Source organism: Pseudopodoces humilis, chromosome 6, assembly GCF_049639895.1.
Source record: "Pseudopodoces humilis isolate 2021_Gansu_Grassland_sample_001 chromosome 6, ASM4963989v1, whole genome shotgun sequence".
Taxonomy (NCBI): Eukaryota; Metazoa; Chordata; class Aves; order Passeriformes; family Paridae; genus Pseudopodoces; species Pseudopodoces humilis.
In genome coordinates, this window is record NC_142205.1 from 34,559,304 (window position 1) to 34,631,392 (window position 72,089).

Here is a 72,089-nt window from a genome sequence, read left to right on the forward strand (position 1 = left end):
AGAAAGCAAAAGGCCGCCTACAGCAAACACGGTGAACAGTTAGCCCTGCATGAGGACATTGTGAAAACCAGCAAAGATTGAATCTGATTGACATAAACTATTCATTAATTCACAAGACAAATGAGAAAAATAACAGCTTGGTTCTATAAAATAGAATATTTTTAACTCTTTACATTTATGTCTATAAAAGGAGATTTAATATTCAAGTGAAGCCTATCCGTTGCACAGGCAGTGTCATAGGGTATCCTATCCCCAGGCAGCCTATCCATCCCATGGACAGGAAGTCTTAAAAGAGGGATTGCAATTGACCCTAACAGCATTTTCCAGCTCTGTAGTGTCCTCTTTCTGGCCCCCCAGGTCTCCAGGAGACAGCTCTCACTAGTGTCACTAGGTTGATGCAGCTACAACATCTATCCCACATCTTTGAGACTCCTCTGGGCATTTTCTAAAGCATCAGTGTTACAAGACAGAAACCCAAGGAACTCATACACAAAACTATACACATTTTTCTTCTGCTGTGAATTGTTTTCACATCCATGCTTAGAGCTCCAATATGATCAGAGCAGATATACTTCAGCAACTCATTCTTATAAAATAATTCTAATTGCTGTCCATAATCAGGTTTCTCTCACTGACTTAAATTAACTCTTCCCCCTGAGGTAACTGAGCTACATGTGCTCCTTTTTACATCGCATTCCACCCCTGCCCTGGCACTTCCAAACTAAATACTAGAGATTATGGGGTCCACTGGGTCCATGTGACTTAGGGTTTTGCAATCTACAACAACATCATGCATTTTCCACTTAGGTTGTAAATAAAGTACAAATTTTTGTGAGCATATTTTTTTTTTTTAAATAGACTAGTAATTAAGGTACACTTCTTTATTGCAGTCCACTGTAAAACATATATGTAGTGCAGTTATTTCTAATCAGTTCCACTCTGCTGTAAATTTTGGACAAATGACATACTACATTGCCACCTAGTGAATAGATTCAGAAATTCAGCTTAAAAAAATAAAAGAGTATACAACAGCAGTTTTATAATACAGATAGCCTTAAACATAGCCATCTATAGCTCCCTTGTGATAGTCATGTGACATTTAAACAGGTGTTCACTGACCATGTTAATCCTTGTGCCTGTGTGTGTTTGTGCAGGTGTGCATTGCCCTGCCTAATCGCTGTGCACATATGCATAATTGATGGACATCAGTTTTACCCTGGAAAATATTTGTGCACTGCCACCAGTGTCAAGAAATTAGAGAAACCTTATGTGGTGCAGTCTGTCCTGATTGCCATCAAGCCACCTATGCCTAGGTAACATTAAATCTGATTTGTTAAGAGCGATGAGGCAGTCCAAATTCTGCTTGAACACATAGTGCTCATCAGACTGTGCCATTTACTCAGACTCTGCTGCCAACAAGCTGGCCTACCAGAAGATTTTCCATGATTTTTAAGGTAGACTGCAGGGATAAAAAAATCTGTGGTAAAGTTCCTGGACTGACAAATTGCAAGTGATATCTTGACAGTGACCATATGAGCTTTCATGTCATACTTAAGGCAGTTTCAGGACTTACACTGGGACACAGCAATGTCAGAGAAGAGAAGACTACATGAAAATGTGCTAATCAGAAATTATGAAGGCATAAGGCAGTGTTGTACTGAAAATTTTTAAATGTACTCTATCACCCTGACTGCCAACAGAGTTGTTTCAGAAACCATCTTCTTCACCAGCACTCTCCACCAAGCAGGCAAGGTCATGACTTGAGAAGTTCAAGAACCAGTTTGTCATTATTTTTTCTAGCAGGAAATATTCAGTTCCTAAGCAAAAGACGACAAAATTACTTACATGACAGAGACTGCCAGTTTGGGAAACTCTGCATTGTTACAGAGAAATAGCTGTTGGCATATATTCTAACTGTGTCTATACAGAAGGATATATCCATACAAAAATACAATGCCTAATAAACATGAAACAAGTGTAAATTACTGGTGGCATATATGTGAGCCCAGATGTTTTTCTTAGTACTGCTGAGGACTAGGAAATTAGGATTTCACATTACTGGAGTAGTAAAAAAGCAAAGTATGCTTCACTAGCAGCTGGAAATGGAAGAAGTTCCTTGCAATTATGTCCTCCATTTTAAGTGGATATATACAGGCATCAGGGAGCAATTAAATGTTAAGATACAATTTATAATGTTTTGTCCTCAAAGCCTGTTTGTCTGCATGCATGTATATATTTACAATCTTAATTGTCCTCTCAAGAAGTAGAGGACAATAGAGCCAAAGGCAGCTGATCCAGCCATGCAACTAATTACTAAGTAATTTGCTGATCAAGAGTCATTTTCAGCGGCATGCCTTCTAATTTGGATTAATTCTTCTTTTTACAAAATAATCAGAACACAGTCAAATACATACAGTGTATGGAACAAGATGGTTCTTTCTGTTTCTCAAGTTAAACAACAAAAAATGCTGCTTGAAAGTTCATACAAATCTTAAAACGCTACACGAAGAGGAAGTCCCATCTGGTTTCCAAGACTATTTTATTATAAATTTTAGATACATTTTTCAGCTTCTGGGTATTACATTTATTACATGGATTGATCTGTAATCTGTTTTTCTCCTTGACTGAAACCTGGTTTTATGAGTGAGACACTGAAATAAAATGCCCTTTCATCTGCTAGCTCTTACAGACTGTAGACAGAATCATAATTTCATACTATCTCTAGACTAGCAGAAGTCTATATTTGCTACTTCAAAGCCAAATATGTGCAAAGATAATGAATTTAAGTTCTTTAAACACAAGCTGAGGATTGCTTATAACTAAAGCTTGTATAGTTCTGGGAGAAAACACTAGTCAAAGATGACACTTTTGTTGATAGATCTCTTAACAAACAAAAATTAATTGCAGGGAAAAAAAGGTCAGACTTCTAAAACTACAGACTTACTACACATTATTTTACCCATTTCATGCCTAATTAATATTACATATTTTTTATCAAATAACTGTACAGACCTAGTGTCTATGTATTTTACATACTTCCTTACCACAGATACTTAATGGATATGTCACAGAACATATCAGAAGACACAGAATACACAACAGTACAGCAGTCCACACATCTTTAGAAAAAATGCAGCAATAAAAATAGTAACAGTTTAACTTTGAAAATGTACAATAAAGAAAACTGAAACTGCTGACATGATAAACATCCTAAACTGAAATTACAGTAGTCGTTTTTTAAAGGAGGTGAAACCTTTGTTTTCAATAAACATCTGAAAGAATGGCCTATTCCTATCATGCCTTGATGGACACATTTTTAACAAAGCACTGGTCGGTATTTCTGGTATTAAAAAATAATGCAGTCCCTGATCCTCTACTTTTTTTTGTGTGTAAACAAAATTCATACTGATAAGGAATGATACACTATTAGAATGCATATTTGATAAGAGCAAACTCTGGTAATAACAATGAATAAAACATAATACACAATTTCAGAAACTGAGTTAGAAAAGTGATGGCACTCATATGACAACAACCATCTTTGTCCCCAGAATGGTTTTACTTATTTAAGTAGCAACCAGGTAGTACAACATTTATCCATGATCATGATTCCAATACAAGGATTACTGAAATTAACAAATGTTAGAAGAGATTGTTAAGTAAATTTTCTCTCAAAATCTGTAAGTAGTTTCATCTGAAGTACTTTGCTGGGATAAGCCTTCTGGACAAAATTTAATTAAATAAAGCACCACTTATGGATTAAATCAAAGCTTAAATTAACAAAATTAATTATATGGAAAAATCAGCCACATTTTATTCAATTTGTTATAACACAAGGCAAGGGCAATACCTCAGGATTCCACACTTGTCCTCCCTGCTGTCATACATGCAGTAACTTGTGGTTTGATGAAAATACATTAAATAGGTACATTTTCAAAAACATTTTAGCTGTCATATGTACTAGTACTAGTATTAGTATTATATGCATGTAATTCTTTTATGGTACACAAAAATTGTTGGACACGTTTTTTGCACTGGGATCATAATTTTTAAAGTAGACATAGAAAAGAAAGGCAGAATAGAAGAGAAAAATATTTCAAGGAAGTTCATTTAAGGTGACTTTGATAGGTAGAAATGAAGAATACTAGGTTCTTAAGAAGCAGGGTGGAGGTACTTGAGTCTTCCATACCTCATTCTAGATTGGTCTTTCATCGTCTCTTCTCTAATGTGTGCTGCTCTTCCTTAGTGAATTTCATAGCCACACTAAATCTTAAGTTTTCATTTGTCTTCCCTAGAGATGCTCTGTAGCTGCTCTGTAGCTCTGCAGGCACTGGTGCAAGCACTGGTGCATGCCAGGAGATAGAGTCCTCTGAATGTACTTATCCATGGATATTTCTGACATGAAAGATACATGGGCTCAGATTGTTCTGCACATTTCTCAGCTGTAGAAGATGCGGCTCTAGAGCCAGTGTGTCAGCATGTCCTCTATTTAAAGTTCAGGGTGTCTGTTTAGACTAACAGAAATAGAATTATTTAGGATGGAAAAGACCCTTAAGATCACCAAGACCAGCCATTAACCCAGCACTGCCGAGTCCTCCACTAAACCACGTCTCTAAGAACCATGTCAATTAGTTCACTGCTGTCTGTTCAGGGTATAATATTTCAAAGGCACATCCTTGATTTAAGCCAGTTATTCAGAAACTAGCCATAGGCCAGGCCACACTTGGCTAGTGTGGAAGGGATTTGGGTTCTTCTTCCTATTGGGTCTGCACTTTGCACATAGCTCATAGTTCAGGAAGCAAAGCATGAGTCAGGAGCTTAAAACAATTTTGTGGATCTAGGCTTAGTCCATGATTGTACTGCAAAGTGTTATATATTTGAAATATCATATGGTACAAATACATAATTGCAAATATAAACTATGTCTTTTCATACTACATCTCTGGTAATTCTTCTTACAGGAAAATCAGACATGATAAATTAGTGCTATTACAGAAAGCACCATAAGCATGAAAATCCTGAGTATTTTTTGGTGAATTAATTATCAGTACAAAGGTTAATTCATGCAAAAATACATCTACTAGTCTTAACATAGATTTCATGTAAACAAGCTCATAGAGTAATTCCAGCAGAATATTAGACATCCCTATATTTGCATTGATTGTGATCATGAATTTGAATATCCAGGTGAAATACAGTCAGCTAGAGCCAGCTCAACAGATATTCCCCCAAGCTACACAGCTGTCCCTCATACACATGAACAAAAGAGCACATGGTAGAACATACAATACAACAAATATGTTTAGATAAATAGAGGGAAAGCTGGTAACATAATTCACCTTAATAAGAAATGTGTTCTGTTTATGCAGATATATATTTTAAGCAAAAATTCTGGCAAATTCTCTTTACACCCCAAATCCAAACAGCATTAATTCTATTTAAAAGTGTGATCATTTTTACCAAGTCACAAAAGGGGTATTTGGTACCAGAGCAGCTTAAAACTAAGTCCTGTTTGAATAGAAGTCTATGGCAACACCATAGTTTCAGTACGATATATCTGCCTTTCAACCAAGCCTTACAGCCCCTTTAAGTAAAGCCTAAGTGATGTTATCGCTATAGTGATTGACAAGGTTGTTAAATTTTGGCACAAATCTAGATTTCTTCTAAATAAAGCAAACAGAATATTGGGAAAATTAACAGACAATAAAGACGCTGGTCTTGACTAAATTTAGCAATTTCAGTTCAGTGATATTTCAGTTTAATATTTTAAGATTTTTTTTCTGTAAAGGTGTATGTTAATGTTTTCATGAAAGTCAAGATGATGTAATGATAACCACTGACTATTGTAATTCATGAATTCAGAAATGGTGTCTCACACACCTTTACACATGTTATTAGAGACCAAGGGAGATGCAGGTCAATAGGTTAGATATGCATCCCTTTTTACTTGTATGGCCATGTCCCTGCACAGCACAGAGCTCCAGGCAAGTGCCCTACGTGGCTTGTAGCTTAACAAGCTGCTGATGAGGGAGCAGTCATTTACCAGATACTCTTCCAATGAAGCTGATGGGGCCACCAATAGCAGTAAGGGTTTGAAAGGTCAATTTAACTGTTACATATTCAAATCTGAATTCTTATTTATGCTACAAAAACAATGTAGCCTCTCCTTTCAAGTCTAAAAGGTAATTGTAAAATCAGAACCCTGCAGAGAAGAAAACTAGGAAGGGATATATTTTATTGATATTTATGTAGGATATGTTTTGAGTCTATGTCATAGCATTATTCCAAAAGTAAAAATCAAAGATGACAGAAAATGCATGAAACAACTCCTTTCTTTCAAGTATAAGCTGCTAGAATTTGTGAAACATTTATATAGAGTGAAAACACAAAATCTGAAGCAAAATTCTGCTCTTGTTCCAAGCAACATAGTCTCCTTTACATTTGTGGTGATGTACTTGTGTGACCAGAAAAGACTGAGATTATTATACTCATATAACCAGACTAAAGCCTCAAAAAGTAAGTAAATTCAGACTCACACCTGCTGCTTAATCATTGGCTTGCCCTGTTGTTTCTAGATATTGTATCTTATGATTCAATCAGAAGAAGGTCAATAGTCACATACCTGTGACTTGTATGAGAATCAGTGGAATTTCCAAAAAAGAGTAATTGAATGGCTGCTACATTGCTGAAACAGATTCTCAGAAGCACCTTGACCCAGTCTGTATATTTCTTCAGTGGTTAAGAAACACTGAAGTGCTGTGGGTATATCCAGTTCAGACATCACGGAGTAGGAACTTGCTCTTAACTACTTCTCAGATGCATTCTTAAAACCCGTCTTCAAAGTTTTACAATTGTCAAATTGAAGATTCAGTTTATACTGAACATTATGGGGATGTGGTTAGCTTTCTTCCAAAACTGAAAACTTTAAATATACTCATTTAAAAATGTCAAGACAACTTTCAGACTTGGGTGAAGTAAACAATAATTGGTTGTATATGTCCAAGGCATTTATAATTGCCATTTATTACATTTATGAATATATCAGAAAGTTACAAATAATGTAACAAAATAGAAACAAACAATTCCAAAAATGTATTGTGGTCCATTACATGTTCCATATGACAATTTTATTACAGCAGTGGACCAGTATAGCAATTACAAAAAGGAAACATATTACTCATAACTTGTTTTGAGACAGAATGCAACAATAGACCAAAATGATATTATAGGAACATATTATTCTGTGATATGATGTGACAATAATTATTTTGAAGTTACAAAGGAAGAAAAGAAACTACTATAACTTAGAATCTGATTTTTAAAAAAGAAGTGGTAACAAAAAGAAATTCAGCAATGGAAGCATTGCTATTATTTTTTAGTTATTATTGATGGCTGTTTGGTTTTAATAATTAGCAGCGGTATTTTTTTCTCATTATCAATATTAATGCTCATTAACATATTGCCAAGGATGCGAGAATGCTAAGCTAGCACACATTAGTGCTATATGCTGTACAATCTTATAATGGAATGACAACTCATACTCAAAAGACCTGACAGTAGAAGTGAAATAGAACATGTAAAAACATGAAAGACATGAAAACAGTATGGGATGCAGAGGTCTGGATAATCATGTGATTTTTTTAAAATCTTAGACATTTTGACATCACACTGATGATGAGGATTCAGGTGAGTATAACACAGTAGCTTTGAGTATGTTTACACATAGCTCTTCTCATTCAGGAGAGAAGGCATAAGGGTCTTTCCTAGTAGATTTGATATGAGTTGATGGAGACATTGACTATAAATAAACTTGCTCATTCTTTCCAGTGTTTTTCAGTGAAGAGTAAACATATGTATTATAAGTAGCCAAAACAAAGATTGAAAGACAAAAAAAAAAAGAATTTTAAAACCCAGCAGCACAGTGCTTGTACAAATCTACTCAAAAGAGAAAACCACAACACACAGTTATTTAAAAATGTATTTTAATTAGCAAGTGCTAATCAAACTTGATTATTTTTATTAAGGAAATTATTCTTATTTGCTTTTCATGTGTTTATGTTAGTGTTAGAAAATGTAACTAAAATGAAGATTAAAATGTAAACAAATTATAGAACTATATAACTACAAAACTTAATTAGATTTCAAAGCACACTTACAGAAAATTTGAGACAGCAAAAAGGAGCTGCATTTTTTAACAGATGGTGCTAGATTAGGTCACACAGATATAATTGAGGTCAGAATTTGGCCACTGTAGGAACAGACCCTCTCAGTGAAAGAGGTGAATTTCCTCCTGTGTTTTTCATTAATTACTCAGTGGCATCCAGTCACAGTGTTGTCTGCTGTAGATCCTCTCAGTCCTCCTTGTCTATACAAGCCTTTCTCCAGAATATTCTTTCAATATTACATATTTGAACAAAAATTCTCCTTGTAGGAACACTGATTTGCTTTTAAGTAGCAGAGACAAAGGCTTATTAGCATCACCATTTATCTTAGCTATGTTCTCTTAAGACAACAGTGAGTATTGGGGACAAACAGACAAAGGAGTATTTCCACTGCTGATGTAGGAAGGCTTGATATAAAACAACAGATAATTTTTATGAAAAAACAAAGAATTTTTAAATCCCAAGACTGATTTTAAAATACTTTTTGTGAGAGATGGAACATAAAATGAGCCCATGGATGTAGCAGAACGGACTTGCAGAGCTGTTTTGGATAGACATTGCTCAAATTCTCCTTAGCTTTCAGCATGTAGAAAGAGAGCTTTATTGACCTTGCTCTTGGTTTTATACAGTGTATCTGAAAGTAGTGTTTGCTTTGTTTGTTCACACACTCTATAAAAATATATTAAATAGCATTGTATACAGTAAAGCATGAATTCAAGATTGTATTTATTTCTAGCAGAAAGTCATTCACATTTGAGTGCTAGTCAGAAAGCATGCCACAGAAATCAAACCAACCGAATTTCTGCATGAGCCTCAAAGCATAATGTTATGCTGTTTCAAGTCATACAAAACATTCTCTCCACAGCTGTGTAGGCTCAGCCTGCAGATGAAACCATCAGAGTCAATACTTTTACTTGAATGACACCCATATTAAAGTGGCTTTCTTTCATAATAGTCCATTTTATCTCATTAAAAGAAAACTACATTATAAAAATATCATTAATGTATCCACTTTATGAATGTGATGGATTATATTTTTCTTCTTACTTATTACTAAATTTATTTCCTGAAAATACTTTGCTCTCTTTCCCTTCAGCTAATACTAATTTGGGTCTATGTTTTGGCCCATCTCCCTTTCCTAACAGCTTTACACAGAAATACGTGACAGAAATAAGAACAATAAGAGAAATAAATCAGCTAACAGTATTTACCTGAGTAAAGGTTTCTCTAGATTACTTGTAGTTTTGCTTTTGGGAAATGGCTGAAACTAAGGCCATACTATAACTGAAGTAAAACCCAATACTGTACTTTATAATTTTGCGACTTCTGTTAAAAAGGATAATACATTTATTTTGTGTCAATCATTTAATTCCAAAGTCTGTGCAACATTTCGTTACAATAAAAATAACATTGCTTCAGGCTTCTTAAACCAGCTTGGATGCACTCACAATTTATATATGCCTACAAACCTCAGGTTTTCACACATGAGGTCCCTCAGTACAAACTCAAGACCAACAATATTGCTGCTAACAATTGAGTTTGCCCCATTATACATTAAAAAGGAGTAATGAGGATATGCCAAAAGAGTATTTGGGGAAAAAAAAAAAGAGCAAATTTTATATGCACATAGAAGCAAAAGTCACCTTTTTTCATGTTGCTCAGGTACAATAGCTGGTTGATGATCAGCAGCTCCTTGAACCTAATCAACCCTGAACACAAACAAGTGAATTGTGCTTACAGCAGGTAAGCCTTCAGACCTGGAAACTGTCAGAGTGCTATGGCAATGGGTCAAATGGCTTTAAACTATTGCTAACTGTTTACCATGAAAAGCTTGAATGGCCAGGGCAGAATTAAGAGATTACTTATTATACATTCTATGATTTCTGTAAAACAAGCCTTTTCACAAATTTTCTCATAAGCTATTTGGCTGTAATGGTCCCAAAACTTGCTGTACACAAAAACTCTCTGTGCCATAAGGTACTTTTGACAAAGACATCCATGCTAGCAGGTAGCACATGAAGATGTTGCAAGTGGATCTCCTGAGCTTAGGGGGAGATTGTTCCCACCTGCAGCCCAGCTCCTGCACTCCAGCAACACTGGCAATCTCATTGGCAGGTGGGGGCCCTGCACAAGCAGGCTGGCTGTGACACATACCCAGACTCAATAAAAAAGCTGCATCAAAAGCAGCATGGCCAGCAGATTGAGAGAGTTGATTCTCCCCCTCTAATTTGCTCTGGTGAGATCCAGCTCAAGTACTGCATCCAGCTCTCTGGGACCCCAACATAGGAAGGAGATTGCCCTGTTGGAGCAAGGCCACATCAGGTTGCTCAGAAGGATGGAAAACCTCTCCTATGAGGAAAAGCTGAGATAATTGGAGTAGTTCTGTGTAGAAAAGGCAGGCCTTCAGGGTGACCTAATTGCAGCTTTCCAGTACCTGAAGGGAATTTAGCGGAAAGCTGAGGCAAGACTATTTAGAAATGCACATAATGACAAGACAAAGGGGATGGGTTCAAACTGAAACCGAGTAGATTTAGATTACGTATTAGAAAGAATTCATTACTGTGAGGGTGGGGAGGGACTGGAAAAGGCTGCTCAGAGAAGCTGTGCATGCCTCATTCCTGGAAGGTCAAGATCAGGTTGGGCGAGTCTCTGCACAGTTTGTTCTACTGGAAGATGTCCTTGCCTACAGCACGTGGGTTGGAACCAGGTGATTCTTAAGGTCCCTTCTCACCCAAACCATTCTACGATTTTATGAAATGCAAATTGTATTTGTGGGCGTGGGCCACGGCCTCAGCTGAGGCTTTACCTTTTCCTCGCCACGGCACCGTTTCCGCCCGCGGGCAGCGCGCTCACGCCGGGCTGGGCAGGGCCGTGCGCCTGCGCCGCCTGGCTGGAGGCGGCTGAGAGGACCGGGCGGCGATGGCGGCGGGACGCGGCGGGGGCTGGCGGGGGATGGCGGTAGCGCTCTTGTTGCTCGCTGTGCTGACGCCGGCGGGCGCCGCCTCAGCTGCCGCTCTGCCTGTAGTCATCAACACCTGGGCGTTCAGGACGGCCGCAGAGACAGGTGTCCCGGCGGGGTGCCCGGGCTGGAGCGGGGTGGGTGGGCCGGTGCTGTGCCGCGCTGCTCGGTTCCTTTCGGGAGCGCCCTCCTGCTGAGGGGCCGCCAGGCAGACCTGGGTGTTGGTGCTGCTTAAGGAAAAATGAGTCTCTGGGGCGTGACTGGCTGGTGTGCGGCCAGAAGGAGCGGGCTGTGACCCGGCTGCCAAGCGGCGCTGGGTGCGGAGGGCCCGGGCTCTGCTCCCCGCGCTGCCCCATCCGGCTCAGAGGCAGCCCCGCTGCCGGCGGGGAGGTGGCGGGAGGTGCCTTGGAAAGAGTTACCCTTCTTATGGGAAGGACCAAGCCCCGGAGCTTTCCCTTCCTTCACTCTGCCGCCGGGAGCCTGCAAGCAAATAGTTTCACTATTCACTTTGGGAAATAACGCTACAAAAACCCACCAAAACTAAGGAGCGGAGTTAGGAACTGCGGAAAAGCTAGATCAAAGACATACTTTTGCTAATAATGTGGTTTTTCACTCTTGTGCAGTGTTTTTTAATGGTGATTTATGGGGTTCTTTGGGATTCCATCTTTTCCCCTAAAGAATTAGGTAGTTATATTATTTCTTTGAAGCTCTGTTGTTTTATGATGTGTTATCGACAGTCAAAGCGGGCTTTCCTATGGCAACATACGTTAGCTGTGAACAGTAATTTTAAAAGACTTGCAGATTCTTTTATTACAGAAGAGTTGAAAATAACCCCATACTACGGAATTCTTGCTTGTGAAATAAGTTACAAATAAAGTCAGAAGTGAAATACTCATGAAAAAGGCCTTTGCTTTGCAGCTTCTGAAAGCCTGTACCAAGCCTTATCACAGCAGTAAAGGTAATATGAGTCAGAGAATACTCCTCACACTGAAGTTTGTAGTAGAGGCAAGCATATGCGGAGATGGATGCATGGTATTAAGTCTTACTTTTTCCCTGGTGCAGGCAACTTCATGTAGTTGGCATGCAGCATCTGTGATCACGAGCCTTCTTGAGGTGGTTTACTTCAGCTAAAAGAGCTGGCTCCCTTCAGCTTATTTCAGTTTACTTCAGCTAAAAGTGCATGTGCTGCCTCCCCTGTGCTGGGTCTGTCAGGTGATGGAGCACCAGAGCCAGCACAAATAGGAGTAAGCAGGACCGTGATTATCAGTGACAGCAAGCTCAAGCACCTTAAATATCTTGCCTGAGGTCCATCCTTGTGAAATCTTGTATGTGCAATGCCTTCAGGCTCAGTGTACTCAAGTCACATCATCTGACACATCTGTAATGTCTTAAAAAGTTGCACCATGATCTAGATCCTGAAGAACAAAAGACCAAGGGTTGAACAGGAGAACATGGAGACTTAATTTCTTAAATGTAATTTTCACTTTGCTTTAGTACTTATGTAGTTAGTGATGTAGGTCTATACCTTTTTGTTCTGCAGTTGGAATATATTATTAATATTCTTAATATTATATATAATTATATAGAAAAATATATATATTATATGGAATATATTCTTAATATTCTCATGTGAAGTTTTTGAGGGTGGCTCTTTTTTTTGGCCTTTTTTTCTTTTTTAGAGTCAAAATTTTTTTTTTTCCTTCTTTATTCTCCCAGAAGGCTTTAAACAACCAGTGATAAAGTAATGATTGGTTCTGGGCAGAGAAGGGTATTTGATATGGGGAGCTTGTGGTAATTGTTAATAAATAATACCTCAGTCAGAAGAAAAGCTCTGTTTCTCTTTAAGAAACATTAATCAGATATGCAAGAAAAAGAATATTTAGAGAAGTGATGCTTTATGTTCTTTTGGTTCTATTTATATTTTCACTTTATAATTTACAGTTTACTGTTTTTTATCCACTTATGTTGTGCACCACACCTGAGTCATGTCCATCTTTAAGCAGCAGTGAAAAGTGTTTTCTCTAGTGACATTTAATTATTTGTGTTGGTTACAGCTTGGAGAGTTTTAGAGTCAGGAGGCTCAGAGCTTGACGCGGTTGAGAGAGGCTGTGGTCAGTGTGAGATCGATCAGTGCGATGGGAGTGTGGGATATGGAGGAAGCCCAGATGAAAGTGGAGAAACAACTCTGGATGCAATGATTATGGATGGGTAAGGAAACTGTATGGAGAAAAGAATGATCCCTGCTGTTATAAATGACTCAGACCCCAAGTGGGAATGAGTTATAAAAGTTTTATAAAAGCAAAAGGGACAGCGCTGGGAGTGTGGCCAAATGCCTGAGGCTTGTCCACAAAATGGCAGCTCTGACTTTTATACCCCTGGTATTGCATCAGTTTGATGCATATTTATTTTGATTTTATATAGTCTCTGTCCATGTCACTGTCCTTGGCGCTGATGCAGTTTCACTGTGGTCCTCAGGGCTATCATTGAATGAAGTTATGCTCCTTTCAAGGTCCTGTCTCAAAGGTTTGGCCAGCAACAGCCATTCAGTGTAAACAAGTTCACACTGCAACACACAAAACCATCCTCATGAAAACCAACCTCAAAACTAGGCCACTGCTGCTACATCAACCACTCCACAATGTGTATCACTCTCTCAATATTGATGACATAATATTTAATCAACAATATAATTAATAATATAATATCAATTCATATAGTACCAGCGAAAGCCAGCTTCCATTAACTTGTTTCTCACACCATTTTTGACACACTTGAGGGTTGTTAAAGGATCTTGTTGCTTTGGGGCTGACTATGGGACAAGCTAACTTGGAACAAGGAAAAATACCTGATTGTTGGAAGAGTAGGAAATGACTCTTCACTAGGTATAACAGTTGAAACAGATGGTTTGTAGCATTGTTAGCTTTCCCTTTACATCCAGTCCATAAATATTTCACTTTCAGAGAAATTGTCTTCAATAATTTATTTGTTATTTAAAGCTGTCCTGATTAAAAAGTAATTGCAAGTTCATGTTATGAGCTTATGTAACAAAATAGTTACTCTACTGAAAATATTACTGTGAATGGAAGTATTGTTTCTTGGGCAACATATCCATGCCTGTGAAAGGAAGCTATATGTAGGAAGTCTTTCCCTACTAGTGTGCTGATGTCTATCTGTGCCATAGAACAATTAAAGCATTACGTTAAAGGAGCAAGCTTTTTGATTTAGATGAGAACAGATTTTGTCTAGTAAAAAATGTGCAATTATTGTTTTAGTTTTAATAAGTTTTAAATATTCCTTGTTTCCAGCAACACTATGGAAGTTGGGGCTGTTGCGGATCTCAGGCGTGTGAAAAATGCAATTGGTGTAGCACGAAAGGTCATTGAATACACTAAGCATACATTACTAGTGGGAGAGTCAGGTAATTATTCCTTTAACTATTTCCAAGTCAAATCCTTGTTTTAAAACACTTCCTAATAAAATTGCCACTTGGTAATATAATTTTCATCTTGGTAATATTAGTGGAAGAATTCCTTGACAATCAAATCAGTCTACTCAAAATAGTTCAAAAGTGTTCATTGTTTCATTCTGTGTCTATGAAATAGGTTTATTTTTAGAAGGAAAAAATAGTTTTATATTTTTTTCCATCAGCTTAACTGCAAATGCTGACTGGTAATCCCGAGGCTTTGCTAATATCACTGATATCCAAGGTACCAAAGATGATTTATTGAAAGACACTATAGAAACTGTTAGATGTAAATGTTGCATTTAAAATGATGAAGTAACTTTTTCCAAGGAATGGCATGATAGGCATTAGAGTTAAATTCTAGTATTTTGGTATATATTGAGTGTGATTAATGTATTTCATAGTTTAAAAGTACTAGTGAGAACTTAAATGTAAAAAACTTCATTTAGAGGCTGTACTCCCAGACACAACAAAAGAGCAATAGCAAATTGGAGGCTTAGTTTAGCTTTTTAAATACAGGCTGCTGTTGGTAGAATAGTACCAGTTTCAAAAAGAGATGTTCATTCCCCAGAGGTATGTGAGTGGTGAGCAAGTTTCTTGGCTTTTAAGAACCCTGCTCCGAGCCTGTACCTGCTCAGAAAGAAATATGGAGATAAGTGTGGAAAATGACATCTGAGCATTAATGGTGATCCAAGTGCTTTGAAATCGATATGAGACGATAAAATATTCTTGAAGGAATTAGAATGTACTGAAGTAAGTGCAGGAGCAATTTTTTGATGGAGTAAAATGGAACAATTTTGAGAGGTGAGGATACAATTTGACTGAAGGTCTGAACAGAGAAACCTGTAGATTCTATTTAATGTAAGGCAATTGACCATGATTATGAGTGGCTTTTTTAAGAGAGATTTCACATGTAGTGCAGAAAAATAAATTGGTCAGGAGTTTAGTAGTGGAGGGAGAAATACTTCTAATACTCATTTGCCCCTCATTGCTAGTTATCATAGTATTTTTAAATTGTAATCAGGAGAATGAGCAGAAAGGATAAGGAAGATGAGGAAACAGAAGGAATAAAGTGTTGATTTAAGTATCATTAAGTAGTATCTTCTGTGAAGATAACTCTTTGCCTAATGGGGGTATATGGACAAGTTCGTTATGCTGAGTTCTTACTGTCAGTGATAGCTTGCTCAGAAGAAAATGTCTACCAGTAGTGGCAAAAGAAAGATATGAAAGCTAAATTTTTAGCTGAGTAAAAACTGGAGGTGATGTTTAATGTTAATGAATTAATGAAAGCACTGGAGAAATTGAGAAAGACTATTTCTTTTGAAGAAATGTATTTTTTGTGGAAATTGGAACTTGGATAAGAGAAACTGATTGTGTTCACCGGGTGAAGATGAATAAAAAGAAAATCCATTTGAACATTCAGACTGGCATGTGAGAGAACAAACAGTTTATTTTCTAAGTAGAAATACTTACATTACAGAAAAAATAGAATGGTAAAATCTTTTTGTATAAACGTATGTAATCTCTGCAGGCATTTTTTATTCAAGATGCAAAATTAGGAACCATGCTTCCTGGAATAGAAACAATGTTTAAAAAATTGTGAAAGAATTGCTGACAAACACACACAAGCACAATTTTATCTTACAAAAAAACAAAAATGAAACAAAAAAACCCCCAAAAAAACCAAATTCTTCCTGTTTGTTCTGTAAGTAAGAAAATATATATTTCATTTAAGCTGTCAGTTTTCTTTTCCTATGATACCTTACTTGTTTCAGTTTTTAAGAAAAACATAGAAAAGCAGTCCAGAAATAATTGAAGGCTTCTCTTAATTTTTGGACTGGATAAATTTGTTCAGCTGTGTACTGTGTATTATAGTGACATTATTATCAAGGATTGATAACATAAATTCAAGCCTCTGAACCTAGCAACAGTATCTGTTACTGGGAAATATCAAAGGTATCTACAGCTGAAAGATGAAAGAACAGTTGATCTTTTTTCTTTTCCCTTTGCCTAATGATAAGTCATTCTTAGAAGTGTAGCATTATTTCATTGCTTGTGTTGGTATTTCTTTTGCTATATAAATACTATATTTATTTTCAAAACAAGGAAGCTGTCACTTTTAAAGCTGCAAGGAGGAAGTGTAACATGATGTAAGCTGGTGGATTGCTTTCTTTAAGTATCAGAGTTTTAATTGCAAATGTGCTGTTATTTATGATAAAAACTTGCTTTTTAAGGAAAATATATTTGTATGACTTACTTATCTCTGTGACCCTCACAGCCTAGTCTGTTTTTGCTCCACACTCTTAGTTGTGTCCAGTTGATTAACAGAGTTGCATTTGTTTCTCTTTCAATGGGAAAACTTTTATGTTACTGCCTGTGAATCGAGAGTTGGCTCCTGCAGTTCTACATCACTTTAATGGCTGATACTGCTCCCTGAAGATGGATTCTCATCTCCAAAAAGGATTTAGAATTTGTTGATTTCTAAAAAAAAACCATAACCTGAATGGATTATCATAAAACTGTGAATAAATCAATGTTTCTTTTTTATTTTGTTCTTGCTTTTCAAGCCTCCCTGTTTGCTGTAAGAATGGGGTTCCCATATGAAGATTTAACTACCCAGAAATCCCTTTCACTGTTTTCAGAGTGGCTTAATCGAAGCTGTCAGCCAAACTACTGGAAGGTACAGTGCAGTGATGGCAGTGAAGGGGGGATTTAGAAAGTCCGTAGTGCAGCATTGCCTCTTCCTTTTAGCTTATACTGAAGTTACACTTTACATGTGAAGAAAAAGAAATTTTGCTTACTAGAGAGAAAAAACTTGATGTTACTAAGCACTTGTTTGACTTGGAAGTGTATGTGTCTAGTTATTATTTCTTAGATCCTGCTGCTTTTGACCTTGCTGCAGTTGTGTTTTGGTGTGAGAATTATATTTTAGTTTTTAACTGGAACAGGACTTAGCAAAATAAACAAAGCAGTGCATGTATAAATTTCTGAAAGAAAATATTACAGTAATAATTAAGATCTTTAAGTAGTTAGTTGAGAGGCTTTATGCAGACCTATGAATACATCAGGTTAGTGCAGATGTCCATTAAATTTGCCTGTTGTGGTAAGCTTGGCTTGTTTAAATGGGGATTTTTTTTACTTCGGGTGTTACAGATTTCTACGTTTGTACACTGGTTTGGGGTTTTTTTTGACCAGTCAGTTGAGCAAAGGAGAGTCTTTAATTTGAACAATGTAACTTCTCCAGGAAAACCTTTTTACTTTATAATACTAGAAACCACTCTTTATTCATTAAACAAAACAATCTGTGGGATCTTAGTATAACTCTGTGGTTTAAGTACATCTATTAAGTACATCTATTAAGGATATCTATTTCCTTTATAGTAGATTATAGGTATTGATTGGAATATTTTTTACTATATCTGTATTGAATATGTCATATTATTCATGCAAATAACAAACTGATTACAGAATGTGGTGCCAGACTCTTCAAAATCCTGTGGACCCTATAAACGGCGTGAAAAAATAACTTATAAAGAAGAACAGACCAGCTCACAAAGAAGTGTTCAGAACCATGATACTATTGGTAAGAACTTTTGGTAACTCTGATGGTGATCTTTTTTTTCTCATTCCTCTAATGATTAAGTCATATTTATTTAAGTATTTAAGAAAAGTATTAAGTATTAAGGAAAGTATTTCATATAGGAATTGTTTCCTGTTTATAGTGGTTTCAAGATTCTGTTACTTACCTGTTAGGATGGAGTGCCTAAAAGTAGGATTTGTTTTGGTTTTTTTTCCAGTTCACTGGTTGCACAGACATTTGCTTCATTTTTTGCCATTAGCTCTTTATCATTGCCCTGCTGCTTTTCCCACGGATACTTTGGCATAATTGCTTGGCCAGCTGTGGATGCTTAGAAAACTAAGTTAAAAATAATTATGCTTGATTATGGTGTGCTGTCAGACCAACTTAAAAGGCCTTGCAGTGGTAGAAGAAATGAGTATACCAGTAGTCCTGTTGCCAGCTAAAAGCAGTGTGTGTCACGCTCCTTAATCTTGTAAAATAAAGTTTGCTTTCTTTTTTGCTTGTCTTTTTTCTAAATCAGTGAATTTCTACAGAAACTAACATTAAAACAGGTTAGTAGTAGTCCCAGAAACTTCTAAGAGTTTTCTGATGGAGGACTGTTAATTGCTAAGCCTATAAGTTGATTAATGAGTAGATCAGACAAAGGACTAGGGCAGTTACAGATTTATGTCTTTCATATCTTTATACTTTGTAGTCTTGAAACCTGCACTTTTTGGTTTAGTTTGGATTTTTCTCAGTTTAGCAATCCAGAACTTTTTGTCTGATGGTCTTTACAATACCAAGAATTAAGCTGTTTCAAGTGTGAATCTTTCTTCTTTGTTTCTAGTTCATCTTACTAATAATCAATTAATAGTCTGCGGAAGTCAGGCAACCTACCAAACTCTCAAGTTGATAGCTAGCTTACTTGCTGGGGTAATTCGGTAAGTGGTGGAAAACTTAGAAATTGTGGAGTGTGAGGAGAGAGATATCTGCTAAATACAATTCAGGAATTGATCGATCATGAAGTAATCCTAAGCTGTTTTGTAGTAAATGATGGTATTTTGTATTACTATTTCAAGTTTTCCCACCCCATTGTTTTACATATGAAATATCTCTGTGAGTAGCACATTTTGAGAGGAGTCTTCATTCAGCATACATGTTGGACATTGGTAGAAGCTGGTGCCCTTACATTTTTTTTTGCAGAGGCCATTGGGTCTGTGCCTCTATGTTTTTAGCTCCTACTGGTCAGGAAAATGAAGAAGATACTGCTTAGAGACTTCAGAGAAACAGAATTTAGCTCATCAAATTTTGCTTCCTGGCTCTTTGTACTCGAGTTTTATGCTAGCAGTAATTAATGCCCTCTCCTGCTCTATGGAGGTAAAGTCTTGCTCTTTGGAGAAACAACTGATCCCAAATCTTTCCAAGTGACAATCTAAACTTCTTTAGTATGAGGCAGTGGCTTTCCTTCCAGCACAAAATTAGCAAGGGGTAGGCTCATCCATACATTTGGTTGTCCATTGTGTAATTCTAGTTACTTTGGTAGGCAATATGTCATCTTCTGCCAAATTTAAGCTCATGCTTCTGACTTGTTTAATTTCCTTCAAGTACCATTTCTAATTTCCAATTTGTAATAATTACCAATTTGTAATTGTTCTGATGGTATTGGTGCTCAATGTGGTGACACCAGGTACTTGTTCTCTACTGGTTAAAAAGGTGTGTATCAGGAGGCAGTGGCTGCATATACAGCAGCAGCAATATATAGCTCTGAACAGTGTGGCATTCACTATTTCACATTCCTTTTTGAGCACTTGTAATAGATTGCAAAAATTTTCAAATCTCTTTTAAAAATAACTTGTTTTCCTAAAGAGTAACTCCTGTATTTCAGGAGATAAGTAATTTGGATAGTGTGGGCATTGTGGTTCTGTTTGATAAGTGTAGTGCTAACTAAATAAATATGTTAGTAGTGTTTCTGAATATGTTTTTTCCCTGTTGAAAATCTTAGGTATGGTTGTAATTGGTGTGAATGGAACCGTTGCTTCTGGGACATCTACTAATGGTGCAATCCACAAACTTCCAGGGTTAGTATGTCTGATTTTACAAAAAAGCCTTCTTCCCCACCTTGTTTCCCATGTTAAACTTGTCATTGGTTATTAAAACGTTAACCTTTAGATCACAAAACGGCTTTGATTTTTTTTTTTTTTGTGCACTTGCCATAAATCCTAATATTGAGTGATTCAGTTGAAAGACTACATGTGTTTATTTGAGGGAATGCTTGTTTCTCAGCTTGCTTAATTTACCATGTAGAGACACAAACCACTGGCACAGTTGTGAGACAACTTGTAAGGCAAGGCACCAGAGACAAATAAGCATTTTGGAGAGGTGCAAAGTCCCCTAAGAAATGTACATAAAATCAGAGCCTCAGGCTTGTGTTTTGTCTTGGAGATACTTTTTCTACACAGTTAGGATTATTGTCTGTCAACCAAGTCAGACAACTTCTGGATTTAGCAACAAGTTATTGAACATATTAATGTCCCCAGCTGCTTACTGTTGCCCACAGGCTAAAGCTCACTGGCTTAACTATAGTCAGTATAATAACAGATGGTTATGCATTGGAGGTGGATTAAGCCTCAGGTCTGTCAGGTTATCACAGATCACTTTCACAGGTAGTTTAAGACAAGACTTTTGACTGCAGTGGATTGACCTCTTTACCTGTTCTGTTTTCCTGTGGGTTTAATGCTAAGTCAGCTGGAGGCAATAAAGCTAGCAAAGTTTGCGTTTTGTTTTCCGCTGTTCACTGCAGACGTGTTGGGGATTCTCCGATAGCTGGAGCGGGATCCTACGCAGATAGTACAGCTGGAGGAGCTGCAGCCACTGGGGATGGTGACATCATGATGCGCTTCTTACCCAGGTTTGTCCTTAGGGCAGACTTTGCTAGATTTCTGCAGCAAAATGTGGACTCGGCAAATGAAGATACTGATTAAAAATATGGTCTGACTTAGTGGCTGCTGAAGTTGGGAGTAAAGGAAGGAGTGAAAGGGGAAAGAACAGTAGCAGAGCCAAGTTACCATTATGATCTGTCTTAAAAGAAGAGACTTAAATATCTTGATGACAGATTCCTTAATAGTACCAAGCTGTGAGGAAACAGTCGGTGGGTAATATTTCCAACCCATATGCTTTTTAGCACAACTGATTAGCTTTCTCCTCCAAAGCAATTTGTTGTGTAGGAAAGTATCATAAATTGTAGAAAGGATGAGGTGTGGGTCTCAGCTCACATAGGAGGTATCACTGCAGAAATCCTTTTTAATTGCATGTAATTGGAAACTGAAAGAGGTGTTTTAGTGTTGTCACCATGTTTGCATAAACTGTGTAAGATATGGCTCTCTTCATGAGCATCCTTGTGAGTCAGTCTCAGCAGGAATCAATTACGGAAGTCCATGCTGAACATAATGGGCACTGATGCTTAAAGGATAATATAGAAGTGGCCTTTATATTGCTCAGACAACTTTTCTGAAACTGGCAGCCAAGAAAGCCTGCTAGCTGATGCATATTTACAGATGTTGTCAGTGAATTTCAAACTGTTCTGAGTCAGTCTTTCAAATCCAAGGCCGTTGACAACTTCATAAATGATCTATCTTGCCATACAAAATACCAAGATGAGCAGTAAGTTGATCTCCATTGCAAGGTTAGTCAGTAAAAGCTTAGATTGCAGTTAAGCAGCCTGAAGTGTTTGTCTGTAATGCTTAAAATGTTTCATGTTGGCATCAGTGGGTTAACCACCAGACTAGGTGATTCATTGCTGGTTCTTATAGATAAAGATTTTCACTAATTCCATAATAATTAGATATTCCCACATGACAACAAAGACAAGAATTAACCTCCCAGAAGTGAAGGAAGTGTCAAATAAAGGGCAAAATTGCTAATATTTTCTGTATGCCTTCCTTGATATAGTAACTTCTTGTTGAGTTTTTGATTAGTGAAGAGACCCCTGTGAAATACAGCTTTATATTCAGATAGTTATCTTTAGATAACTTGAACCTATTTGACTGTTAGAATAAATCAAAGATAATAGGGAGTCTCAAAATGCAAGAGTCACTCTTCTCTGTGGTACTTTGATAACATCTGTAATTAATGCAGTCTGTAGATGCCTTAGTGTGACAAGTTGGTCTTGGTATAGGCATCTTTCATCAAAGTGATAAAATGTTTGCTTGTATGTCTTGAGTTATCATTTAATCTTCAGGTTCTGAAAGAAAATGGAAACATAAGTAATTTTTTTCCACAGGATATTTTGGAAATGCAACTGGTTCATCTCAAACAATTCCTTTCGATATGAAGGAAATTCATTTTGATTACTAATAGAATAAGGATTTTTTTTTAATCACTTTGCAAAAATTTTGAAAGTGGCTCAAAGTCTTGATGAAAACATGATACCTTCATACTCTTAAATAAAATGTGTCAATTTTGATGTTTTCAGAAACTTAAATTTTTTCTGAAAGATTTTTTTAATGCTTAATCAGTAATGTAATATTGAATTTTCCTCAAAATATTATCTTGACATTAACCTTTATCAAAACTAGCAATTACTTCTAATGTCAAATTCAATTATGTAATGAAAAATAGAAGCCTCTAAGTCTTCTAAGCCACTGCTCCTTGCAGTTTTTTAACTGATCTTTTGCTTTGCCTCTACTACTGCAAACGATCAGTTCTCTCTTGGCTTGGCCTGCCATAGACTGATACATGGTATAGATGTCATCTCATAGTCCCTTTTAGTCTTGCTTTTAATTGCTTTTTATGTAAAAGTTGAGTTACAATTGCCAATATTAAGTTGGTCTAAAAATTATATATCATGTGTTTCCATTATTCAAAGAAACCAAGGTCTCTTCTGTAGTTGTTTAAATTATATAACCTGAGTATGGCTAATTTTCTGGGTATGGGGTTGGGTTTTTTTTAGTTATCAAGCTGTGGAATACATGAGGATGGGAACAGACCCAACAGTAGCCTGTCAGAAAGTTATTTCCAGAATCCAGAAGTATGCTCCAAAGTTCTTTGGTGCTATCGTTTGTGCCAATACAACTGGAAGTTATGGTATGTATTTTCTTTTGCAGACAAAGTTGCTTGACCCTAACTAGGTCACAGATTTACAAAACTGAATGTAGATTTTAAAGAAGTCATGAATTAGTCTTTGAAGACTGCAGTGGTACTGTCCATTCACAGTATGGAATGCTGGTTAGCAGGGCAGCTGTGTCCTAGTGCAGACTGGAGACAATTTAATTTTGCGTTTTGATGTCGTAGGCTTTCACAAAATTCTTTGAAGTCTTAGCAAAACCCAAAAATATTTACAACCTTCATTTGTTTTCCTGGACTGTATATGATTAATTTGAAGGTTTTTAAAACAGACTGCTTTGCCTTCCCTAGATATGGCATAAGGGAGGGAGAATATAAATGTTAAGCGCAGCTTCAAAGTGATCTAAGAGTAGTCATTGTGCCAGGCATCTCATTAATGAACCCTTAGATCAGTAGGAAGTACAATTTGCTAATCAGTGTGGATTATTTTGTTAGACTGCCTTGCTTATTCTTTGTTCTTTTACTTCCTATAGTTCTGTGTTTAAGAGATTAGTGTTGAAGGAACTCATTAAGTTAATCAGGATTGAAAGAGAGATTTTCCTGACTTGTGTTACTGTTTTTAATTGTAGTATAAGGGCATTAATTGCACTACAGCAGTCAGTAATATTATATTTTAACTTAAAAATTAAATACTTTCAAGATGTCTTGGGTTAAACAGATTGTAAAAGAATAATCATACCACTGTAGTAGAATTAGTAACTGGATCTTTAGGTGATAAAATACAGTGACAGAGACACTAATCCCAAATGTAGCAAATTAGAAACTTCTTTTCTTTTTTTTCCTAGGTGCTGCATGTAATAAAATTCCAGGATTCACTCAGTTTCACTTCATGGTTTCGAACCCTTTGCTAAGTCAACCAACTGAGCAAGTAGTAGACTGCATTTAATTTCTTTTCTCCTATTAGCATCTCAACTTAGAAGAGGACACTGCCAAGTTCCACCAGTTATTACATCTCAAAATGGTTGTTTCTAGCATTTAATGGCTATTATGGTCTGCTTGTTTTCCTAAGAACTGAGTAGCCAGAAGTGATGAATAATCATTCAACAGGCCCTTTGCTTTGACAGTTAAAAATATATTTGTCAGACATCTGGAATAATGGGCTGGAAGTGGAACTATGACTCTACACATAAAATTTATGTTGAGAATATTTAATTATCTTTCTAAGATTTAGTCCAGGTTTTTTCTTTTGAAAAGAAAATTGCTGAAAATGCTGACATGCAAAGAGGCTTGAGGAGTAGTGGAGACTATTTCAAAGCTTTAATGAAGAGGTAAGAAGTCCTTATGGACTATTTTACCTTGTTCCACAACAGCTGAGAATACATTTGAATAGAGAGTACATGCTAGCATCCCTGGTAGTACAAACCTTCAAGGAATTTTGGTTGACTGATTGGATATGGAGACAATTGGAAATCATCCTGTTTTTTGTAGTGGAAGTTAAGTTATGAACCATAATCCCAGTGATTTCCTTGTCAGTAATATGCTGTGCGCTCACCCTGTCCGACAGCGCATTAACCTCTGCAAAGGAGCAGTTGAATGCCTAGAGCGTGACAGTTACCTACAGCTCTGGCTTTTGTCACTTTCTGTGTCTAGAAACACCAGGATTAATTTGTAATAGAACTTCAGCATCATGAGGATTATTCCACAGGTATTTGAAGATCTGTTTGATCATTCTCTTAAATTGGTGGCTTACTGATCATTTGATGGAATCTTTGCTAAACTTTAGCTAGGAAATGGCAAGAGGGGGGAGCGAATAAAAAGAGTGTGTCTTGTCACTTTAATTATTCTCTGTCTACTTAAATAAAATCATTGGGTAATAAAAGCACACCTTAACGTATTAGTAAAGTTGTTTAGATTCTTGTGTACTGTGCCTTAGATTGATTGCTGCTTTCTGTTTCAAATTGGTATCTTTAAAAGCCGGAAATAAAGCATTCAAACTAGACTGGCTATCGGTCTGCTATTGAGCTTCATTCACAAAGTGATTTACTGACTCCTGTCACTGGATCCTCAGAGTATGTTGTAGCAGTATTCACTGCAGGCCACAGAAAGCCTTTGTCAGAGAAACTCCTACTGAATATATCTGTAATGGCTTACGATGAGTTTCCTACCTGTGCCACCTACAATCCTTCTGCTGTGGCTGCTCTATCTTCAGATAATTTGGGCAGTCAAGTGCAAATAGATTAATAAAATCCTAGTGATTTCTACTTTGAAGATTGCATTGTGGCTTATGAATGTAGAAGGTTCAGTACTGGGAGCTGAGTGGTAATGTCTCAAATTGCTGCAGCTGAATCTTCCAGGATTCATTTCTGAAAGAGGTTTGGGAACACCCAGAGCTTGCTTTCTAGAGGGCTTATGTCACTCTGTACTAGCTAGTCTATGCCAGTAAAGGTTATGAGTGCCCTATAATAGTGTACTTTGAAGTCACTGTTACAGTGCTAACTTTCTATATAGTCAGGTTATCTGTGCTGGTCAACAGCAGCTGAACATGAGCCAGCTGTGCCCAGGTGGCCAAGAAGGGCAATGGCATCCTGGCCTGTATCAGCAGTAGTGTGGCCAGCAGGAGCAGGGCAGGGATTGGTCCCTGTGTACTCGGCACTGGTGAGGCCACAATGAGTGCAGTGTCTAGTTCTGGGCCCCTCACAACACAAGGGACATTGAGGGGCTGGAGTGAGTCCAGAGAAAGGACAATGGAGGTGTTGAAGGGTTTAGAGAGTAAATCCTAGGAGCTGCAGAGGGAGTGGGGTTGTTTAGCCTGGAGAAAATGAGGCTCAGGAGAGACCTTATTGCTCTCTACAGCTGCCTGAGAGGAAGGTGTAGCCCTGTGGGAGGCAGCCTCTTTACCCAGACTGCCAGTGACAGGACAAGGGGAAATGGCCTCAAGCTGTGCCAAGGGAAGTTCAGGTTGGGTATCAGGAGGAGTTTCTTCACTGGAAGGGTAGTTAAGCATAGGAATGGGCTGCCCAGGGAGATGGCGGAGTCACTATCTCTGGAAGCATTCCATAAAAGACTGTATATGGCACTTTGTGATATGGTTTTGTTGGCATGGTGGTGCTGGAGATCTTTTCTAGCCTTACTGATTCTATTTTTCTATGAAAATTACTTATCTCCAAGAGACATAGGCACTAATACATGTGGCTTGATAATGTGGGTTACTTTGTGATGTTGCATTAGTTATAAATAAAAGGGTTAGTTTGTGTAAATTATTCTGATATATCATTAATTTGACAATATATGAAATAATATTAAGAATGTACCATTCTGATATTATGGATGAAATTCAGAATTAGAAAAATAATGTGCTTGGTAAATATCTTAGATATTTCTTTAATGGTTGTTAATGGTGTTCTGTTATGCTTAGCAGACACACAAATTCTTTTACGAAAGATAAATATCAAGTACAGACTCTTGTCAAAAGTTACCAAAAACTATGACAATTTCTTCTGGGATTGCAAAAAAGTATTTTACTGTTTTATATTTAGGCTTTGACTATCCAACTTTTACAACAGAATACGAGGATTTGTGATTTAATGGTTCAGTTGAATGCATCTGCCTGTAAAGCTGTGGGGCTTTTTTAAGTTTATTAGCTTCTTTTTAGCCATTTTTTTTCTGTTTCCAAAGACAGAAAAAGAATCTTTGCTCAACAGTCTGACTAAAAGTGAACTATGCTCTATTTTTCATGTCATCACATTGTTCCTTAATAAAGCAATCTGTGTGTACCCTGGCAATGTTTCCTATGCACTTGCTGAAGAAAGCTTCCCTGCCTTTTCACCATTTGTAGGTTACCACTGAAACATGTTCTTTCAGTTGTAACTGCCTCAGTCAGGAATAATTTAGAGAATTCAAGATTGATTTTTAGAAGGAATGTACAATACTATATACACCAACGTGAATCTATCAGCATTTGTTGTTTTAGTTTATCATGTGACTATTGTAACCCATTAACAGTGCTGTTCATTCTTGTTTTGAAACATATGCAGGATTTCTGTGCTATTATCTATAGTCTGTGTGCATGAAGAAACATCAGTTATACATTTAAATTTACTCCAGCTCTAATATACAGCAGGTATTTTATATGTTAAGCACTGAAGTACAAGTGTTTTCATTGGAGGGTCTGTTCATTCCTCTGCATAAATGCCATTAAATTTACAGCAAAAACTGAAATGTTCACGAAGCAGAAGTGACTGAATCTCAGGATTTTGTGACTAATATTGTTTAAGCTGTTGAGTCAGAAGCAAACATTTGCATTTGTGCATTTAACAACCTTAGTTGTGTTTTCATTTTCTTTTTTCCCCTAACAGTTGAAATCAATGTAAGTAAATACAGCTGCTGGTGCATTGCTGTCTTGGTGTGATTAGCTCCTACCTTTACAGTGACCTTTGCATACTTGCCAGACAGACTCTGAAGTACATTTTGACCCTAATTCTGTTTGTTGCTAGGTTATGATTTTGATTGCTGGTGTTGGGTAATTGTATAGAAAGCAGCGGACTTTGCCACTTGAATGTAGTTGGAATGTTGAGTTGCAGTTTATATTTCTAGTTTCTAAACATTTGTCATTTAAATGTCTGAAAAAATAAGACATTCAATTTAGAAATTCAAGGCAAATTAGAAATTCAGTTGAATTATTCAGTTCAATTGACTGGATTTCAGAGAAATCCTGTGGCCTTGTGTTTTTTTGAGTATTCTTATGGACAGATGGGAAGACCCAAATTTGTTATTTTTCCAATACAAGTATAGAAAGATTGTTATGGACCTAATCCTCCCAAACAGGAGAAAGGCTTTTTCTCCTATAATCAGAAGAATCACAGTAGTATTTTTCCTGTTCTGTCATTAATGGTACTTTTTCTTCAAATCTGTAATCTGTCAGTTTATAAATATTTTCTTTATATTAATTTTGCTTTCTTTGCTGTCAGCTTTTTTGACACATTCTGGCTACACCCATCTAGGTTCAGCTGTTGCTTAATTTTCTTCTTGAAGTGTACTTCATGCATGACATAGACTGTGTTGTAGTATAATTTTATCATGTAGTATTTGTCAGGGAGGATTCAGTTCTATATGATATGACCTTTTAAAGGTGCCATAATTGCTGAAGCAGTAGATTACAATATTGCAGCAGTATAGGTTTAGAATTATACTTAGTGAGATCATGAATGCGTATTGTTTATAAGTAGATGCTTGATGGCATATGTGGTTATTTATTAAATACAGGGAGACAGGCTTTTTGAAAATAAAAACGGTTATGCTGCTAGCTTAATGCTGCTTCTGCATAGACATTGTTACAAGAAAAAATCCAAGACAAATTATCATGGATCATCTGTGAGATTTGTGGTTGGGTTGGCAGGCTAATACATACAGAAGTACAAAGGAACTGAAACTTCACATAAATTAATGTTTTTATCAGCAGCATTTTTCCTGAGCATTGGGTTGCAATGTAGAACTGACAGTTTCCTACTTTCCTTGTGTAATCATTTCTGTCGCTACGTGGGTTTTTTTTTCCGAAGGATTCACAGTAATAGATGTAGCAAAATATTATAGTTTAAAAGGGTGGATGTAAAAGATATTATAAACAAGTTTAATTCAGATGCAGTCAAGTGTGCTTTGCTAATCTGGCTGTTACTAAAGACTAATTTGTATGTTATAGAGTAGAAAATAAATTTCATTGGAGTAGCTTCAGTATTAATTAACTGTAGCTATTGACAGTCCATCTGTACCCATTCTTAAAAATCTGCCAACATAAAAAGTCCTGTGATCTCACTTCTCAGCTAAAGTTATGACAGCTTCTGTTAGTGCTTAGTGAAAGTGCTAGCCCCAAAAACAGATCTTTAGGGGTAACATCACTGCTGCTTGAGCTTAAGGGTGTTACCAGCCTTTAACTGATTCCTGCAGTGCTACTTCTCCCTGCCTGCTGTCTCTTTGCTGGAGGTTACTGTTCCTGTACCAGGATTGGCAGACTGGTGCATACTTCATTCCAGATCCAACAGTTTAGCCTCTCTGACCTCCCTCTGCACTTGGCACTGGGAAGAGCTGTTGCCTGCACCCCATTCCATGGGCTCTGCTGTGGGGTTCATAACTTCCCACCTAAGAGCTGCAAGAAAAGGCTGCAGGGCTTGCTGAGGAAGCATGCATCAGGTATGCATATAATACCATCATCATTCCTGTAAGCATGTCAGCTCCAGGAATCATAGTTACAGCGGTGCTAACAATATCCACCAAAAGCAACTGTACTGGACAAGGAACAATTAGGTGTTAATAATTAATAATGAAAAGCTGAATACAAGGTTGTATTTTGTCTATCTAAAGGATGGTTTCAGCTGAAGATAGAATCTTTTGCTCAAAAGGGGTGTTACTACCCACATCCTGAAGTATGTGTTCTCTCTTCAATTAAGCAGTTGGTTCTGGTAATTGTGGAGCTCCACAAAATGGATCAGCTTGCTGTCTAGCTAAAAACAAGTAATTTTTTTCTTTTTCAAAATGTAAGCAAGCTGTTCTGTTTTACTTTAGGGCCACACAGTTGCTAATGCCAACAAAAGGTAGAATGCAGGGATACACAGTAGGGAACTGAGAAGCATGGAAAATTATCCAGCTGTGACAGCACATTCTTAGTTTGGCAAAAGAAGACTTCTAAATTTTCTTGCAGATTGAGGTAAGGTGCCTGTCTCTCTGCAGGTTTCGTGATTCAACCCTCAGGCTAGAGGCCCATCTACTGTTTTTCCCTCAGTAAAATTCAGTAAAAGATACGAAAAACTGGGATTTGCATCCAGTTATTCTTTCATTTTTTTTATCAACAGGCTATTGTAATGTTTCCCTTATTCTCTCTTCTGTCATGTAAATACTTAATTTAGGTTTCCCATTTTCAGGATGGGAAAGTACAGAATCCTCATATAACTTTTGGATCACCTTCTCTTTGTTAAAATGTGAATTTCAATTTCTGCTGACTGAGGAGGCTTTACAACTTCAGAACAGCTGCTGCTACTACACTGCTTTATGAAAATGTGAGCACTATGAATTCAGTCTCCTTGACTGGCTATTTAATTGAAAGTCACTGTGAGATGTGCTTTGTGTTAACACCGCTGTGTTTGGACAGACTATGAGATTGGATTCTTGGGGAGTTCTGTCAAAGGAATATCTGGTTACTGAATCACAAAGAGTTTTAGGGAAGATACAATCACCAATATGCTCAGTGGAGCTAAGATAACATCTGCAGCCACACTCAAGAATAGAGCCATAACCCTGTAACTTAATTTGAAAAATCAAGACTCTTTCAGATTTGGGAATAGAAGCTTGATCTTGCATAAAGTTGTACTTTTATAACAATAATGTAGTGACTCACTATGAGAAATATAAGTGCTAATGTCAGATAAATATTCTGTCATTTGTAATTACAATTTTTGCACTTTGGTCAGGCAGCTATTCATAACATTCCAATCAGTGTTGAATTTAACCATTATGCTTTGCTTTGTACCTATGTTTTTTCCAGATTTGGCATTTGGGAAGAGCTTCAAATGCATACTGAAGTTGAGGCAACGTGGTCATCCAATAGACTGTCTCATGTAAGTACCTCAAGTATTTCTCACAGCAAATAACAAAAATCCCTGAACAATACAGTTGTAAAGGCTGAAGCCTTTAGTTTCACTATTTGTTTAGAGTGCTTCAAAAAGGGAAAAGTTACCTTTTCTTGGGAAGTTCCAAAACAGACCTAGACACTGGAGTCCAACATTTTCAGCTTTATGAAGACCTCAGTATGTTGTAGCAGCTGCTGCTTTCTATCTTTGTAAGTATCCGACACCTGTATGTGATTTTGTTAGTGGGGTTGCATAAAACCAGTAGCTCCCACTGCTAGTAAGGTAACAGGCCCTCAAGCTCAACCCCAGGGCCATGTTGGATGGACCTGCTGGCACACTGAATGCTGCTCAGCAGGCAGGGAGTTTGTGCATTTGTGGTTTGTTGCATTTCTTCTAATGACTGTGCTATTACGTGTGGAACATGAAAATCCATGTTCAAATAATAACCTGCCTAATTATCCTGTAATGCTGAGGCCAAAGAATGTTTTTCTCCTCATTTTCCTTTAATAAGCAGCAGTTAATTTATACTAGGTGGAACAGTTTCAGTAAGAAACAATGAGATGACGAGCAAGGTAGCACGTGAAGACCTGCTTCTTTGGGAAGATGGAAGATTCCACAAGGATACACATCCTGAACCATGTCTCTTCCTGTCAGTGCTGGTTAGGTAATGTGTGAAACACAGGTAATCAAGGCAACCACCAAGCCACAGCTAAAATGCAGAGTAGATTTATTTAATTACCTTGTTCACAACACAGGGCAGCAGAGACACACAGAGACACAGGCTCCTTGGGTTTAGCTCATCCTAGTGGCCACCAGGAGGGTCTCTGCCTGCCTCACTACCACAAAAGGCTTTGTGCATCTCTGTGAGAGTGTTATGTTACAAGAATTCCACTTAAAACAGGCAGAGGATAAACCACACTAAACATAAAAAATGGACATATTTGTTCCCCACACTGACATTTTTAGCAATCCCAGCTGCAAGGTCACTGTGAGCACAACTATTCCCTCCTCCTCACCGTATCTTCTGGTTTTAACCCTTTCCACCCAACAGGTAGTATGTGGTAAGCATCTGGTAAGCATTCCTTGAATACCAGCAGAGCTCAGAAAACAGACCAAGTTCCTGAGTGGTTCACTAATAAGACATTAAGGCAACTTTCTGGTAGAATTCTGACAGCGAGAATTTGCTGTCAGTGTGGTTCTTTAACCTCCCATTTATGACATTTTCATTTTAACAAGTGTCTGTTCCCAATAGTGTTATGACTTAATAGTGAGTGGCTAACAGCATACATATGTCATGCTTCAGAATTACAAGATAGGCATTCGTTTCTCATAGAATGAGTAAATTTTATTCTCAAACCAAATATGTGAGACTATCAGCCTAGGCAAAACCCTTTTCTTTATGCAGTCACAGTGTCAGGTCTGCCATCCCATGTGTGGAATTTACAGTTAACAAATTTCAATATTTGTAATGATATTCTGGCAATGTTAGCAGCCTGTCCACAGGAGAACAATTTAGCAGATATCATTGTAATCTCAGTAATTAATTAATGATCAGTAAACCTTTCTTACATCCAAGAATGTTTACTTTAGCCTTACTTAACAGGGTTACGGAAACATGTGTTTGGAAATGATGCTTCAGGGTGAGCTATCTGGTAAAGCAGTGTTACAGCCTGAAGAGAAAAGTGCACACTGATTGAGGTGAGAAATTGTGATTGCCATCTGTCTTGATCATATGGCCAAGCAAATGAAATTTATGTTTCAGGATATTTTATATCTGAAGAAACTACATTCATTCATTTTTATTGTAGAGAATAAGTGGGAGTTGTTTTATTTTCTTCTGCAATCTGAGTACATATTTTCCTGTGTCTTGACTGCCTCAAACTCATACCTTTATGAAGTCTTCCAAAACTTCTGGAAAAATTATAGTTCTAGCCAACCCAAACAAATTTCTGGACTTGCTTTTGTATCAGAGAAGAGAGTTAGGGTCATCTGGCAGGCCTGCAAAGAAATGATAGAATTAATTACTATTACTATAATTTATCATGGTGGCAAAATTATATGTGAATGGACATTAAGAACAATTGAAGGTCATTTCTTTTGACCTTACTGTTTGTTTGCAATGCTGTTATTATTTGCAATATCTAGGAAACAATATTTTCAGTGGATATGTACAGTACTCTCTAACTTAGCAGCTTTCAGAAAGCAAGGTAATTTCAGATACCCTTGATATTAAATACATAGTTTCAGTTGTGTATACTTCATTTTCAAAGTTGATGTGCTTTCTTAGCACTGAGTATGGCTGGTTCTTGACTCACTCATCGTGAACAGGTGCAGCCTGCTGCCAGTTGGTGGCTGAGCCTGCAGTTCTGCCACTAAAGGAATGGAATCCAAGAGCTGCAGATTTTGTGTCCCCCAGTCATTCTCGTTCCTAGGAAACAATCACGTCAGTTACAAGGGGTTTTTTTCTGTTATTTTTTCAATCAAGCAGCCCAAACAAGCTCTAAATATAACGTGAATATAATCACCTAAACTGTCATTAAAAGACCCGTCTCAATCAGCAGAGCCTGCTGACTGATTGTCACCTGAAACCTTGCAATTAACACAATGACTAGTATTTTTGACAAAATAGAAGACTGTAACTTGATTAATAGTGCTATCTCAGGAACGTTTTTTTCCAATATTTATTACCATTAAAGCTGTCAGTCCTGCATACCGTATCAATTTTTAAGACTTCATAACAAATACAGCTAAATGGATGTATGAAAACTGGGCTTTATCTGGCTTCTAGAAATTTTAGGAACAAAGTTCAAGTGCTTGAATTTTTTCATGTGCTTCATGTGTTGGTATAACAAATTAAATGAAGTTAATCCACCGTGTGCGAAGAATAAGGCTTTAAACTGAATTTGAAAGTAATGTGTTCTAGGTAGCACCCAAATGTAGCTTGTGTAGAGCAATGAGGAGGAAACAAAAGTTTTTTGAATTGCAACTGATAATCATTATCAGGGACTGAGTTCAGTAACACCTAATGTATTACATTCAAACTATCATCACCTGAGATCTGCAAAATAAAGTTTTAGATTAGTAATAATGACAATTTTTTTTTAAACTGGGGACTGAGGGGAACCTCCTTATATGAATTATAGTTTCAGGGTTTTATTTCCCTCACCTGGATCCCACCTTCTATTTTGCCCCATAACTGCTTTTCTCCTGTTTCAATCGATAACTAAATAGTTCCTGTTCTAGTTTATCAAAACAAATTATGATTAGCAAAATATAAACAGTTGAAACTTCTATAGGTACTGTAATATCTGCATATCTGAATAGCTTTATGGCAAAAGTTTTTTCCTGTGCTTATGTCTCATTCTGTATTGCTGTGTCCAAACATGCCAAGTCAGGCTGTAGAGGGATACTTTGTATGGTTACACCTTGCTTTGGTGACCTGATCTTTGTCAGGGCTGGGCTCTGTGGGAATCCGAGAACCTTTAGTAGCTAACGTCGAGACGGCATGTTTAGTGCATTTCCCCTGCAAAAGGAAAACATATTTTCTGGTGTGTTTATGTGATGGTGGTTTTTTTGACTTTTAATTCCTTTTCAGTGGTTCTATGTCTTACAAAGATATAAAAGTTTCAAAGGTAGCTTTCTGAAACCTTCAGTCCTTATTGTGGACTTCTTGTGTAACATTGTTGCTACCTTTAGCATCTGACACTGGTTTAAATTACTTGTAGTTATACTGAGTAATTTATGGGAAAAGAATGGGTATGATAATATGAGATATATTTGTTCTGGTCTACTTGAAGTCAGTTCATGTTTTTAAGAAATGCATTTGCTGAAAGTGTGCGTCTATAGAAGGGTTTTCATTTTGTATTGTAAAGCCTTGTCCCATTAGATGACTTTAGACTGATGAAAAATAAGTATATTCTGTTTTTCTAGTGAAGTGTGGCTTGAGACATTGCATAGATTTCTAGGTGAAACTGTATGGCATTGAAATACTCGGTGATGATTGAACCTTGGAAAGAAGCTGAGAAGTGACAAAAACAGTGCAACTAACATGAGCTGCCAGAGAAGCAAAGGATATATATTCTGCATGTACAGTAAGGTAAAGAGAAAAGCAAGTGCATTGTTTTTCTAATTTCTTCTTCATACAAATGATTTTAAGCTTGTTTTTGCATTCTAGTGTCAAGTGTGTTTTTTACTTTTATCCTCTACAAGGCCAAGTATTGACTTAAGTGTCATTTCTCAGCTGTAATCAAAGCAAGTTACACTGTTATATTTAAGACCACTTCATGCAAAAATACCATCCTTAAGAAATTTCCCAACAGCCTGTCATCTTTGCCTTGAGTGGAACTTCGATTAAATGTATTTTTCACTTTCATAGGCTCAGCAGTATTAAAAATGTAGTCTACATATAAAATTTAAATTTCAATTTTAGCTTTTTTATATATATGTCTTGTAACTTGAGTGTTTTTCTAAAGACATTTCAAAATTTTCATTTTTATGTTTAAGATCATCCTGAAGTTTTAGAACATATTTAATAAATTAATGAGTGTTTGGATTTTGTTTCTTTTTTATTAAAACCTCTGGGATTTTGCTGGTATAAAATTATTTATAGTTTGAGAAATGTAGTCTGAATTATTTTTTATGAGAGGTTATGCATTATTTTTTTCTCTGCTTGTTCTTAATGGATATTGCCATAGGTTTAAAATAATGTTAGCCTAAATATTGTGCTTTTCAATTCAACTGGCTGGAGCAAAAGCACCATGCAAATACTACTTGACTGGGGGCGGGTACAAAGCTGGTGATCTCTGTGTTGTGCTGCATTGTTTTTTGAATAAAGCTTAAAATGTGTTCCCAGTTTTCTCCATTTCAGGTAGTCTTTTCCATACTACAGTATCCTAGTCTTTAATAAATTATGAAGGATTTTTTGCACATCAAATGATTACTGTCACTGTTGTCATGAGTACTGTGATAGAATAAAAATGTTATATTTAAAGAAAACAGCCAGAAAAAAAATCTAAATCCACATGTTTTCCACAATAGTGTAGGGTAGGTGATTATTTAATCCTTTCTAGATTTAAGATAATGTGAATAAATACTTCTGAGGAATATGTGATATACAAGCTTCTATGGCAAGGCCCACTTGAGTACTGTATCTTTGGAGCTGTCTGGAATCCACCTGAAGCACAGACCAGTCAGCAGCACTTACACATAAGTCATTTTATAGTTTAGTGAAACCTGTAGTTGGATTTACTCGTAACCTGAGAGAAAAGCCTGTTAAATCTGAGCTCAGAGCAGTTGGATTGCAGTTAAGTTGCTGGATGATATAAAATGCAGGTGGAGGTAATACAAGTTGGAGTGAAAGACCACACAGGCTTTTGGTGTCTGACTAAGATTCCATCTCCATATGTAGTTGAACCAATCAAACAGGCCTTCTCCTGCCAAAACAGAACTCTTGCTTCACTTTCCCCTCAATGTTCCTAACTACACATTTCATCCCACCTCTAACTCAAGCTCTGCTGCTCAGTGCCTAGAGGTCTCTCTTTACTCTGCCATGTCTCTTAAGAAGATTCCCCTAAAACCTTAGTATTATAAGATGAGTAGTGTTAGCATCTTTTCATAGTATGATCATATCACATGGCTAATGGCTGAAAGACAGTCATGTTGTTTGAAGTTGATTTTATAATAAAAAAGTATAAAGCATACAAACTGCAGGGACCTGTACTTCCTACAGCAGTGGCAATTCAATAAGTTAAATAACTAAAGCACTATGTTTAGACAATACTGTGTACACACTGAATTCTGCTCATCCATAAGTGTGCTTTATGCATTTTTAATAAGCTTTCATATGGAAAATAATTTGTTGGCTTCTCTCCTTAGATTGGGTTTTATTTTGTTGTTCCACTAAGATAAATTATAGCACATTCCCACACACTTCTAAATTAATTTTGAATGTATGTTTTGAATATTCAAGCAAAAGTTTGATATAATAAACAATCTTTCAGGCATCAGAAAAATAAAAAACAGACGTGCAGAATATTAAGTTACACTGGAGGCTGAACTTTGCCTGTCATCAGCAAGCTGAATTGCAGAAAGTGCAAAACAGTACAAGAACAGACATTGAAAAGAATTTTAAATCTTCTAGAGATGTTCACAGTTGCTGTGAAGTCTGTTAGAGACTTTACAATACCTTTGGATTTCATGTGAAAGATGCTTGGCCATTAATAATCAGCATTCATACAGATACTAAGGAAGGCATCCTCTGCTTCTTTGAAAGTCCCTTTCCATCAAGCTAAATGACTCTTACTTAAGTTTGCATTCCAGAAAAACAAGTGAGAACTAATACCTTTTTACATAGAAAGGTGAATACAGAATAGCTGTAAAATTTTAAAGGTCTGTAGTCACAGTTGTGATAGTCATGTTCCAAAACTTGAGTGCATATTTTCAGTGTAAATTTAGTTTCCCTCAGTGAATTAGTAAGTAGTATTGTATTCATTTATTTGCTGAATTTGCATTGACATCAACTGGCTGTCTTTAACGAATAGCTGGTTTAAACAGTGTTTTAAATAAGGGTTTAAAGGCATGAAACCAGGCATAAAATCTGTTGATTCTAAACCAGATGGCAGAAATTGGAAAATAAATATTAATTTCGTTCTGAAGGGTATACTCTGCCTAAGCTTACTTAAACTGTAATAGTAATGAAAGTGCTACCAATAAAGCAGAAACCGGTCATGGCATATGACATTTGTATTTTCTGAGTTTAAACTTTTTACTCCACAACTTGTGTCATCTTGATTTGATCCTCTAAAACCTGTTCAGCTGAGTTCAGTGACCTTTTGAGGTTACTTTTGTGGTGTATAAAACATGTTTTCAGCTTAAGGTGAAAGACAGGTTTCCATTATGAGTCATGCTATCACTGTGTAGTGTTAATGTCTAAAAAAGTTCTCTAAATGTTGTACACAAGAGTACTTAGAAGTCAGCTTTACTGGAAGTCTACTTTTTATTACAGAACTGTCATCAGCACCTCTTTTTAGAAGTCATCCAGTCAAAGAAGCTTATGCGAGTCTCTCATTCCTAACAGCCTCCTGTAGGCACTGGTAATAATCCCATTTCTCTTAGTTGTGTTTGGGTAAAGGCCAAAATAACAAAACCGTGTCAGAACCCTAAGGCCTTTAAAAAGGGTTGTATTTTCCTAAAAGCTTTACATTTCTTTTAGAAAAGATTTACATTTGCTTTCATTAGGAATATAAATTACAGAAAATCTTTGTGAAAAACAGTTCCCTCTTTTAACTTAGGTCTTGTTATTCTTTTCAGCATTCACAGTTGATTGTGTGCTACACAAGCCATTAAAATGTGTAAGCCAGATACAAATCTGAAAGAAGTGTGTTCCATCACTTGCACTGTGACAGATGAATCAATGTGAAAAAATAAAAACACATTTGTAAACTATTAGACTAAAACTGAAAATCAGGACTTTCATCTGGTTTTGCACCCTTGGATGCAGTTTCTTTTTGAAAGGCTGAGTGGGGATCTGTTCCAAGATAAGTTTTGTTCTTTTTTTGGTCAAAACTTGTTATAACCAGCTATCAGCCAGACCTTGTTAAACAAACTAGAAAGTGCCATCTTCCAAGGGGGAGAAAAAAAAAAAGTGTTGGCAAAAGCAGTAAGGTTTGCAGAGACATCTAGTGAATTAGAATTCACTGTCTCTTGTTTAGTTTCCTACTGTCTTTAACTGTAAACATGTGAGATTCCTTCACATCCTAGCTCACTGTGATAAGCCCAGGGTGTCCTTGCCTTTTGATTTCCCTGTCTGCCATTATTTCTCACCTTGTGACATTACACAACTAGTGTATATAGCAAAATTAGGCTGATACAAATATTCAAAACAGATTTTTTTTTAAGACATACAACATATTCAAGAAATTCAAGAACAGAAAAAGTAAAATGATTGCAGTAGCTAATAAGAGCACTTAATTTAAAACTTGTATACATTTTATTTAAACATATACTCACTTCTTGTCTGGCTATTAAGCTAAAAAAAAAAGAAAAATATGTAAGAGCCCAACTGTTGGAAGTATGGAAGTAGTAAAGTATGGAAAAGTCATTCAGCTTCCAGCTTCAGAGAATCTTAACATTCATAGAAGGCAAGTAATCAAAAATGGCTGTATTTCTTATTTTTCAACTTTAACTGAAATACTGAAGATTTATCCCTGTGCCAGACATCCAAAAGTATGTACAATTGAAAAATAATCAAGCATTTTATCACCATAATGAATTGTACAAATAAAAATGAGGAACCAGTTAGATAGCAGTTTTAAAGATTTAGATGTATAAGCACAAGCTAGCAGCAACATATCATTGTAACAAGAAGCATCATAGAAAGAGATGGCACTGGAAAAATCAGTCTTCACCATGTGAAGCAGCTTGTTTTCTTCTCAGGTGGAGTTCTGTACCTCAGGAAAGAGATATATTATTTGGAAAGAGGCCATTGAGCAACATAAAGGTTATAGTTTCTACAGTCTGATTAAAAAAATTTCTTCATGTAAGGAAAGTTTTGAAAGATTTCAAAGGTATCAAAAGCTACTAAAAAGAGGAAGAAAAAAAGCCTCTGAATTTCTGCTGCTTAGGAAAAGAATGAAAGAGTATTTCATTCATTGCATCACGGAATAGATCTAAATTGGTCTGAAGTTATACAATGTTCTCAAGAAAATCAAACAGTCCTTCCCCATAAAACACCCTGAGGTTTTGCACAAACAAAAGAACAATTTGCCATGTGCTTTTAAACGTGCTTCATCCCACACATGCAACACTATTTCCCATTATTTTCAGTTAAAAAACGATTGCAATTGAATGATGTATGAACCATTTCTTCATTATTCTCATTTTCTTTGGTATCTAATAGTACACTTTCTAAAGATTTGAAGAATTCTGATTTGATAGCTTAGTGTATTCTATTTACTCTACCCCTTGCTTCAGCAAACAGTGGTAAAACCAACGACCATAAATTGAGTTTTAACCACCTCTGAGGTATGATTTTATTATCCATTACATATGGATTGGGGAGAAAAATGTTCAGTAGCAACTAGAAGAAAAGATTAGGATGTGGATTTAGAATATATAATTTAGAAAACCAAAGAGTCATGTTATTTGTTTTAGGGAAGTTGTCTTCATTTTCCAAATCTAAGCAAGGTCAATCAACTGTTCTAACATTTGAATTGTATGGTATGTTGCTGTTTCATCTTAAGCTCTGAGAAAGCACAAAACAATATTTAGTAAAGTATGTTCTTTTTATTCACTTTTGTTAAATACATGTTTACACTTAAGAAAATTTAAAACAATGCATAGAAAAGGAAACTGCAATTTTTTATTAGAAATACAATAGCATGTCACAATATGTTACAAGCTAAATGTTTATTTCAAAATTGTAGGCAGCATACAAGCAGTGTTTAATTTTTATAGGACTATGTAAAATTACTATTTCTAGATCTGTTCTTTAGATTGGAGGTCTTTTACTAGTTAACAGATGAACAGGGAAAAAGAACAAAACGGAAATTACTACAAATGTTGTGTGCACTTAAGACATCCTGAAGAACAGGTAACTGTAACAGGGGCATCATGGAAGAATCCGCATACCTGGCCCATTATCTGCCCATTGGAAGAAGCCGCACTGTTTTCCCTTCCCAAGACGGCACACAAAGAAGTTCCTTCCATTATTTGGACCAATCTTCAACACAGTCTTCATAACACATCGCTTGCCATGGTTACAAAATGGAAAATTCAAGTCGGCCCACTGCCAAAGAAACAGGTTTCAGGCACATGTGATGGCTATGAATTTCTTATTTTAAAATTGACAGTGGAAAAATATCTACAGGTGATGCCATGGAAGAAATTCTTCCTAGTACTTAGGATAGTTTTATCTCTTTTGTGAATACTTTTTAGATTTTATCTTTAACATCAACAGCAACTGCATACACTTCGACTGGTGTAACTTGAAATTATGTTAAGAAAAAGGTTTTTTTCAAATTTAGGCATTATGGTCATTACTGTCTTGAGTTCATCTATTAACTACCTGATAGTCATTGACTTTTCAGGGGAAACTCTTTTCAGACACGTACATTCGTAGCAAGGAGCAGAGGCTGCCAATTGCATCTAGTAAGGTTATGTTAGATATTAGTGCAGCAGGGGGAGCGTTTGCCCAGGCAGATTACAGAATCATCATCCTTAGAGGCTATCAGGATTTTGGCTAGCCAGAACATGGATGACAATTAGATCTAGTTTGCTGTAGTCCTTCTTTCAGGAAGAAGGTGATCCAAACAACTTGTACAAAGTTGGATATTCATACATCACCTCAAACCAGTATTTCTCTTACGCATCTGTTTTACATCACTCAGATTAAGAGCATTTGCACAAAGCAGGTGCCTTTTCAACAGTAAGAGAAGTAACTAAAACTGTTAAGATCATAGCTATTATTATGGTCTTAGTTTCAATTCAGTGTACAAGAGTACTTATGTCAAACTTGAAATGGACTGTATCTGTCCATGACTGACAGGTCACTGGGCCAAGGAGGCTGCAGGAATAAGCACTGATTATAAAAACAGGTCCTGCAGTCTTATACATACTTGAAAGTAGTCACACCGAGTTTCCCTGGGGAGAGGACAACAATAAAACTGCCTTCCCTCGTTTTCTCCATCCTTTCTCACAACTCTGAGGCTGCAGAGACGGCTGTGTTTACTGCAGCGAGGATGCCCAATGCTCAACACAGGAGTATCGTCTGTCAGATTTGTTCGAGGTGTGCTGTAATGACAGGTTAAAAACGACTTCTGCATAAAAGGGATTACCAGCCCAAGAACTCTTTTCTACCATTGCAATAGCTCACCCAGTGTACGTTTGCACACAGTGACAAAGGACTTGCTTCTCTAATGCACCCTGTTGCGCCTTTAAAGCTGAATGATTTCAAGTAGCGAATAGACATGACTGTGAGCTCTTCTTGAGGTATTACACCAGTTTTCCCCACCATGTCTTAAATTCTTTTGAAGTACTCAAATTCATGTATGAAACAAAATAAATATTACCACTTATGTTATACTGCCCACCTCAAATTCTGACATGTTCTAAAAGAGTATTCTGCTCTCGGTGTGAAAAAGACCAATACCACTAATTACTTCAGTCTGAAGGCATTTGTATGCTTCACAGAAAAGACTCCCACCCTCTTTAGTAAAAAGTTACAGTAATGCTCCAAATCATATTTGGACAAGAAGTAATCCAGATGATGGGATAGAACAGAATTCTCTGAATGGGATAAAGTTTTTTTCTTCCTTATATATATATTGAATGATTGAGATAATTTCTGACTAACTGCAATACACAAAGTTTCATTTAAAAGTAGTGACATGAGAAAGATTAATGCTCTGAAATGTATCTTACCAATATATTTATACAGCAGAAGAGCAATAATGGAATCTTAGTGAAAAAAGAAAATATTAATTCATTCTGGTCAAGTTATCATCTTAAGAATTTTATGTTGTCTTCTCTGTCTGGAAGATTGCTGTCCTGCAGACACCAGCAGTTTTATTCCAACACCTCATTAAAACACAGTAAGATAAAAATAAACAACAGATTTTTGTTGGTTTTGGTTGTTTAAAAAAATACAATAAAAAAGCATTTCAGTTGATGATTTGCTACAACCTGTTGTCATGATTGATACTATCTCATTTCTTGTTTGCAATCTTCTGTATTCTCAATTATCCTGCCTACAGCCTCAGTTCCTCAGTACTGAGAGAATGAGGAGAAATTGTATTCATTCAGTCTAGCTTAGCTAGTCAGCAAGATCATTTCAAAACTGGTGCTTCAGCAATGCAAGAAGTAATTTCCGTATTTCAGAACGGACACATGACCAAGAACTTTGTAGCAAATCATCAATATTTCACATTCAGCCTGCATAATTTACCAATGTGACATCTACCTTGCACTCCCATTACTGTTGTGACTATCTACCCAACTCTGCAGTGGCAACCCTTATATATTCTCACATTCCTCTTAACTAGGCAATGGATGTGTCTGAACAGGGCCCTGTAAATAAGAGTATGGGTAGGGCACTGAAGTGATTGTATACAGAATGGGGAGGGAAGTTAAGAGTGAAAGCAGTGATGGGAAGGTCATCAAGGCAACTGTACGGAGCTTCCTTTCAAGGAAGAATGCTGAAACCTGGTAGTTGACAAATAACTTTAATTAGAATATATTTATCCAGATACCTTCCTTTTGTAATCTTTCACACTGATTTCAAGATCTCCCTAAGCAGATAGCAACTACAGTGCTAAGATTAGACAACTCCCTAGGAAGAAATGTGCTTGATCTGTTAAAACTAGACTGGCCTATTCAGTGGGAATAGCTGAACTATGAACAACTGTTTAGCTGACAGCAGTACTGGTTAGATGCCAAAATCAGGACTTTTCTAGTGGCAGCCTAGGTAATTCAGTGCTTTTGAAATCTGAATTAAATTATACTTAGCCTAGAACAAGTTACCTCTGGCAGAACTCCAAAGACAACACTGTCTCAGCCCAACAGCATGGTATTCAATTAATCTTTAAGGATAAAGTTGGTTTGTGGGATTATAAAGACTTGCTTTCATTTTAGCATACATACCTGATTGCTACATTAAATGGGTGAACCAAAGGTACATGATCAACTTTCTGTTTCTTCTGTACGTGTTTGAATGAGTCAGGCTGCTGACAGGAGGACAAAGCCAGAGCAGTTACATGTGTTGAGCAGTCCTTGTCTGTGCTTCCCCCTGACTGGCAGGCATTGCTTTGGGTCAGTTTACAATTCCTTTTTGGAACAACACACTGAGAGTGTCCACCAGATACCTGGGTATCATTTCCCAAAGCAGGGTTGTTACCAAGATCTGTTAAGACAAGAGTTGTAGTTCCAAATGCAGTTTTCCTATTGATCTTTATTTCTGTGCTTGGTTTTCTGAAATCATTACAAGGGTACTTCATTAAGCTTGTGTTAACGGCTGCAGAATCTTCAAAACTCTCCATCTTTGGAACTAAGGAAAAAAGTTATTAGTTATAATCCATCTGCATAGAATGGTATATTATATTTCTGATCTGTATTCCTAAGTTGTCATGCAGAGAAAGAAAGACTAAATTTACAGTACCATCTCAAAACCTGTCAAAATTAGATAGAGTACAAAATTTCTTACAATAAAAAAAAAACTCATGCACTCTTGGAATCATGTAAAACATGTGTTTCAAGATAACATTACCATTGCTTGAATAGGATCATTTAATAGTACTATGTAATGAAAGCTATTGGACAGTTAACCATAGAAAAATTAATTTGGCCCAAACATAAGGATTAAAGTATTTAAATTTTTCAAAATAAAAAATCTAATCCCAGCAATGGGAGATCACACAGTATAGTACCTCCAAACAGCGATGCATTATCCATTTTTAAATTACTACTTTACTATTGACACAAAAAGGATTTTGGGGTTTCTAGTATTTTCAGAGTTCCCATCCTTTCCAAACTTCATGTTCATCCAAACTTACTGTAAGAGGATTTTCAGAAGAAAGCAGTTCAGACTTTGCTTTGTGGTATAAACAGCAAGTTTTTTCACAGAATTACAGGCCCTCCTAGTGGGCAATAATAATTTCAAAAGAATGGGAATAATTTATTAATGCAAATTTAATACATAAGGAGTCCACAGGTAATTCCTTTCCCGAGAAACAGGTGATGGCATCCTATGTGCAATCTTTTTAGGTAGCTGTGAAACCACAGTGTTCAAGGACAGAGTCCTGCCTTTTCTACTATATCCAGTGTGTTCCATACAAAGAACAGGGAGTTAAGCAGAGCATGGGTAGATGAGACATACACAAGGGCACACTCTCTCCAAAGGCATTCTCACTCAGAAACAAAATAAGAATCTCTGCATTTGACTTGGAACATTTCGTTTCTAGGCTACTTCCATTTTGCTACTGGTGCACAGTGAAACATACTGGTTTTATTCAGACTTTTAAAGAAAGATTAGTAGTAGCTCAGCCTTGTACTTAGCAAAGGAGCACGGAAATTGCAATGTAATGGTGAATAATTATCTGTCTACAGACTGAATTATTTCAACTGCAAGGCCAGCAGCAAATTTTACAGGCCAAGTATTCTGTCCTCAAAAATTCAAACATTTCTGCTGAGAGTAGTTAATTTTAGAAACAACATAAAAAACAAACACTGAACCAAATGAGAAGGGAAAGATTCTTAAGGATTAAAAAAATAAGAGAGGTAAGCAAATCCATATTTGAAAAAAAAAATCTCAAATACAACTCCTATAGAAAAACAAAGCCATATTTTTTTTTAAAAAAAGATTTCCTAACAGTATTCCATCAAGTTGAAGACATCTTCAAATTCCAGACCTGATTTCAGTAATTGCATATAACTGAACAAGTAAAACTCAGAAGTACAAGAGAAGGAACAAGATTTTGTTTCAAGCTTAAGATAAAGCATTTGTGCACATGGCATAATATATTATAAAGGCCAGCTGACATCATTAATTCCAGGATAAATGTTAGTTGGTAAATCTTATTCTGTGAACAGATTAAAATTCTCAGGTTTCTGGTGCTGATTTGGCAGAAGAATTATGCAAGATTAACCTGTGTTGGCTACAACTGTCATGTAAGGCACGAAGACATAATTTTATTGATTCCTGGCCTGAGAAAATGAGCTATAGCTAGTGCAAGATAAGGGTTTTCCACCTATCACTCCAGTCATAAAATGATTAAGCAATGAAGCAATATTTAATGTAGATAGCAGCATTAAAAGCTTCAGCAAGAGACAAACAAGAAATTGAGGTAAGAAGTTCAGGATCATTTTTACTCTGAACTCGGAGGGAAAAAAAGTAGCCCCAGAGAAATCTGGTATCCTTTTAGAAAAGGGTACTAAAATACACTGCTTTTGTTCACATGAAAGAACAACAGTTAATTTTCTGACCCTTGATGATTTCTAATTCAGACTTACACTGCAAACTTTGAATGACTTAAAGGAGAGTTGAAAGAATGGACATTTTTCTTACTCCTTGCCCCAGTAAAAACAAAGGGTCACTGAAGACACCTATAGAATCCCACCTGCACACCAGGTTGGAAGACAACACTTTCAGGGTTTAAGACAATACAGTTTCCATATTGTCTGTGTAAGGTTTCCTCAAAATCTGACTTCAAGTTAGCTAGTTTTACATATATATATATATATATGATTCACAATGAGACACTTCTACGTAAAAACTACATCAAAATCACAGACAAAATCACCCCCCTATGCTCTTTCCCAATACAGATGCCAGACAACCCTTCATTACCTTCAGGTCTTGAAGTCAAACAGGCATCACAAATTTCAGCAGAAGGCTTGTTTATTAGGGTGCAGCGCATACACGTCCACTCCTCTTCAGATTTCCGAGCTACATGTTCATTAGAACATGACCCCCTGCCACATGCCCAGCCAATTAGGCTAGTTCTTGCTGGCAGTTTGCTGTGAAACAAAGAATGATGTTAGTGTTTTGTGACATTCCCTCTACAAATTGCCTTACACCACTCTGTGCAGGGAGGCATGGGCTACACAACAAGCAGTACACAGTGTTAAGCCTCCTATCAGAGCTTGGACAGCATGTCACTGTTCAAGTTTGACTTTTCTTTACCTCAAGAGCAAATCTTTCCAGATGCTGCAGAAGTAATACAAATAAAAATATTTAAACAAAAAATTGACAGAAAGTTAATTATTATCTGATGTACTCTCTAGGACAAAGCCCCAGTCTCTCAGACTCCCCACCATTTCCAAGTACTGCAGCTTAGTGAGAAAGTTTCAGGGCTTTCCCTCCCATCCCTTGTACACAATGCTTGCTAACAAATGCATTACTGGATGAGGAAATGTTTAGAAGGTGTACTGCATAAAATCACACAGTCTAGCAAATAATTTTTTTTTTCTCATTTAAATGCTACACGTAAGTCCACTTTGTTATCTTAACAGCCAAAAGCACTGACAGCCTTAAAAGTTAGAAAGCCTCTTGTGTGTCACCATTTGCTGGAAAGCCTTTTAAAATGTAGGAACCTGTTCAGAATTAAGGAACCTAGCTGTGACTTGTGAGGCAAAGCTACTCCAAACACCACTAAAGATTTAGTTTTATATATTTTCCTGTAAATTATCATACCTTCTGTGTTGATAGACTGATTTAGAATTATAGTTACTCCTTTACAGCTTCCTGTTACCAGGGACTACTCTTGTTACAGTATCCAAACATTGACAGCATGCTATATGTAACTTGAACTTACCTGTTCAATAACTTATGTATGTTTATTTTTAAGTACTATATCATCCAATTTATGGTTGATAAGCTGTCATGTGGATTTTTTCAGTTTTAGTGGAATTGTGCACTTTTTGGAGACTTTTATTAATACTAAGAATTTAAGCACTTCAATCAATAATGCAAATGCTGTAGTTGGGCACTGTTGTGACACTGCTTTGACCTATCACTTTTTCCATAATGATCGCTTTCTGTAACAGGCTAGAGTTCTAAGATAATGGTAGAGATATCCACTACCTACCACATCTTCCACAACAGGAAAACTAAGGAGGATAATGAGAACTGCTGACATACCAAAGAGTCTGCTGTTAAGAGGTAGAACAGACATTACGGTAGCATTCACCAAATACTGTGGCTAGCAAACAACACAGCTGAACTGTAAGTGTTAAAGTGGGTATTTTCACATTATTAGATCACTTGTTCTTCTACTCAGTTATCAAAAATGCATTACTAGACTGAATATATTCAGCATGTCATATTTGAAAGTTTAATTCCATGTTATTCCCCTGGTTCATCTATCCTGTCATTACCCCCCCGCACCCTATCCCAATTTATTAAATAAGTGGAAAAGGTCTATTTTTAAAATTCAAGGTACATTTGAATTTGATGGGCTAAGTTTGTAATGGGTATTTTCTTACTGTTTTTCAATTGAGCAAAATAATAAGTTACTTGACCCAAGAACCACTGGGTTGAATTCTACAGTTTATGATCTGTAGCAAGTCAGTATAATCACATGGGCCCCTTCCAGTCATCAAATGTGAGAAGCCTGGAATGGCAAATAAATTACTTGAGGTATTAATAATTTTACATGGTAACAGTTACTGTATAGTTGAAAAGAGAGCAGTAAAACACAAAGAACTGACCATTAGGATAAGGACAAGACAAGAAACCACCTTTTTGTTTTATAACTACCACTACCATGTTTTTTACTTTAATACAGCACTCTTCAGTTGTTTATTTAAAAGTACAGCAACAAAACACTGTATCACTTGTTCTAGAAAACAGAAAGATTTTTTTCCTTACATTGTATTCAAGTTATCTGACTCATTGTTGTCTTCCTACATCTCGGCAAAATATTTCTCATTATTACTTTCTGAAAATACAGCAGATCTAGGTTATCAGCTTGTGAAATATTTATCTCTTCCATGCTTGAATTTTCGATATTTGATATGTACTCAAAGGCAATTTTTTAAGCTTTAAGCAAAATCCCTTCAGCCATCTGAGTCTTGAAAGAAGCTTGGAGGTAGGAGAGGGATTTGTGCATTCTGTAAATGTTATCTAATATATACATATATATATATATATATACACACATATACACACTCACATATACTAACAAAGCAAAGTTGCAAAGTGAAGCAGCATCTTATATTCGATTGACAGAGAGTATAAAGGCAAAATTCTGAAGCCTCAGATGAAAATTTTCAAGAATAACAGATGCCTAAGTTTGAATAAGGTGCTTTTGGAACTTTTACCTTTTGACCCTTTGTGATACCAAATGCATTTTCTGCTTTCCTGAAATAAAAGGAGGAAAGCTGCTGCTAACACAATTTATGCGGAAGTGAAAGTGTCTCTGTAGCACTCTTATAGTGAAAGTTTTTAAAATCCAATAAGGAGGAAGAAAAAGTACCTAGCCACTAAAATGTTTGCTGCACTCTGAATTTACTGATGTTTTGGTTATCCTCAGTATAACTCTATATCCAGAAGAAAACTGCATGGATGCACAGCTATCTAGGTATGCCAGGACTGATGGGACTATCCTGTTAAAAAAAGACAAATTCCTACTTAATGATATTCAACTCAGTTATGTGGAAACATCCGAGCCCTTTATATTGGTAACACCAAGAAAAAAGGGCAACTTTTCCAGTGACTTAGTTTCAGTGAATAAATCTGAGCACTCTGAATCGTTTTGTAATTCCCACATTTGATTAGAAAAATAGCTACTTCATAATAGTTTATACCTTTGAAAAGCACAGTAGAAAAGAATCAAAGCTTCTAACCATTTTAAAATACCAATAGCCAAAACTATTTTTTTTCAAGATGTTCTGTTTTTGTCTGGCATAGTTAAATTTAGTTGTAAAATGCACACAGATCCATTTATTTCAAAGGAGGTGTCCACTTACTGTAACAGCACTTTGAGGTGATTAAAAATGCCACCATGTTATCATCATACCTAAGATTGACAAGCTGGGGATCCGCCTTTTGACAGTGAGAGCAGAAGTAAGTCATCCTGTTATGGTCTCCCAAACGACACACGGTGATGCTGCCACTGCACTCCCTGCAGACTGGGCGCTTGTACACTTTGTAGTGTTTGTAGAGTGGAGACCCAGTTTTGCGGCACTAAAACAGAACGTGTTTAAAATCCAAGTTAGAGACTCAAGATAAATTTTACGTGAGTCTGAAAATAAAAAGCCCTACATAGACTGTCAACTCATTGACTAGATGAAGATATTTTAGACAGACACTATTAAAGGCTATTTCACATTATTTTATGTAAAGAATTAACAAATCGAGTGTAACAATGTCTTTAATTCTCCACATAGTGAAATAAAAGACAGAAGGAAAAAAAAAACATACTAGTAAGGTGCAAGCAAATACATGCTAGGATCGCTCTGAGTTTAGCTTGACCAAGCTAGCTCTGATTCAGCACCAGCTGTCTTTGACCAGGCACCTGCAATCAAACAGCTCCAATCAATGCAGCAAGGAAAACAAAACAAACATAAAGCACAAAACAAAAACAGCCTTCTCTCACCCCAAAAGAGCCAAAAACAGCACAGCTCAGACGTGATGCTACAATCTGGGTTAATAAGCCTTCCCAAAACCTAAAAAACTGTGCAATGCAGAAACATTCCCAAGATTCTGTAAATCTTGGATAGTGCCCAGTTGCCAAGCTGCTCAGATTCATCTTGGCCCTGGCCATGCCAGACAACCTGGCTCATGAAAAGCCAGTTGGCACTATGGTAATCTCCCTAGATTCTGGCAGAAAGCCATATTAAATTAAGTATAGTACAAGCCCAAGGGCAGTGACCTGAAGAGCCTCCAGACAGCTGGTAGGCACATTTCACGAGACAATTCACAAACAATCCATGAAGTCAGCATAGAAACACTACAGCTAAAAGTGGGGAAAAAAAAATCCGAACTAGAAGAGCCCAGTAGAGATGCAGCCAACTCTGCAGAGTCGCACAAGTTTCTGCACTACAATTGCAAACCCTTGAGCACAGTTCAAATGACACCACAGCTGGCCCAGCAATACCAGCACAGCTCTGGCAGAGTTCAGTGGCTCTAGTGCCATAATGTATGAAAACCCTTGGAGTTTTCCCAAAACACAGGTGTCTTTGAGCACAGTACATTTGCTTCTGCTGTGCTCTTATTCATCAGTCTTGCTGATAGAGAATTCTTGTGCCAGTGCAAACTAGTAATTCAATGAGAAGGAATTACTAATATATATTTGCATGAATATACACAGCTGCCTCCTCAAGGTTTTCAGTCATTTTCTTATGAGCAGTTTTTTTCCCATTCAGTTATGCAAAAACCAAACAAAAGCAACATCTTTTTACACAAACAAGATTCTTCATCTTTGCATCTGTAATGATTACAGTATGATGACTGCAAACAATCTTTAACAGTCTATAAAAATTTTCAAACACTATCCCTCATTAACATATTTTCATTATGTCTCTTTAAGATGAAGGAGAGGCTAGCCCTCTTCAAAGTACTTGACTGGTGAATGCTTGCTAAGTGTGGACTGCAAAAGTTTTCAAATTAGCTAAACAGAAAGTTTAACTTGCTTATTTATTATCAGTCTAAAAGCCTTTAAATTCCTGAGTATTATAGTTGTTGCAGAACTAGACAATATCTCTTTAGTGGCAGGCTTTGCTATGAAGTTTGAAGAAATGCAAACATTTCCCCACCAACAAACTAAAGTACTCTTTAAAATGGGTTGAAAGAAAGCAGACATTTAAGCAGACTATTAAACAAATTACAGTTTTAGCCTTTATGATTTTAGGACTGTTAGGTGTCCTCATCCTCACCAACCAAAAAATTTCTTTTCAGCAATGCTAGCTCCTTGCCTTTCATGAACATCAAGAGAAACAGACAAAAATATCACTACTGCTGTTCATTTCTTTGTATGCAGCTTAAAGAAACAAAACATAGAAGAATTAGGTCAAATTCTCTCTTTATCTATTGTGGAAAGTTAAGAAGCAGCAGGAATTATAGAGTTTATATGGGAAGAAATTAAGTCCTACTGAAGTTATACCAGTAGGGAGAAATCATAATTTATTTCACTTTATCAACCAAAACCATTATTTCAGTTAGGAAAAAAAGGGTATTAGAAATTACCAACTATCTAGTCAAATAAATTTAATTGCTATTCCAAGCTTTATAAAGGAAGCCATATCAACTAGCTACATACTTCTCTGGGACAATCTCTACTTCCCAGTTTGAAGAATAATCTCTGTGTTATCTTACATGTAACTTTGTGGTTAGCCTACATCAATTCTGACATGTTCAGAGTGGCGTAATTGCACATGCACAGAAAAACTGAACTAGCCCTCAGGCAGTTTTTTGAACTGGCCTCTGAAGGTTTTTTGGGCCGAGCTGTGCATATCTTGACAATCTTGACTCCACTTACCTTCCCATCATCTGACAAGTCACAATTAATAAAGAGCACACAAACCAACATTCCTATTCAAGGAAACTTGCTTTGTTGAATCTTTATATTGTTATACTTTATCTGTTTTCACCAGATGATCACATACAGCTAACATGACAGAGTAACATTTTGGAAATTTTCCAGAAATATGTGCCAATACCTTATAAAAAAGCAGCGTAAAATCACGTGTCATTTTCACCAAGTGGCGTATATGCTCATCTGTCAGTTGGCAAACCTGTAAGAAAGACAAGAATGATTTTTAGAATATTACGACACTAAGGAACAATGGCAAAAATAACCTATGAGGTAGGTACACTTTGAACACCGATGTGGAGTTGCTTTACTCCATGTTGTGATAATTCCCAGACACAATATGTATCATCTCAGTAAAACAGTACATGCTCATATTCTGTACCACAAAAACTCACTGCTTGCATATCAAACAGTGTGCTTTGCCTCAACCACACAAAACATGTGGTAGAAAATTCAGTTGTCTTTCCCTATATATTGACCACATATATAGAGTTCACGATCACATGAATGATGTAAGAGTTAGCAAGTCTCTCCCAATTTCCTCATGGATCATAATATGACATCATCTGAGGCTCTTTCCTCTGAGAGATATTCAGGAAGAATATGCGAGTCAAAGGCAGCACAATTAGAGAGATGTATCAACCAAATATATTTTTCTTAGGAACCCAAAATTTTAAATCACATTATTCTTTTTTTCTGCCGTATCACAGATAAAATCAAAATCCGGATTGATCCTATGAACAATTTTCAAAATACTATGTTTAAAAAACTTTTCAGTTACTAATCTTCACCAAGCTTCCATTTACATTTGATGTAATGTCTGTTTTGCAAATATCATAGTCTCAACCAAAGTTTGGAGACACATGCTTGAGGATCTTAAAACAGAAAAAGTATGATAAAAAATGGTAGAAAAAACAATTGGTGCCAGCTAGCAGGATAAGAAGTGGAAGAGGCATCTGCAAAAATTATCAACTCTACCACATAAACTATTTTGGATAGTCAATGAACAGAAAAAAAACCAAACCTGAGCACTTTTCATTTTCCCTTATTTATTGACTGTCAGCTTAATGGTACCATAACAGGATGCCACACTTAGAATATGAAAGTTAATCAGCTCCAAGGAGTACCATGACAAAAACCTCCCATTATAATGATAAAATATTAATTTAGTGTCTAAGAATAACTTAAGAAATTACAGATGATAAAAAAAGGTAAGAAGGTAACAAAATATTAAATAAATATGTATTTAAATTCTTAACATTTTGGTGTCCTTAAAAACCATCTTGAGACATTCACCCACCTTAACAGCTGGATGAAGACGACTATCAAACAGTGCTTCATTTTTTATGATATTTCCTACTCCAGGTAATACTGCTTGATCCAATAACACATCACACAACATACGTGTGTTCTGCTGCTTAATCTCATGTTCTGCTCTCGAGAAGCTAAACTTTGGAGAACAGACATCCAAACTTTCCATCATCCTCACTTTCTGCTCACACTCAGCTGCATTTCTGGAAGAGAACAGAAGAGAAAAATGTGCTGAATAATTTTTATTTTAAATATATTCTAATACAGCAGTGTAGTTTTAAAAACAACACAACAAATTATAATAGAACATTATATGCAGATAACACAAACCATGAAAATACCAATGACAGGAAGTGGCACAGAAATTCCATTAAACATCTCTTCCAAAAACAGGTCAACGATACATGCATGGAACATGCATCCAGTCCAACATACAAGAAATCATCTCATTTTGCTCCTATTAGCTTGAAAAATATTTGCCAGCTCCTTGCTTTAAAACTGCTTACAAGATGGAAAGCCCATGTGTTTGAACCCTCAAACATACCTAACTGTATGGTTATGTGGTCCACTAGTTACAATATGACATTTATGTGTGTGTGTGTATATATATAATCTGTAAACTAAATTTATATATTAGATTTTAAAGAATTACAGAATATTCTGAGTTGGAAGGATCCCACAAGAATCATGAAGTCCAGCTCTTAAGTGAAAGGTTCAAATGGGGATCAAACCTACAACCCTGGCATTATTAGCACCATGCTCTAACCAACTGAGCTAATTATAATTATGTAATAGATATATGTAGCAGTAGATCATTAGTAGTAGTTACAAAATTAGTTACATAGATATCCTAGATTAGGATAAGCATAATCATTTGAAAATAATACAGTACAAGAAGTCTTGGCTAACATGAGATTTTGTGTCTTGTAATTTTAAGTGTGCTTATATATGTTACATGAATTTACATGACCATTTCCACTCAAGAGCCTCAATCACTTTAAAATCAAGCTCACTGGTGTTTTTTTTTAGCAGTGTGAAGTATAGTGCTAATGGGCATAAACATCTGCTTAATGTAAATTAGAATAATTATAAAAACTTGCTTCCAAAAAGGAAAAAATAAAAACCTAACCTCGGAAGCATGAAAACTTGAAACCAGTAATCATGACAGGTTGTTACCCTTGTTAAGAAATGAGACTTGGATAGAAATTAACAGAGCAATGGGTTTCAGTGTACAGATCTAAGGACAGAATTAAATCCAATTTTCATTCCCAGTCTTGACACTACCTAATGACACTATAGCATAGAACTACTTTATCTGTATGTAAGCTCTGATACAAAACTAACAAACTTAAATTACCATACCAATAAATATGATCTGTTTAGAAATTTTTGTCTTGATAGAATCCAAGCACTTAACAATTTTTACATGATTTCTTATTTACCTTAAAAGAACATTATAAAAAGAAACTGTTTCCTTAGTTTCTGCTTTACCTGTACTCTACCGTCACATCCCAAAAACAAACAGTATCCTCCATAAGCTGTATCTCCAAAATTGGTTGTGTTCCATTTCTGTCTTTGCTTCCATCGGGATTAATGTGCATGGAACCATTCATACCAAAGTGAATCCTGGAAAGAAAGAGAGTTTTTATAGGTATTTTAACATCACTATTGTTTCCAAACATTACACCAGTCTATTTTTAGAGTTGTGAACCTTACATAACACCAAGGCAGTATGTATGTACATTAATTCTACTCATTACCAGTAACACAACAACAAACTATTATCTTACAGAATGCTCAATTCCCAGAGAAGAAAGAATGCTCCCCAAGTAAAAATCCCTCCAAAACATAGCTGGTTTTGAGTAGTCTTCATAATTCATTATACAGAAGTCAAACCTGATCATTAAGTAGCACCATTTCCTGGTGCACTTAGAAATTTTTTCTACTTAACATGCTGATCTTCCAACATAGATTCTTAAACCTTCAGGGAGGCTGAAAGAAATGAGGCCACTTGACCAGATAATTTTCAGTTAAAACAGGCAGAAGTCACCTGGTATGAAAAGAAAGAATTTAGTCCCCATATTGCCACCACTGTCATCACATCACAGCTACATCAAATAATACCATAAACAAAGTAATTAGTATTTGCCATATGTTGTTTTCTGCTTTTCTTTGCCTACAACCAAGGCAAAACCTGCAGGTCAATTAAAAATTAATAAAAGAAATAGGCTGAAAAATACACAGATGGCAAAGTAGAAGAACAGATTCTTTCAAGCATTTATTTTACACATTAGTAATGCTTTAAGAGGTCATACATTTTATAAAATGTTCTACCAGGAGCTATGATTGAGCAAAGAATAAGTCTGACTATCATCAGTGTCAGTGTTTCATTACCTTTGATATCCTGAAATAGGGAAAATTAGAAATCTTTTTAATTACAAATAGAAAAGGCATGCTAATTAAACCTAGGATCTGTTATTCAATGAGAACTAGTAATAAGGAGTTGACAATTTCTTGTTCTAAAGTAAAAAGGTGAGACTTTAGAATTATTTAGTGCCACACAATACTGCAGGAATCTGGATGCACTGCATGTACTATAACTGTTTTGTCTCTAGAAAATGCAACTTCCTGTTTGAAACAAAGTGTGTCAAAAACCAGCTGTCATTTCCAGATACCTTTACATGGAATCTTGGAGTAAAGCAGTAAATTATCTGAACACATGACTATATCCAGTACTCCTGTACTGCAGAGTGGCTGATGAGAAGTTTCTCTGTAACACTTTCAAATCTCTGGAAGTGCCATTAGTAAGAATAATATGACCCCGAAATACATTCAGTCTAAATGCATAGGAAGCCGCCTTCTCACTTCTTACCTCAAAGCTTTCTGATCAAAATACATAAAAAGTTCCTTTCCCAATGTCTCCACACCCCTGTAAACATGTCCAACAAGGAAATCATGACCAGAGCTTCTCTCTTTATCTGTAGCAGTCTGAAAAATGAGTACACACACATAAAGATTAAAGATTATTTATACTGCTTAGATTCTAGTACCAGTACACATTCAGCAAACAGCTGTATGAACTAATTTTCCGACCTGGACAACATTAATTATATTCTTCTTAAGCATTCTACCAAAAACAATGGGACTGTTAACCCAGGAAGCAGTCACTACTGCTAACACTATCATAACTTGCTCAATTTTTTTCCCAATTGAAACAATACATCTCTTTCATCAGGGAATTGTATGCATTTTCCTTTGAGTCATGAATTTATAATCTAAGTTTTAGACTGCTGTAAAATAAATAGTTACAGTTTGAATATTAAAAACATGTCAGAGTGTCAATTCTGCCATTTGCAGATCCATATCCTTCTTCAAATGTTACTAATAGACTTTCAGTACTTTGCATAATTCCTTGTGTATTACAGAAAAGCTTCCACTGAGCCCACAGAGATATCTCTTCCTACTAGTTTAAAGTCTAATCTCAGAAGCAGGTGAGCAGCAGGTGAGACACTACTAGAGTACAAGATAAATGTGAGATTGAAGCAGTCATATTTTCTTGCTTAGCACATGAAAATACATTAAAATTTTAAGGGATGTCTACAGGTTACCTGGTCAAAGCAGAATACACTTAGGACAGGGAGCCCAGGGCCTTGCCCAGTCAAATTCAGAGCAGCTCCAGCAATGGATGCTCCAGTCTCTTTGGACCCTTGTTCCATGGCTTGACTATTGTTGTGGTAGAACATTTTTCCTAATATCTAATAAGAATTTCTCCTGTTGTCACCTGCATCTGCTTTTCTCAGCCACTGTGCATGTCCAAGAGGAGCCTAGCTCTGTCTCCCCCATATCCTCCCTACAGGTAGCTGAGGAGAGCAATAGAACTCCAGTTCTGTCAGCTTCTCCTTGAGCACCATGTGCTTCACTCTGATAACCACACCAGAGGACTCACTCTAGTATGTTATTAACTTGTTATTATTCGGTATTGGAAACTCAGGTGCAAGCGCTGATCAGAGGTAAGAATCATTCTTCTCAAACTGCAGACCCCAGCATGGGGCTGTCCCTTGGAATGGCATGCTAGTGACATGGACTCAGCTTTTACAGGACCCTAGGTCCTTTTTTGGTGCAGAGCCACTTCCCATCTGAGTAGCAGCCAGGCCTGTGCTGTTCCTCTTCTGCTCCAAGCACAGGACTCTGCTAGTCCTGCAAATGCTGAACTTGAGTTTCCACCAGCCCATTTTTCTCAGCCTGTGAGGGTGCCCCTAACTAGCACCCCAAGGTCCCTTCAGACCCTGCTGAAACCTGTGAGCTGCAGATTCACTGTCATCACAGCGCTGACTGCATGGCAGATACACATATCAGTGCTTCAACTGCAGCACTAATTTCAATGCAAATATGTGTGAAAGAAACTCTGGCAAATCAGCCAGGCTTCTGCTAGTTAGTGACATTTCAGAGCTACTCCATGCAATCTCCCACTGTATTATTACCTTGGAATTATACACATTTAGAGAGTTTTATGGTTATTATTTTTGTCAAGTAGAAAAATAAAAATATTTCTTGCATAACATCATTTACCTTGTCTGTTATCAAAATATGAAGAAAGAAAAATTTTACTTCCATGTAAACAGTTCATGCTTTCCAATGAAAGTATTTGGAGTCTGTTGCTGAGCAACAAAGTTTATTTTATCTCTAAGGCACTCAAGTTTGTTTAAAATAAACCAGAATAAGAAATGACTGAGATGGAAAACTAACTTGTCTTTTCAAATATTTGAAGTTAAGTTCATACCTCTTTGGTATCAGGCAAACCCTTAAGAGTCATCATAGTACAAAGTCTCCTAACAGTGTAATATTCAGCAGTGGCCAAGGCTTTAGCCATGATTAGCAGTCCCTGTGAAATCTAAGAAGTCCAACGTCATTTTCCAATTGGCCATTTTCCAATTAATAAAGGCTGCCCTGAGGTGACTTTTACTGCATAAAGTGATGAAAATGAAACTATTTGAGGGAGTGAGATTTCTTTTTGAAACCTTAGGAGTGTAACTCCTTACTTCAAAAATCTGTCCTGAAAGATATTAACCTATAAAGACTAATCTTAAGACATATCTTAATGATGAGACAGATGTATTTTCAACCACATTCTTTCCTAAATTGTTTTATTGAGGAAACAATCTTACTGTGCCTTAATCACAAGCTTTATGCTGTCAATGAAAGGATAAAAACTAGTAGGGAAATTACATACTGTGTACACTGAAAGCAAATGTCACACCCTTTATTTATATACTTGGCCTAACTAAAATTACTTAAAAAAAAAATTATAAAAGTAAAAGCCCCCTTTCTGTAGGTCAAGGTGTACCTTTCTCATAGATTGGTTTCACACCTTTCTATTTTTCTATTTCTTTATGGTTTCACATATTTCTACTTTCACATAGATGGTTTGGTTTGGAAGGGACCCTAAAGAACATCTAGGACATGCCTCGATTGAGATTATGAAGAAGCAAGATTAGCAATAACTTCCCTGGTATTTAACGTTTCCTCAAGCAACACGGTATTTTGAAATTTATCCTAAGTGAACACGAGCGATTCTAAAAGCTTTTCCTCATTACTCCTCAAAGCTCCCGTTTCTACAGCTTCAGCATCACCTTTACACATATGACATGCCGAGACCTACTGCGTTGCTGACAATAATATTTCACAATTTAAGAATAAAGACGGTATTCGCGGATGACACCCACCACACCCAGGGACGACTGCAGCTGCGACACGGGGGGGCACCGAACCCCCGCTCGGAGCTCCGGCGTCCTGGCACGCTCGTTCTCACGCACACTTGGCGGCACCTACCACCGCGGATACCCACGAGCGACAGCGCTGGCTCCCCGCCGCTGCCCGAGGCGGCTGCACTGCCCTCCCCTGTCCCTGTCCCGGTCTCCGGGCCGGGCCTCTCCCCCGCCCTTGTCCCTGTCTCCATCCCTGTCCCGTGCCCTGTGCCCGCGCCCTCACCGCGCCGCCGCCCCGCGCGGCCCGCACGCGCTGTCCCCGGCGCAGGCGCGCCCGCAGGCGCTCGGCGCACAGCGCGCAGCCCGGGCCCTCCACCATGGCCGCCGCCCGCCCTTCGAATCTCCCGCTCGCCTGAGGGCGGTGCGGCCGCGCCAGCCTCCGCCCCGGTACTTCCTGTGCATTTCCTGCCGAGGGGCGGCTCCTGCTGCTCGTAAATCACTCGCTGGCTCCTGGTAGCTGCCTGGTATTGTCTAAAACACTCGCAAGTGCATTTTCTTTTTAATCCACAATCAGAAATTAATTTCAGCTTTCAAAAAGTCGCTATTTAATAGGTTTCTACAGTCAGTCCAGGTTTACAGAAACAAAGTGTTCCTTTACCCGCCACATTTGAAGTACTAAGAAGCATAATAAGCTCTACGAGCTTTAAGAAAACTGAAGGAATTTGCATTGCACGGTAGAACATGGGACACCATTTCCCAGTGCCCAGCTCGTGAGGCAATACTCACACTGGTCAAAAACTCACTATATTATTTCTTACATGCACAGCCCATATCTACTCTTCTTTCTGTGTTCAATCAAAAAATGTTTTCCCTAAAAGAATTTTTTTTTTTTTACACGAAGAGGATAAATCAGGGTAAATGATGTTTGTTAAAATATAATTCACATTTTCTGCTGAAGCTGGGCTGTGCTACACTTGTTGAAAATGCCTTTTTTCTTACTGGTGTTTTTGCTGTGGTCTTTTAATATCAAGACAATAAGGCAATTTCTAGTCAGAGAGTTAAGCTCACAAGTCAGGAATCGGCAATGTTAAAAAATGGCATATGAAAGTAATTTTTCTGTTGCTCTAGAATTCTGCCGTATTGTTCTTTCAAGCAATTTGAAATTGATTACGCTGGTTCCTATATTAATATTTAAAGCACTTTAAAAGTATAGACGATAGTTCCTTGGCTGTGTCACTTGGCAGTCAAATATAATGTTTTTCATAATAAGGGATTTAATTTCATAGTTGGATATTTTTCAGTAGATGGTTTGTGCAGTGTGTTACAGTAGATTGGTTTTTCAATTCCACATCTAATTCTGCAGATGAATTAGAAGTTCCAATAGTAACCATTAATTAGGCCCTCTAGCCATTTTTCCACTTATGTACATGAATTTTAAAAAGAAATTCTGCATTCTCAACTTTTGCATGCACTTTTATTCTACTAAAAGCTGAATTCTAGGTATGCACAATCTGGTTTTGGTGAGATTCATATTAAGAGTTTGGTGGTGAAAAACATTTGGGAATTTCTTTGCTATAATAAAAATTTATTAATAATATATTTGCAACAAAGGGAAGAGAGGTAATAGCACTGTAATGTACTAGTCTGACTGTTCTATATTCTGAAGCAAATGACCAGTGCTGAACTCTGAATCAGGATAGTTTATAAGTAAAAGTACCTAAATGACAATAGCTGAATGAAGAACACTTGTTGGACAATATTATTGCTGATACAATTTTTTAGTGATCTAATAGTGTAGCCAACAGCTCTTTGTGTTTTACAGCATTCCGAATAAAATAGTCTTAGCTGCTTCTATGAAAGTATTTCCTTTAGTCAGGAAATCTCAATTGCTGCCATTCAGTTTCAATACTGAAATTCTCAGGCTACAAGGCAAGTTTTAAGTGTAAAAAAATAAAAAGTCCATTAAATTTATTCCAGAGTTCTGTATTAGAATTTAACATTTCTAGGCAGGTAATTCCATCAATAGTTGTTCACACCTTATTTTGATTTTCAAAAATCCAGTGTCCACAAGAATCACTCCCACAGGTAATTAAATGTGCAAAGTACAAAAAAACAATCAAGCAAATAAATCTCACTCAAGTATAGTTTAACATTTTTTTTACTTTCTTTAATATTTTTTTTACTTCCTGTCTGCCTTTGCATCAGAAAAATCAGACTTCTACTGTAGAATAATTGATAGAGCAAGTAAGACAAGTTATCTGCAGTGAAAGGTAAAATATATTTTTAAAACAATAATTGATTAAATCTACATATACGCATAAATTTGTCCTGTGTTCTTGGAGCTCTGTGCACAGCTGCCTCTGTTATTTTTCCCAGTGTTGTTTGCAGGCATCAGTTCTTGGTTTATTTGTGCATTTGCATATTTATCTTCAGATAGTAGCATACAACAGAACAGTGTGCTCAGCATTGGACACTCACATTTTGGTATATTACTGCAGTTGTGATCTCATTAGAAAAAAATTAAACACAGAAAAGTACATTTCTTTCTAAAACTTCAGGTTTCCAGAATTATAAAAAAAATACAATTTTTTTTAAATTCAATTTTCTAGAATTTATATAGAAACCCTAATTCTGTGCCTTGTCCCAGTTCATGTAAAAGGACATTTGTCATAAAATTGATGTAGTTAATTTGTGCAAGTAGAACTACTGACATCCAACTGCTAAAACTTTTTAGTTTATGCATATTTTCTCCCTTGAATTAATCTTAGAACATTGGTGCTCAGTTTAAATACGTAAGTTAGATTTGCAATTAATAGAGCTTTGAAAGTGGTGTTGTCAAGGAATATTATCATATGGCAAATATAGATCAATTTAAATATAGGCCAACTTGAACATAATTTTAGATCAAATGGTAAAATTACATTTTTTCTGAAGGCAACACAAGAGAACAGAAATATGCAGAGTACAAGCACACTCTCTTCAAATCCAGCAGTACACAGAACATCAGCACTGAGATCCTTGTCAAAGCATGGGTTTTGTTTTTTTTTCTACTGGCTTGTTGAAGTTTACAGTGAACTACAAAGATATTCCCTTTATGGTGACAAAATCTTGGATAAGAATTAATAACCAGTGAACGACTGATCTGTGTCATGGTTGCCTAGAGAGTTAATGTGAACAGTTAAGCATACTCAAAATTGCTCATCATGTAATCCCAATGAAATCCATCCTAAACCTTGTAAAAACATTCCCAAATCCTTCAAAATTAAGTCTCTTAATGCAATTAATCCAAATAGTTGCACTGTCAAGGGAATGTGTTCTGGTTATAAATTCCTGGTCTGCCAGTGATTTTTGAGGGTCATGCATAGTTTATATGGACACATAGTTAAATTATTTTTTGTCAATTATCTGAAAATAAATAATGCCTTGAGTGTCTGGATTCTTTTATTGATAGAGAGGTCTTTATTTCCTTTACAAAAAGGCCCATATTATTTTAGCTTTGTTTTTACAGCTGTAGTTATTGTGCAGATAGAGGTCAAGGAGGTTCTTTGGGAACTGAAGTATCAATATAAAATTATAACCAAGTCGTGAATAATAGCTTTAGTATGAGAGTTTCTTGCATTTATTTCATTGTTGCAGCCATATTAAAATGCTACAACTTAAATACCATTCTCACTGGACATGGAGTATGTTTTCAAAATGGAGTACTTAATCAATTAATGGTTTGGAAGTAAAAGGGATAGTTGACACATAGTAGTTCTGTCCTAATTTCTACCTACTTAAAACTGGTCACAGGTAAGCATATTCTTAGGGTTCCAATTCATATAAGAAGAAAGAAAAATAGTTATAGAGGTATATATCGTACTTGAAATTTCCAGAGAGAACATGCTTCAGAATTAGACAGATAGAGGCCGCAAAAAAAACCTAAACTGTTTAATTATGTGGGCAATTATATCTTTAAAAATTACTATTTTTTCAATATTGTCACAATATTATCAGAATTTCCCTGGGTAGTGATTAAGAGTATGACAGGTTCACCTGTCAATGACAGTCAGCTGTAAACAAGATACCACTCTTTCAGAAAATATAGCTTTTTATCTCTATAGCAATCCTTGATTTCCCTAGAGATAAAAAATTCAACACCTTTGAAAACCTGGGCCAGTTTGATGTTAGTCTTCAGCAGAGTAATTTTGCCATTTTCACTCAGGAATTATATATGGATTGCTTTCTAACACTGAAAATCATATGTCTTTCCAAAGAGACCCTCATACTGTATTAATTTCTTGGGCTATACTGGGGGAGGGGGGAAAAAGCAGAAATAATCTCTCTTAAATTTGAATTTTTCTGCTGCTCAGACCAAAGGGTTAATTCCACAAGAGGGAGTTAGGATTACAAAGAGACAGGCAAGATATTCACACTCCCTAAAATTCGGTGATAATCGAGGTCCATCAACTATACTATATATCTAAGGTAAGGGAAACTGTGAACTCTGTGCAATCAGTGGCAGTAGGTAGGCACTTCACCAGACAATGATTTACATCAGGGACTTCATTAGGTCTCTCTCTCCATTAGCCACACACGGATCATTCCTTGTATTGGATACCCTGCTGCAAGCCTTCAAGCACTCACCTGGCTCCCTTATGCAGTGTAAGGGGAGAGTTGACTCAGTTGTATGCTGAGCCAGGTACTGTGTGGAAGTGCCAGTGGAGTTTCCTAGACACTTCTGGAGTCTGGATTCATAGCAGTGAAACAGCTCCTTTAGTTAGAAATCCAAGCAAAGCAATTTTTATTTTTTTATTTTTTTCAAAAAGGAGAATGGAAGCTTCTTTAAGCTGCCATAGCAGTCCAATCAGTGGTGCCTCCTCCCTTTGGGAAATGGAGAAAATTGATCCGAGAGCTTTCCTGAGAAAGTATGCAGTAGACTAGAAAAGACACTGTTCTGAGCTGTTCCTCTTAGCAGAATGCTTTTTCTTTGCATAACATGCTTTGATTTTTGCTAGAGTTATAACAACCACCAGGACAGATTTAATTTGGTGGATTTAATTTAATCATTTACATTAACCTGCAATTACCAAATACAATTTTCAACATATGACTTCTGAAGATAGCCACCTCAAACTTTATGTTTTGTAATAGAATTACCTCTGGAAGGATATTCTAATCTAAGGCTGTGATCTTGCCATTAATTGTGGCAGGGGCTTTTGAGATTATGAATTTGATTTTGGCTTGTTGGAAGCGAATCTGTGTCTTAATGGTGTTATTAATACGTTATATTCTTAAGAATTCAGTATCCATCTATTTTTTTTTTTTTTTAGTTTAAATTAAATGTTTTACTAAAGATTCCTCTTCTTTTCTCCATCAGAGTACCTAGTAACCCAGTGAAAATGACAGTTCCTTTGGTGACCCCGTATCAATAAACCATATGTTGCTTCAAATCGTACAGAGTGCTTTGAACCTAGATGTATTCCTTCTTGTGTGACTTTTTAAGCCAGCAGAAGACTTGTAGAGACCGCTCCACGTGAGACTACACTCCTCACCGTGTTTTCGTTCGAGCTGACCATGTGGCCATTACAAGGAACTACATCTCTTGGAGCACACTCCAAAAAAAACATGTAGAGGTAGTTAAACAATTCCATCTATGTATGAAGTATAGACAAAATGGTATCAAATCTTGATTTGTGAGCACATTCTAGATGGAGATATTTGGCTACAGCACAAAGTTATCTTCCTAGAAAAGACTTAGCAGAAGGATTAGAATGTCACTTCAGCAAGTTCACTGATGATTTGAAACTGTGAGTTTAACTATGTGAGGATTTTTGTGTTAGAAAGCAAAACTGGAGAAAAAGAAAGATCCAAGAATGCAGGAATTTGTTCAGAGATGCTCATTGTGGTACACAAATGATGCATTTCCAATTTCTTTCCTGAATATTTCTTCTCAAAATATTATACCCAAAGGAGAAAAGATCTTTTGCAATTCTTAAATTATAGATTAGTATTGGAGTCACTAGAATTGACTTAGACTCTACTTAAATTCAGAAATAAAATGGTTGGAAAATAATTGAAAAGAAAAATTTACTTTATAAGTTTGTACTGAAAACTATAACTCCTTAAAGGTTCTTACTCCCTTCAATACATACTGTGTTGCTTTTAGTTACTAAAATCTGTCAGCGTAGGTGCCTCTACCCATTCAGAATGGCATAATCTAATTTACAGTCATAGTTTAACTTCATTTGAAGAAACAATATGACAGCAATGTGCCACTGCCTCAGGGTGGGGACAGCAGATCTTACTGAAGCTGGAGATTCATGGCATAAGTACAGACAACCTACTTGGCAATTTATGAACACTTCTCATAACTTTACTACGTCTTGAGACACAGTTCAGGGCCAGTAGTTTTCTTTGTTTTGTTGATGGATATTGGCTCATCCCAAATTAAATAAAAGTTACTGCTCTTGTCTGGAGGATAAAAGAAAGCATTTAAAGCTTGCAGTAGTTTATTCAAATGATAAAATCTTGAAGATCTTTAAGACAGTGTGTCCAGCAGTGCCTCTAGGCTATCTACATGCTAAAACAGACGAAAGGAGAAAATTGGTACCTGGAGAGAGGCAGAAAAATTCTTTGTAGCCTTCTTGCCTATATTGCATTTATATGTGCACTGCTCCCAGGTGTATTCACTTATGCTGCATGTTATACTTTAAATATTGACACCTCAAGGAAAAATAAAAGAAGTTAGAAGAGTATGATCCTGATGAAGAATTTGCCATATTTTCTTCGACATTATATGTTATACTTTAATGCCATACTGGAAATATTATATTAATATTGTTCAAAAGCACAGATAGTAGTAGAAGATTCATGAAGCTGTAATAACAGAACAAAATAAGTGATAAGTGGGTGGGCAAAATACAGTGAGGGTGTCCTGATTCTGGCCAGAACAGTGTTAATTTTTGCAGTAGCTAGGAGGGGGCATGTCTAGGATCCAGAGGTTGATCTGTACCACCTCAGGTCATTGGCAGGGTTGGGGGGAAAGGACTCTTCTAGGGAGAAGGGCCCTTGCTGCTGGAATAAGCAGGGTGCCAGTGCCTTCTGGAGGGAGCAGTTGGGCAGCACTGGTCCCGAGCCAGAGGGAATGGTCGGGGTGACGTGGCCTTGGTTGGGTTGAGTGCCACGGTGAACATTTTTGCATGTGGATCACTTTCTCTCTTGTAAGCTTTTGCTTTTAATATTGTTGCTGGTTTTTTTCTTACCTCACTGCTGTTTCCAGTGACTTTTTATCTCAATCCATGCGTGGTCTTTGCCTTTTGTGCCTCCAGTTCTCCTCTCCAGCCCTCTGCAGAGTGGGAGGAAAGGGAAAAGGGAAGCAAGAGAGTAGCACGTGATTTGGAGTGTCTCAGTGAGAGTACTAAATTGAAGGATACTATGCTTAAACCACGAAAGAAGACCATAGCAAAAATGTTGCTCCATCCTAGCAGTTGCAATGAGTTTTTCTTTTTTTGTGTGACACAAATAGTATGATTTTGGTACCTTGCTGTAAGCCTTTATCAGCTGCATGTGTATATGCAGCACTCCATTTTAATTAGTCTGAAGATTCAAGGCTTAGGAGGAATAGCAGGGGTCTCTAATTATCTTCACAAACTAGTGATCTGCCCAGAAAATGAGGAATGAATAAGCATTAAGCAGTCAGAGGCCAGTACTTAATCACAGAAAGAAGCAGGGAGAGTGGAAGATAAAGAAATGCAATTTTTACTGACTTGGCAGGGCCCTGAAAATTACTAAAACTAATCCTTCTTTAGTAAAACACACCAATTCTAGATATAGAGATTTATGATTTATTCTTTCGGTAATGTTTGGCAAGATATTTTAGAATTTTTTTTTTCTCCTCATGTCTGTGCTATACGTCTGATACTTTTATTTTACATGTGTCTGTTTAGGCATCGGTAGCATTTCTTGAAGGCATCTTATGAGAAGAATGTTTTCCAATCATTGTTTGTAATTTTTCAGTCTAAGTTCCAAGGAAATAAAGACTATTCTTTCCTTCCTTTGATAAAAAAGATGACATTGGGATTTAAATCATTGCTATTCACAAACTGGCTCTGACAAAAAAGGCTGAGGATTATCTCTTTAGCAACTTTTGAATCAAAGCTGCATTATTGATATGAAGCTAAAAAGGCTTTGCAATTCTTTATATAATTAAAAGCAACTGTTATTATGGAAATTTTTCAGAACAGCTGTTGTATTGGAAGAAAGGTTACACTCTTCTCTATCAGTAATCCCTTTAAATCTCTGACATGATTCATTGCTCCTCAGACAATGCCAGTGAATTAATCAAAACTGGATGTCTTCCATACATATATTTATTACTTGCAACCCTATCAGCAAGAAAGAATGGAAAGCAGAACCCAAATTGGCTAATGAAAGTAATGTAAATGTCCCATTTTATGAACTTTATTTCTATTTTTGTCTTCCAAAGTAGTCATTTTACCCAAAAGTGATGTCCAGCTTCCTGACTGTCCCTAAGAGCTTACTTTATTCTTGAGTCTTAGTCAAGGGTAACAATTTGGAAGGAAAGAACAGATCTTGCTGAGTTTGGTAAAGGCTAGAGACAGTTTTGATGTAGGATAAAAAGCTTTAGCTCTTTATGAATTTCTGCCTGTCCGTGTGGAGATTTGAAAGATATTTTTCCTCCTGGCTGGAAGGAGGCAGCATATCATTACTGTAGCTGAGGTTTTCATTTCATTCCTGGCTTTCAAGCCAGGAAAGCAGAGAAGGGCCAGCCAAGATTTTTTTTTTCTTTTTTTTTTTCTTTTTTTTTTTTTCCCCTCAAGGGGTAAGAGGGAAGCAAAACAAAGGAAACAAATGTGGGCCTGAAGGAGGAGAATTACTAAATGTCTCGTTGGGTTTCAGAGTGAATAGATATATTTTCTAGACGTGAGGAAATTCAGACACAAAGAAGCCTGGACTTGTACAGTAGCGAGAGGATGGCTCTTTTTCAAAGTCCAGCTCCTGGGGCGGAATAACCCCACGTCACAGGTGCTGGCCGGGGCTCTGTGCGGCAGGACGGGGTTGCGGGCACGGGGAGCGCGGCCCGGCAGCGCGCCCGCCTGGCCATGCGCGGGAACCGCACCGTTCGGCACGGCCGCAGCGCTCCGCCAGCCGCCCCTTCGCTTTGTCCGGCCACGGGAAAACATCGGCTCGCCTCAGTTACACCACAGAAAGCGATGGGCTCTGCTTAGTAATATCACGGGAAGCCACACCTGGACTCCAGTGTGTAGCTTTGGATTTCCCAGCACAGGAAGACTTTGACAAACTAAAGCGAGTCCAGCTGAGCTCCACCAATGTTTAGGAGCTGGGTGGCAAGAACCTGAGGGAGCAGTGTTTGCTCGGCAGAAGAGAGAAGCAAGGCTTTCTAGCTTCTCTGATCTCTGTCTTCACCTGCTTAAGAATATTAAGGTTGCAGAGGCTCTTCTCGGAGGCTCACAGCAAAAAGACAAGAGGCATTCAGGAATTAATTCAGGAACGGAAATATTTTTCTACATTAAAAAAAATAATAAAAAGAGGTTAAGAACAGGAGTGTTTGGGTGACACACCTAGTCCAGGGTGCTTGTGAAATCTCCGTTTTAAGAGAGTACTCTTGAGGTAAAACCCTATGGAATCTAATCTCACTTCGAAAATTGCCTTGCTTTGAGTGGGACTAGCTGAGCAGAGGTGTCTTACAATCTGCTTATTTCCTAAGAGTCTAAGTTCTACATTGTTCATCAGCCGGGTTGCTCTTGCTGTGGTTTTGAATTCCATGTGAAATTCTTTGTTACTCAAACAAGTTCCAGATCGTATTGTGCACATGCTGCCAATCAGACTTTATTTGTTTTTTCACCTCCTGATAATGAAATACTGTATCTAAGGGCTGTTGGCAGAGGACTGTCAAAACCAGTTGCTGATTAAACTGCTACAGCAGTAAGAGGTGGACTTCTGTGCAAAAAAGTTTCTGATGTTTTGTGAAGTGGGGAGAAGGTTGCTTTGGCAACAAGGTTATTTGGTAGAGAATAACCTGACAGAACTTGAGGAGGAAGAGGTTTGACAGGAGTACCGGAAAGTTCAAAAAGGACAAAACCTTTCTTTAGGATGCACTTTTTCAGTGTAAGGGTTGGCAACATTGCAATACTATGAATGATTTATTCCTTTTGCCTTCAGGTGTTTTGAACTTTCTCTACTGTATTTCAACCTTTGGCTTTACTTCCCTCATACAGATTTACAGTGATAATGGTGAGATTTTTTTTTTTTTTTATTTAGAGTGTGGCTCATCACAGATAAAAGAGGGACATTGATAAGTATTTAAGTCAGGTCTAATAAGAAAAAAAAAAAAAAGAGGCTGTTTATGTCAGTGAATAAAAGTGCCATCGTTTTAAAAGATTTTAGACACTGGAGTAATTAGGGAAAGATTAATGTTGGTTAATACTAAACAGAATCTGATGAAGAAAACTGAAAGAACTTCATGAAATAAAACAAAGCTTCTCACTGGACTTCAGAAACACATTTATAGGATTTATATCCACAAATAAATAATATCTGAATCATGAAATCACACAGTACTAATACCAGCTGCAATTATCTTGGGGTTAAGCAGACTGCTGTTTGAAAATGAGCCCCTGGACTCTTTTTGTAATAGTGGCAAGTTTCCACTATGGCTTCCACTATAGAGATTATATCACACTCACTGTAGAGATTATTTATACAAATAGAATAAAAACTGTTGAAAGTCACAATGCCTACTACCACTAAATGCCTTATTTTTTATTTATTTTTTTCAAAGAGGGAAAGACCTTGTTTTAACCATCTGTTTTCTGATTTACCAACAAGGAAAACTACACCAGGAGATTCAAGCACTGAAAAACGGTTGGTGATACCATGTAAATGACAATGTTACATAGATCATTATCTGGGGTGGAAAATTACCGAGAGAATTCTTCATCTGTAGAAGTCTCTGTACAAAGTAATTTAAATACAACTTCAGCTACATAGAATTTACTATCAAAGATTCAAAGGAAGCTGATTTTCAGCTTAATATACTCTGGTTTGGGAGCACTTCCACAAAATAAGTTGGGTTTTTTTTAGAAGTTGGTGGTTTTGAGTAATTTATTTATTTATTTATTTATTTATTTATTTATTTATTTAAACCTGGGACTTTGCATCTCTCTACCTCCATTAAAGACTTACAAAAGTAAGTCTTTTTCTCAAAGACTAGAAGTGTGCTTCTATGATGAGCATTTCCAATGATCTGGTTGCTGAACTGTCTCTCAGGTATCAGGAACAAAAATGTTTTAGAGCTCTTCTCTAGAACCTTGTCAACACTCTTCATTTTCTGGCTTGCAGCAAGAAGCAAATAAAGTCAGTGAAGTTTTCTTGTAATTGGTGTAATATGTTCCCTGTGGATAACACAGCCAAGCAGGTGGGCAGCATTCTTTTACATCAGCTATATCATCCAAGTAATCTCCAAACAAAGGGTATGATGAATTGTGTTGTGAGCAGAAATGTCTGCCAAGGCACCCTGGGATTAGTGTTAGAACTGGTTTTATTTAACATCTTCATTAATGATCTGGAAGAGGGAGTAAACAGACCGTTAATTGAATTGGCAGATATTACACAGAAAAAATTCTAGGATCCTAGTTTGACTAGAAATAAAAGCAGACTAAAAACAAGACAAGTATTAAGAAGATAATACTTGAAATTATGAAAACAGTTTGTCTATAGCCACTTTTGGATTATTTTACAGATTGTGATTGCATGTACTATTGTATGAGCCACACATTGAAACACTGTTTATTTGCGATTAAACACTTAGCAGCTGGAGAAAAGTAACAGCTACATAAGATACATGTTCCCTTTTAGCAGGTGTAAGGGGGTAAGGTAGTGGAAACAGTATGGTTTGGTTCTTACTTGAGCAGAAGAGTGAACTACAGTACTCATCAGAGACAAAGTCTACCCTGTACATTTGCCTATCAGTATTCCTTTTATCAGTATAGTAACTTTTGACTACTTCTAAAGTATTGAAGTGAAAGGAGCTGACTAGAGTTTGACAGACCCCTCTACAGGCAACCCAACTTGATACTGCTAACTACATTTTTAGATTTTTCAGGTGGATTAATTTACTTCATATTTTTATGAGTAGCTTTTAGAAAAAGTTGCATATGGTCTAACAGTGTAACAAAACTTATTTGATTATAAGATTTTCTAGAAACAGCGGAGTGGTTTTTTTTATTTTTAATTAATTCTCCTTAAATTCCTTACTGAAATAATGTTGTATCAGTAGTTTCATGATTTTGATAAGGTTCCATATCAATCTATCCATGCTGCAATCACCACTATATAATTTTATATTAGGTCTTGTAAAGTACACAAAAAAATAGCTATAATCATCAGCTCTAAAAATCATGCACATACAAACAACACAGAATAAAAATCTGTTTGATTTTTCAGAAGCTGTGAATGTACTTCACATGTAATGTTCTGTGTGGAATGTGTATAAGGCATGTTCCCTATCCCTGTCAATGAGACAGAGATGTCTAGACCACAGTAATGTCGGCTGTATGCATTTCCCTTGAAAAAGTTCATTGTTTCTGTAAATCATGGATAAATCTGCACAGCATGTGTTAAGTTGGAAATAAGCAGCCTAACTGTAGGACACAATACTGCAGTTCTTGTGGTGCTTGGAGCTCTGCTTTAGTTCTACGTGCCAGCATAGGAAGCAAGCTTCTGATCCAGCAGCGCTCTCAGGAGGAAGCTGGCAATATAGCAGACTCTGAATAAGTCAAAAACTAGAAAAGTGTTACTGCAAGTGCATCTGTCAAACCGGGGGATGCAGGAGAAAATGAGGTGATGACAGGTTCAGCAGAAAGAGAAATAGCATAATATGAAGTGAGTTAATGATGCCAGCAATTTTTAGCAGTTGAGAAAGTAAGGGCTGCACAGGCAAGGTGGCACTCTATGATTTATGTGCAAGAGGTAGGCAAGGTGATATTTTTTGAAGTGTAGGTTTTGAGCTGCTAGGCTAAGTTCAGATGTTCAATTTAATTGTTTCCCAGTATACAATTATAAAAAAACACTTCTGCTGGAATTACTCATTTTTAAGTGATGTGCTCTCTTTTATGTTCCAGACTAAATAAGATTACTTACTATAAAGAAATATTCATTGATAATCAAGGGGTTTTGTTTTTCTATGTCACATCTATGCTGAAAAAT

The 72,089-nt window shown here is 36.8% G+C and overlaps 2 protein-coding genes across 5 annotated transcripts; one reads left to right on the forward strand and one right to left on the reverse strand.

Annotated features, from left to right (window-relative positions):
* The first annotated feature begins 10,375 nt into the window (after positions 1 to 10,375).
* On the forward strand, positions 10,376 to 25,203 carry AGA (aspartylglucosaminidase). 2 transcript variants are annotated; one of them, XM_088056548.1, is made up of 9 exons: positions 10,376 to 10,869; positions 13,176 to 13,329; positions 14,427 to 14,539; positions 17,152 to 17,264; positions 18,053 to 18,167; positions 20,146 to 20,221; positions 20,944 to 21,051; positions 23,092 to 23,225; positions 24,050 to 25,203. In XM_088056548.1, the coding sequence occupies exons 1-9, from the start codon at positions 10,770 to 10,772 to the stop codon at positions 24,148 to 24,150; spliced, it is 1,014 nt and encodes a 337-aa protein (XP_087912674.1). In that variant the 5' UTR covers positions 10,376 to 10,769; the 3' UTR covers positions 24,151 to 25,203. The 2 variants fall into 2 exon arrangements, with proteins under 2 accessions (XP_087912674.1, XP_005518059.3); XM_005518002.3 differs by lacking the exon at positions 10,376 to 10,869 and adding an exon at positions 11,034 to 11,226.
* Positions 25,204 to 40,248: 15,045 nt separating this feature from the next.
* On the reverse strand, positions 40,249 to 59,238 carry NEIL3 (nei like DNA glycosylase 3). Of its 3 annotated transcripts, none has more exons than XM_088056629.1 (10): positions 59,143 to 59,238; positions 56,027 to 56,142; positions 54,646 to 54,780; positions 53,144 to 53,357; positions 51,971 to 52,045; positions 49,330 to 49,496; positions 46,158 to 46,327; positions 43,457 to 43,859; positions 41,434 to 41,608; positions 40,249 to 40,604 (listed from the first exon to the last, which is right to left on the reverse strand). In XM_088056629.1, exons 1-10 carry the CDS (start codon positions 59,236 to 59,238, stop codon positions 40,428 to 40,430), a joined length of 1,728 nt encoding a protein of 575 aa, XP_087912755.1. In that variant the 3' UTR covers positions 40,249 to 40,427. The 3 variants fall into 3 exon arrangements, 2 of the variants coding, with proteins under 2 accessions (XP_087912755.1, XP_087912756.1); XR_015772692.1 differs by lacking the exon at positions 40,249 to 40,604 and adding an exon at positions 42,239 to 42,394 and having other exon boundaries at positions 41,491 to 41,608; XM_088056630.1 differs by lacking the exons at positions 56,027 to 56,142; positions 59,143 to 59,238 and adding an exon at positions 55,051 to 55,121.
* Positions 59,239 to 72,089: the final 12,851 nt, after the last annotated feature.

Coding starts and splice junctions, on each gene's coding strand:
- AGA (XM_005518002.3), top strand. CDS start 11,082: ATGGCGGCGGGACGCGGCGGGGGCTGGCGGGGGATGGCGGTAGCGCTC. Junction 20,222..20,943: donor GCAATCCACAAACTTCCAGG/GTTAGTATGTCT, acceptor TGTTCACTGCAG/ACGTGTTGGGGATTCTCCGA. Junction 21,052..23,091: donor ATGATGCGCTTCTTACCCAG/GTTTGTCCTTAG, acceptor GGTTTTTTTTAG/TTATCAAGCTGTGGAATACA.
- NEIL3 (XM_088056629.1), bottom strand. CDS start 59,238: ATGGTGGAGGGCCCGGGCTGCGCGCTGTGCGCCGAGCGCCTGCGGGCG. Junction 52,046..53,143: donor GTCTTCATCCAGCTGTTAAG/GTGGGTGAATGT, acceptor TCTTTCTTACAG/GTTTGCCAACTGACAGATGA. Junction 40,605..41,433: donor CTCGGTGTGACTACTTTCAA/GTATGTATAAGA, acceptor TTTCTTTGGCAG/TGGGCCGACTTGAATTTTCC.